General features: G+C 41.8%; 3 protein-coding genes across 4 annotated transcripts; all 3 read right to left on the bottom strand.

Annotated features, from left to right (window-relative positions):
* Positions 1 to 5662: 5662 nt before the first annotated feature.
* On the bottom strand, positions 5663 to 6945 carry LOC133506763 (probable pancreatic secretory proteinase inhibitor). The gene is made up of 4 exons (XM_061831208.1): positions 6828 to 6945; positions 6522 to 6544; positions 6222 to 6334; positions 5663 to 5778 (listed from the first exon to the last, which is right to left on the bottom strand). Exons 1-4 carry the CDS (start codon positions 6877 to 6879, stop codon positions 5733 to 5735), a joined length of 234 nt encoding a protein of 77 aa, XP_061687192.1. The 5' UTR covers positions 6880 to 6945; the 3' UTR covers positions 5663 to 5732.
* An 11180-nt stretch (positions 6946 to 18125) lies between these two features.
* LOC133505722 (probable pancreatic secretory proteinase inhibitor) lies at positions 18126 to 21538 on the bottom strand. 2 transcript variants are annotated; one of them, XM_061829112.1, is made up of 4 exons: positions 21409 to 21538; positions 19386 to 19414; positions 18930 to 19042; positions 18126 to 18269 (listed from the first exon to the last, which is right to left on the bottom strand). In XM_061829112.1, the coding sequence occupies exons 1-4, from the start codon at positions 21497 to 21499 to the stop codon at positions 18224 to 18226; spliced, it is 279 nt and encodes a 92-aa protein (XP_061685096.1). In that variant the 5' UTR covers positions 21500 to 21538; the 3' UTR covers positions 18126 to 18223. The 2 variants fall into 2 exon arrangements, with proteins under 2 accessions (XP_061685096.1, XP_061685095.1); XM_061829111.1 differs by lacking the exon at positions 21409 to 21538 and adding an exon at positions 19932 to 20097.
* Positions 21539 to 26021: 4483 nt separating this feature from the next.
* LOC133505721 (phospholipid-transporting ATPase ABCA1-like) lies at positions 26022 to 59786 on the bottom strand. The gene is made up of 49 exons (XM_061829110.1): positions 59563 to 59786; positions 55131 to 55246; positions 54077 to 54170; positions 53076 to 53217; positions 52687 to 52805; positions 49569 to 49690; positions 48331 to 48522; positions 46970 to 47059; positions 42331 to 42574; positions 42103 to 42242; positions 41911 to 42027; positions 39853 to 40047; positions 38561 to 38769; positions 38271 to 38447; positions 37975 to 38197; positions 37580 to 37801; positions 37278 to 37482; positions 37051 to 37164; positions 36787 to 36961; positions 36544 to 36675; positions 36260 to 36399; positions 35999 to 36136; positions 35335 to 35564; positions 35178 to 35250; positions 34872 to 35074; positions 34707 to 34758; positions 34514 to 34618; positions 34242 to 34390; positions 33384 to 33508; positions 33163 to 33261; positions 32847 to 33033; positions 32668 to 32762; positions 32505 to 32537; positions 32317 to 32422; positions 32085 to 32159; positions 31814 to 31983; positions 31544 to 31721; positions 31153 to 31268; positions 30886 to 31030; positions 30644 to 30767; positions 30389 to 30518; positions 30096 to 30279; positions 29817 to 29923; positions 29547 to 29688; positions 29107 to 29241; positions 28912 to 29015; positions 28717 to 28809; positions 27971 to 28214; positions 26022 to 27436 (listed from the first exon to the last, which is right to left on the bottom strand). The coding sequence occupies exons 2-49, from the start codon at positions 55194 to 55196 to the stop codon at positions 27293 to 27295; spliced, it is 6804 nt and encodes a 2267-aa protein (XP_061685094.1). The 5' UTR covers positions 55197 to 55246; positions 59563 to 59786; the 3' UTR covers positions 26022 to 27292.
* Positions 59787 to 71832: the final 12046 nt, after the last annotated feature.

The following is a 71832-nucleotide window of genomic DNA, read 5'->3' as shown; positions in this document are numbered from 1 at the left end:
CCACAGCCTGTGAGTAAACGTAGCCACATGAAAAAAGCCTGCACGTCTGCAAGTGGTCTCTTCTAGAAAATCTCAATTCATAAAAGAGTTCACAGATGTCGCCTGGTGCAAACAACAATCATAACAAAAACAATTGTAATCTTGAACTCTCATTAGCTGGCAGCAGCCTTCAACACAAAATTAAACATGTGGAGGTACTCAATTTTTGTGTTTCAACAGATAAAGTTAGAGCTTATGGTAATTTCATTTAAGAATTAGGAAGTGGAAACAATTTTTTGTTGATTTTCCCCTTCTAGATTATTTTGGTAAAGCACAGTTGAAGTGATTGCCTCTGTGATTTGACTTTTTATTGTTTGGTTGGCTTATTTGTATTATGCCTGCTGACTTTTAAAGGACAAAATAAAATCTAAGATGGGTTCAAACAATGTTTGAGATGGTGTAATTTCTCTCCACAGGGAAATCTCGATGGCCATTTGGATTGCCAAAAGAGGACCCTTCTCTCCTGTTTAGCTGCCCAGCAAGTGGATACTAACAGTGGAAAGTATGAATGACAATTATCATCATGAATAATAAATGTCTATGGACAAATCTGATTATTTGTAGTGAGCAAGTCTGTTAACTCATTAAGTGTTATTATTTTTTTATTATCTCATAAAAATCTAATTATCTCTATCCATTAATTTCCATACTGCTTGTCCTCACTAGCCACTAGGAGTGGTCCAATTGCAGCTGACTCTGAGGGAGAGTTGATTTACATACACCCTGAACTGGTCGCTGGGCAATCACAGGTCGCATATAAACAAACGATCATTTGTACTCACTTTAACACTTATGTGGAATTTATTGTTTCCAATTAACCTACCCTACCATGCATATTTTTGGGATGTGGGAGTGCCTGGAGAAAATCCACGCAGGCATGGGGAGAACATGCAAATTCCACACAGACGGGACCAGGATATGACCCCCCGCCAACGTATCGCAGAACACATGGAGGCAAAGAAGTGTCGCACTCACAATCACACCGAGGCGCAATCTAGAGTGTCCAATTCATGCTGCATGTTTTTGGGATGTGGGAGGAAACCGGAGTGCCCGGAGAAAACCCACGCAGGCAACATTGATTGGACACTCTAAATTGCTCCTAGATGTGGTTGTGAGTGCGACTATTGTCTGTCTCCATGGGCCCTGTGATTGGCTGGAAACCAGTTCAGAGTGTACCCAGCCTCCCTCCTCCCAATGATAGGTGGAATTGGTTCCAGCACTCCCGTGACCTTCGTGAAGACATGCTGTGGAAAGTACACAATAAACAAAAATGATGTACAAGAGGTTGAATAATTTTTGTGAGCATGTTTACTGTCTGTGTGTGCTTTTTTTATGTTGACACCGAGCTTCAGTGATTTGACATTGATAAATACACAATGACAGTGTGACAATGTCATTCAGTTATTCATCCACCAACATTCAACATTATGACTGCGAGAGTTCTTCTGTTGGGACTTGTGCTCATCTGTGTGGTTGCAGGTATGCAAATAAAGATGATTTGACTTTTAACTGTAATCTTACTTAATTTGTGTTTACTGTCTAAATGCCATTAATTAATTTATATTAGCAGCAATAACATTTAGACACTGCTGTGTAATATTCTTTTTTAAGCATTGCATTTCCTACCAACATCCATGGCTGCTAACAAGATACCTCAGTGTATTATTAGATACAAACAATCTTAATCTTTTTCTTCTTTTGTTTGCATACTGGTGGTATAATTTTTTAGAAAATATGTATGAAAGCTTGTCTCACTTTTTTAAAAACATTTTTTACTTTCACAGACACAGAGGCTTTTCCAATAAAGGTGACTATTACTATTAATAATTGCATATAATATATATTGTGTAAGACAAATGTTAATGTTAAAGCAGATATGAATGTTAAAACAGACTTGGTATTTTTTCATTTTTTTTACATTTTCAAGTTTGTGCAAACCATACTAACGTAAATAAAACTATAAATAAAACTAAATATATACCATAATCAGTGTATCTTGAATGTGATATTTAAAACCCCATTGCTCATTTTTTTTCACCAGCCACACTGTCCTGCAACAAATGGGCCAATAGCTTGCAACTTGATTTTAAATCCTGTTTGTGGTTCTGATGGAAACAGTTATGCAAACGAATGTATTCTCTGTATCCACAACCAGTGAGTACACACACTCACACCCAACACACATGCAAGTGATGTCTTCGGGGACGTCTCAATTGGAAAAAAAGGGTTCACAATCACCCCGCGACCCTTGTGAGAATTAGCGGCTAAGAAAATGGATGGATGGTTCAAAATCATTAGTTGGTGCTCAAATTTGAAATGAAAATTGAAAATGAAAAAGACATTTTAATCCTGGCGAATTGGAGGGGGGGGGGATAACAGCCTCCTACACAAAATTAACCATGTACAGGTGTATTTTTTTCTTGTTTTTCAACAGATCAGGGTGTAGCTCATTTCCATTTCATTTACGAAGTATATAAATATCAGGAACATAATGTTGTAAGTGATATTTTGAGCTTTGCATGGGGGGATGGGGGCATCAAGTCAGGAAAAAAAAATACTTTGAGCTGGTTTCCCCCCTGTGGGTTATTTTGGTAAAACACAGTTGAAGTGTTTGCCTTTGTCATTTAACTTTTTAATGTTTTGTTGGCTGACTTCCCCTCAATTCACTGTATTATCCTTGCTAACTTTTAAAGAACAAAATAAAATCTAAGATGCGTTCAAGCAAAGTTTGAGATGGTGTAATTTCTCTCTACAGGTCACTCAAGATCCCTGTTTGGATTGCCAAAAGAGGACGCTGCTCTCCTGTTTAGCTGCCCAGCAAGTTTCTTCCAACAGTGGAATGTATGAACCACAATAATCATCATGAATAATAAATGTCCTTGGACAAATCTGATCATTTGCAGTGAGCAAGTCTGTACAGTTTTATATATATATATATAATATCATATAATTATATCCATCCATCCATTTTCTATACCGCTTACCCTCACTACCATCACAGGAGTGGTGGAGCATATCCACTCTGAGCAAGAAGTGGTGTACGTACACTTTGAACTGGTCGCTGGGCAACCACAGGGCCCATAGAAGCAAACAATCATTCACCTTAACACATACTTACATGGAATTTTGAGCTTCCAGTTAACCTACGATGCATATTTTTGGGATGGGGGAGGAAACTTGTTGACCTGGATAAAATCCATGCAGGCAGGGGGAAAACATGCAAACTCCACACAGGCAAGGCTAGATTTGAACCCCGGTCCTCAGAAGTGTGAGACAGTTGTAGCTGCTCTAGTACAACATAAAGTATGTGACGACAACAGACAGACAGTCAAAAGAGACATAACAGTAACAGTCATGGAGTAATCAAGATTGCTACTAATCAGGCAATAATGGAATTTTCTTTTTACAATAGTGCAAAGGATGCAGAGTCCTCTAACTTTTAGAGCAGTGAGAATGCCCAATAGAGCAAGAGTCCACTGCAATGACCATTGTACAAAGGGTGTCTTGACTTCAAGTACTGTATGGATTTTAAAGTGACGACTCATGCGATAATCTTGGACGACGTCGATTGTGCAAGTGGAGCAGATGCTACTCAGGTGCGAGAAGCTAGTATTGGTCAACAACAGATGTATAGATGGTGCAGCGTGGTTAGACTACTAGAGTGAGTGGACGAGTAATGTATGATATATATTATCTATCACATGATTTATGATTCGCAACATGACGTAGTCGGAACATTACTGTGTCATTCGCCCCCCAAAAAAGCAATTACAATTTGTCCTCATTTTTGCTGGAAGGTGGGAAGGTGTCGAAAAAATAAAATAAAGAGCTAAGCGGACCAAATGTGCAAAGCTGACAGATCTCTTGAGTGGAGGAAGCTTGACTACCAGTGGCCACAGTGGGGAAAAGGGAAAATAAGATCTATCAGACCATGAATTTGTTCTGTAAATGATTTGGTATTAGTCCTGCTGTATTGCATGATTGATTCTTATTCTTGCTCACCAACACAAGATGGTCATGTCTCTATGACCTGATTTTGGGATAATGGTACTTTACACCCTTATATATACAGTATACATGTAAAGGGATATTTACATAATCTTTGATTTATGAACAAATAAATGGGATTATGGGCATGATGATGTGTGGTTGGACCGTTAACCTCACAGTTCTGAGGGCCGGGGTTCAAATCCCGGCCCCACCTGTGTGGATGTTGTTCTCCTCGTGCCTGTGAGGGTTTTCTCTGGGCACTCCGGTTTCCTCTCACATACCAAAAACATGCTCCATGAATTGGACACTCTAAATTGCCCTAGGTGTGGTTTTGATTGTGACTAGTTGTTTGTTTCTCTCTGCCCTGCGATTGGCCTGCAACCAATACAGGGTGGACTAGGGATCGCAAAAAAACGCTTACTTTCATAATCGGTTTTAACCGAACACCTGTAGCAAAAAAACGATTAACCGGTTTTAAAATCGGTACCATTGTGGTGTTTACATAATTCACCTGCGGGACCACGAGTTGGGGTGCGCACGGACTGTTTTTGTTGTCGCTCGTCCGGTGTGACGAGTTCACAGAGTTCCCGCCGTTATGCGAGTAGTGTTTTGATGTCTGCCAATAAAACAAGTTTTGTTCCTATGTCCGACACTCCACCTCCGACTCCTTTTCTCCGGTGCTACACCATCGATCGTTAATTTACTCTGCGGTAATGGGGTAGTTTGTATACAATATTGACAAACAAGCTTGTGGAATGTGGAATGTTGAATAAACAACGCACTCGTGTAAGTTAAATTTTTGTTCTTTTTTTTGTAAAAATGTTTTAATGTTAACATTCTTGAAAAAAGTGGAAATGATATTGAAAAAATAGCGCAATGTGGAATACCAGAACCGGAAGAAATTATTGGAAATTTTAACCGATTTCGAAAGTCCGATTCCGGTTTCGGTTTTAAACAATCGAAAACCGGTTTTAACCGATTAATTGTAACTGTTTGCGATCCCTAGGGTACACCATGCATCTCCTGCCCAAAGATAGCTGGGATAGGCTCCAGCACTCCCGCGACCATTGTGAGGATAACCGGCTCAGATACTAAATGAATGAATGGGTTTGCAGTGACAAAATACATTAACCCTCCAAGTGTGTGCATGTGTTTGTGTATATTTGTGTAGGAACCAGTCATAACTGTTATAGACTGTGTCAGGCAGCAGTTCTGAGTAGTCAACAGTCGATAACAGTGTTTCCCAACAAAAAATATGAGACCTAAAATCTTGGTCACCCATCAGTGGTTAGCAGTCGGGGCTTTGCTGTGCATCAGGAAGAACAAAAAAGGTTTGGTTTTTGGTTATGCGCACATTTCACAGAGGGGGCTGGGTTTTGGGCTCCGGAAGTCCTTGGGTTCACACAAGTGATGGTGGATACAGTTCTTTGCCCCAAAAAGGTGATGTTTACAAAAAAAAAGATACACATGCACCCACCCATACACACATGTGCACACACATGCATAACACATTAACACTTTTTTCCTACCGACAAGGTCAACCCATCAATCAGCTGTTCCCTTCACTTCAGACAACCCCACAATTGGGAATTTTTTTTCACCTCATAATTTCAGATTTTTCCAAAGACTTTTATTATTCATGATCAATTTTGTAATTTTAACATTTCCACCACTGGTATCGAGTTAATGGGCAGCTGAACAGGTCAGCACACTCCATGGTGGGCCTTCTGAATGTCCAAACCTGTGATCCTGTTGAGAGAAAATAGGTCACATTGAACATTGCTTAAAATCCTTATCCACTTGACTTAATCTTGTACAAATCAGCTAGGAAAATACTATAATATAACTGGAGATAGGGGTAGGCCATTCAAAAGTAACATTTTGTGACTCAAGTAATTATGTTCAGGGAATTTTTATCCCTTATGAAAGGAATGAAATGGCAAAATCATAAAAAATGTCTTACATAATAACAAAGAATAAACATTAATAAATTATTGTTAAATTGTTGACATTATTATCTGCAGCGAAGCTAAGAAGAAAAAAATACTACACAGGTAATTTTGCGTGGAAGCTCTGTAACAAGTCAACCAGTTCAGGAACAACTTAGTAAACTAAGTTGTTTCGAGAAAGAAATGAAAAGATTTCCCAGAGTGACCACGTTCGTGTGCACGTGTGGGCTTGAGTGTACTCACTGTCTGTGGTCGCAGAGCGCACACTCGTTGGGATATGTGTTTCCATCAGTACCACATATAGGGTCGTAGTTCATGGCACACATAACTGGGCCATTTAAATCAGGACATTGTGGCTGAAAAAACACAATGAACATACATACATGTATATTAATGATGCGTGCTATATTTTTGTCCCTCTTATTGTAGCTAAATAAAGCAAGATGAAATAATAATGTTTCCTATCAAGACTGTTTCAACATACTTGATAATTTCACTTTGAAATAAATATATAGAATATACAATTATATATAATACAGTCACCTTGACTGAAAACGCCTTTGTGCCTGTGAAAGGAAAAAAAAGATAGCCCAGCTTTCATATACAGGTACTTTCATCAATGTACAATAAAAATTAGAGTATAAGAAATACATTTGTCTTCAGTCAAAAAGAATATACAGCACAAAGGACCAGTCTTCAGACTTTATTAACCCACTGTAAGAAGTTAATGTGTTAAAAAAAAGACAATATTACACAGTAGTGCCTTAAATATTTAAGTGAACATGATTAAATACACGGCATTTACCATGAAAAATATATTCATTTAAAATAACTTTTTTTTCTGCATACCTGCAACCGCACAGATTAGCAGAAATCCCAACAGAAGAACTCTTGCAGGCATGATGAATGTTGGAGGAATAAGTCACACTGATATAGCCACAAAGTCAGTTATGTGTATTTATTGGCGTTGGGTTCCTCAGAAATCAATGACAACACACAAAAGCACACACTCAGTCAGAGTAAAGGAACACACACAAAAAAACCACTTGACCTGTTATTAACCATGGGTTGTTTATTTTTAATTTATATACTGTATATACATATAATATTACAAAACATTACAAAACACCTCAAAGTGATGCAGTGTATAATAATACACTGTAGATAGATAGACAGACAGACAGACAGACAGACAGACAGACAGACAGACAGACAGACAGACAGATAGACAGATAGATAGATAGATAGATAGATAGATAGATAGATAGATAGATAGATAGATAGATAGATAGATAGATAGATAGATAGATAGATAGATAGATAGATAGATAGATAGATAGATTAGACACTTTATCCATCTCTAAAGACCTATAAGAACCCATGAATTGATATCTAAATATAACCTGTGTTGTTAGTGGTTTATTAGCGTTCCTATCAAACTTATGAGTGTTCCCCCATGCCCCCCATGCACACGCACACACATTAAAGCATTAAAGACCCGTGGAAGAAAGGCATGACAGGCCAGAGAGCAGGTTGGATTGTCTTCCCCAGCCTAGTCCTGTAATTGCATTACTCTAACAAAACCCCCTCCATTTTCTATATTGCTTCTCCTCATTATGGTTGCGGGTCAACTGCAGCCTTTCCCAGCTAACTTTGGGCCTAGTTATAATCTGGACTGCTCATCAGTTAATTGCAGGACAAAAGCATTGAGTAAAAAGAAACATAGTTCTCAATAACAGAACATACATGGTGAATGGGTATTTGTACAGCACTTTTCTACATTTGAGGTACTCAAAGTGCTTCAGCACTCTCCTCATTCATCAACTGATGACTCATCAGGAGCAACTGGGGATTAAGTACCTTGTTCAACAACACTTGAGCATGATCGAGCAAGGTTTTAGAACCAGACGCACAAGCTTTGGGTTGGGAACGGTAAGTTGTACAGAAAATGAAATAATGGATGTAAATAAATTTAACCTTTACAGATGCCATTTTAAGATGGCTACAGTGATAAATTGTAGTTTTGATCAAAGTAATTAGACACCTAGTGGTGTTACCTGATATTTTTTAGAATGATGCAATCCCCCGTTATTCGCGGGGGTGTGAGGAATGTACATACATACATTTTATATTAATTTAAATTTATTTTTATTTGCTTGTTTTCTTGTGGTGACAGACTCAAAATTATCCGTTAGCTCGAAAAATGGCTTTTACTGACAGTTAATCGCCACGATTACGTCATGACTTGTGGATAAAATCACCCATCAATATGCTCACTGCGTAGTATTGGGCAAACTGGATAGTTTCGAACGAATCACAAACTAACAAATCCTTCTCAGTTCCTCAGTACAACATTTCCTTAAATGAACCACACTTCAATTCCTCAGATCTACAGTACACCAATTCACTAAGTCACTCACTTCACTTACTGTAATTTCTTGAAAATAATGCGCACATTTTAAAAAAAATATTTTCAAAAAGTCAATAGAGAGCATTATATTTAGGTACAGACAAAAAATACATACTATACATTGTATAGTCGTATTTAAGTACATAGAGTGGTAAAAAAAAATTGTATACATATGCATTTCGATATGATATTCGATGTCCTATGTTACACATTTATATATATATATTACAGTAATGTGCCCCACAAACCTCAGCTCTCTGACCTCCCCGGGTGAGCTTTTCATTTTACGATCATTAGCGTAGTATATTTGCTGCTACTGGACCAAACATCAGAAACGACTCCCCGTGAATTTGTTTAAACTTTAATTAAGACAAGATATGTTGACTACAAGGGCTAGTTGTGCTGCTGCTTTTAAAAGAAATGTGTCATCGCTCTTGCCGATGATAATGATTTTTGTACAGTCCATTTTTTGAAAAACAATACAAGTAAAAACAAAAGTACAAACCTAGCAAAATAAAAATGCAGATAACTCCTTATATTTTGATCTTATGGATAGCAGCAAATTGGTGGTGCACATTGTACATTGGTAGATTTTTTATGTCAACATTGGGGGTGTGCATTATAGTTCAGGACTCATGTTACACGACAAAATTACAGTACATCCCTCTCACGCCTGCACGGCAGTGCTTAATGCTGATTGCTCATGGGTCATTCGTCGAAATGAGTGACAAAACTGGCGAATTGCAAATCACATGGCAATATGGTTAATGACGTCCCGTACCTGCACAGGCTGCTCATTTGTCGTTCCCCAAAAATTCAGAAATTCAGAAGCGCTAAAACGGCTCAATAGTTTTGTTTCCGCTCCCTGGTCACTCACTGCCTCACGGCAGCATGCAGTGGGCAAGCATAAAGAAAATCATGTCACAAACTAATTCAGTTCAGTTTGTTCACTAAAAAGATATGTTCTTTTAAAAAAATGGTTCGTGAAAGAATCAACACTAGTTTTCATGTTCCAAGTTTACATGGAAGGACATTTTCCTATGCTTGAGCTCCAGAAAGAGGTCAATCAATGATTCATTGCAACAGTTCTGGACTGTGCCTTCCCTGGTTGAAAAAAATCCATTAGATAAATAATTCTTGGGACCTTGACTCGATAAGATCAGTACAAATTTACCAAGATAATAATATTCTTTTGTCTAATGGAGTTGGAGCAAATGTGAACTTGCAAAACAATTCTCACAGAAATCAAATCTACATAGCCTAGCATTACAAGTAAACATTCAAAAGAATAATGTATTTAAACATGCTCAAACTTTTCCCCTATCAAAATTATATCATCCAATTGTGGTCCAAAAGTAGAACAGAGTCTCTGCTGCTTGTCCAATCAACATACATAACTGTGGACATAGATGCAGACTGAACCATGTACAGTAATTCCATTTGAAATTCAGTTGCATCATCTATAGTATGTAGTGTCTATGTACAGTACCATCTGAAAGTATTCACATACTTGGCTTTTTAAAAATTGATTTTTAATTTATTTACTTTTACCCCTTTTATGACATTACAACCTCTAATTTAAGTTATGTGCCTGTATGCAGAGTGGAACTCTGGAACCATCTGGATATTCAGCACAAGCAATGTGGACCTTTCGTCAGTCCAAAGCTCAGATAAATGCAAAGGGTTGCTTCGGGGGGGCATTCAGCTTCAAGCTTTTCCAAACAAATATGAGTGTTCATCCAAAGAATTTCATACTAAATTTGGCCATGGGCCGCTTTAACAACATCTGCCACCGGCGCCGTTAACCTGCAGGGTGCAAGTGGAAATTCAGCTAATGTGGGTCAAAGACAAAGGAGAGCTGGAAAGCGGGTTCTTAGGTAGAAGGGGAAGAGGAAAGCACAGAGCCAAGAACTGATTGTGTGAATTTTTAATGTTAGGTATAGACACGTACACGCACACTTTAATCCAGTGTTGTCCAAACCATTTTTTATTGTGTACCAAATACAGATAGATAAATAAATAAAGAGCTGGGCTGCACATCAAAGGTGCCATTTAGAACTTGTCTATAAATCATTGAATAGATAATAGATAGATGCATAATAGATGCATGCATACACAACAATCTAGAAATAATGCAGTACTTTTTTTTTAAAGAATAAAATATATTTTTTAAAGATTATGTGTTTTTTTTTCCAACAGAGAAACTTTGAACAATAGACAACTAGAATTACATAAAGTATATGCAATGCATGACAGTGGCGACACGGTGGGGCATCTGTAAAGCATTAGCCGCACAGTTCTGAGATCCAAGGTTCAATCCTGTTCCCGCCTGTGTGGAGTTTGCATGTTCCCATGCCTGCGTGGGTTTTCTCCGGGCACTCCGGTTTCCTCGCACATCCCCAAAACATGAACCATTAATTGGAGACTATAAATTTCCCCTAGGTGTGATTGTGAGTGCTTTCTACGTGCCCTGCGATTGGCTGCCAACCAGTTCAGGGTGTACCCCGCCTCCTGCTCGTTGACAGCTGGGATAGGCTACAGCACTTCTGCGACCCTTGTGAGGATAAGAAAATGGACGGATGGATATGCACAAATGTATAAAATTCATTCATAAAGGATCTTATGAATCTATTTATTTAAACCACATATTAACTAATATGTGACATGTGTATCATAAATTATGAGCTCTGCCTGACATGCTGCTCTGTACATTGTGGGTCCTGTAAACATGACAGTGCACAGATATGAACTTACATGACAGGTGATGAAACACACTTAAAAACCCAAACAGCAACTCATAAAATCCCCCAGACTTTGTGCGCCATGGCTGTAGCTGTGATACTGTGTATTTCTCTCGTCTATAATGGGACTTGACATGAATTGAAGGATGACTGACATGTCAGGAGAAAGTTTGGTGGTTGAGAGACAAAGGACATCATGGTGATGGCTATCCCTCATTGTGGTTCTCAGCCTGATTTTTTTTCCAATTTAACACTGAAAATGTTTGACATGAGGTTATCTGACAACATGTGAGTTAATTGAGGGAAGACTTGGGGATGTACTGTATTTAAAGTGTTTGTAATGTCCAGTTTCAACCGCAAATTGTCTTATTTAGATGAAAATATATGTTCGACTGTACCATAAAATGCATACCCTTTTCAATGTTTTTACCAAAAAATACAAGTGTTTATGAATTAAAGTCCGTGAACTTTGACCTGGTTTCTCATGAAAAAACAACCCATTTCAGGGGCGGAGCCTCGTACGTCACTACAGGTGGCCTGCTATTGTGCGACTGGTATTGTCTGGTTATGGCATCAGTTTACCACGTGAAATTATATTTATGGTGAAGCAAGATATCACCAGCTATTGCTCTCAAATTATTATGGCAACATTTTAAACGGATTTAATTCATTAAAATCCTTATTTGTGAAAATATACCAATTTAGACTGTGGACTAAGTTTTTTTGGTGCGATAATAAACGAGCCTTGTACACGCAAATTAGTGATGCACATCGTACTGTAGATAGTTTCTCATACAAGCACAGGCAGATTCATCACGCTGTACAATGAATGGCCGGGTGGTCGCTTACCTATTTACTTAATACATGGCGTTTGCATAATTTTAAGACCGAAAATTTCATATATATATTCAGGATATCAAAGCCTTGATGATTTATCAGTTTATGACTAACTAAACCAAACAAGAACCAACACGAGGCATATCCTGCTCCATGCATCTGCTTGCTCGGCACTTTCTTCTGCATGCGAACATATGTGCTGTCTAACTAGCTCAAATTGATAACCTTTTAGGCTCGTGTTCTACACAGTCTTTGTGGGACCCTTCAGAATAGTGTTCATCGCTCGAAATATCAGAAAATTCATCATTGTTCATTCAATGTATTCCAATGCTCGCCATTGTTGACACCGGCTATGACGTCACATTCCTACTTGGGTGTTTCTGCTTTGTTTTAGTCTTTTTTTGGTGAATCAGACAATGTGGACTCATTTTTTGCAGATAATCAATAAATAAAAATGTTTCCTTCAGAATGGAATTCAGATTAAAATTCTGCATTAAAAACTGTATAATATTACCAAAAATGTGCACTGAGGACATTCCATTAACTTCAAGGCCACACCTCACATACTCTGCTTTTTAGTTAGAAATCATGGGAAAATCAAAAGAAATTGGTCAGGAAATCAGAGCAAGAGTCATGGAGCTCCAAAATCTGGCTCATCCCTGGGCGCACATTCGTCTGTTCAAACAATTCTTCCTTCAGCATCTCAATCTCGAGAGATTATGGGCTTGCATGCTGGAATTTAAGAAATCATCTGGTCTGGCTGGTGAGGCTAGCGAAGCTGGAGTGTCCTCTCCAGTGTGCAAGTGTCTGGGTAGAAGTGTATGGAGACCAGACTGTTACCCACGCAGTAGGTCCCCACTCTCCACGTCGTCAGAATGAACCATTACCAAGGCAGATGCCAGTATACATCGTTCCTGCACCATTGCAGGAGTTGGCCGAACGGGCTGAGTAGAGCGTCGAACTGCCTTAGGGACTTCGGCACCGGATTTTCAGTCAGGTTTTACTCTAACCCTTCTTCTCTTCTAAGATTCCCGCAGGCATTAGAGCTATTTGGTCATAGCTGAGGGTTTGATTCATGAGGCACCAGTGCGTATCAATACACCTGTGAGGCTGCATGCCACATGTCTGGGGGCCAAACCTCCGACGAGTCCTTGGCAGTTTTGCCTGAGTCCACTGAGGTATTCAGTTGCCCAGGAGACAGCGTGGTGGAGCCATTGAAGCATAGGTCTTGTGGTGGAGAGGTTATGTACTGGCAGAGGAAGATTTACGCACTCAGCTTCCCTTTTCGCATAAATGCTAGCCAGTAGTGTTATTTAGAAGCAAGAAGTGACGAGCACTACTCTACAACAAGCACACTAGGCACATCCCACCAGTTTTGTCATCCTGTTCACACAATTAAACGAAAGTATAAACCTCATGGGAATGTCCAGCCATACACCAAAAAGACTCATCATTCTTTCTGCATGGCGTCTGATTAATGGAAACATGGCAAACTCTGTTAGAAGAAAGGGACGGAGAGAAGCTGATCTTTACGCTTCAGAGAATCATCACATTCCATTTCAATCAGTTCTAATTACAGATTCGCTCCCACTTCTCCTGCATCCACTGTGATGGCTTGATTTGTTTTTCAATGACAGAAAAATCTTGGGAAATGCTGGTTTAACTCTGTCACCAGAGATGCAAACACAGACACATATTTCTCCTTTTTAACAGAAAAGTTGACCTTAGAAAAAGCAGACATGATTTCAAACAGCGCGGGGAAGTGTCCAAAAATCAACCCTTTGTGGGTTTTCTGTGGGCGCTTCGTTTTCCTCCAACATTCCAAAAAGCAGGCATTTATAGGAGACTCAAAATTGCCCTTTGGTGTGATTGGAACTGCGAATGGTTGTTTCTGTGTGCCCTGTGATTGGATGGCAACCAGTTCAGGGTGTACCCCGCCTCCTGCCCGAAGATAGCTGGGATGGGCTCCAGCAATGTATTAGTGTATATTGAAATAAGGAAGCATACTGTATATTAAGATTATCTTATTTATTATATTACGACTGTAATATTTGTCTAGAATCATAAGAAAGTTGAGATAGGGGTCAGCAGAAATAACACTTCTTTTTCAAATGTGTAAATTAATTAGATATTTTTCAAATTTTAAATGTATTTTTTTAAAAAAACTCTTTCTTACATCTTTAAAAGAAAGAGTAAAAATTATTTTAATCTGAATTTCACACAAAATAATATACACTGTTTGTAAAGATTTTTAAAATAATAAAACTGGAAAAATGCATGTGCATCTGTTAACCCCCCACCCCACCGCTTTGTTGTGAACCCACTCATAAAAGCTCTGATGCAACTAATTACCTTCAGAAGTCACTTACTGTATAGTTTGTGAAATGAAGCCCACATTTGTGCAATCTAATCCAGGGACACCTTTTCTGAAAGGTTCCAGTTGCTGTAACACCAAAGCAAGAGTCACACACACACAGTCTCGAGTTCTTCAAACAAATCACGGGCAAAGATTTTGAGGAGTACAAGTCAGGGGTGCCCACCAAAAATCACGGACCAAACAATCAGAGAGGCATCACAGAGAACAATGGTAAGACTAGAGTAAAGAGGAAATTACTCTGGTCAGGTGAGACTGTAGTTGGTCTTTTAGGCCATTTTTGTCATGATCCTGCCGCTCCAGCACGAGCTGTGCGGGTGCCCGCGCGGGTGCGCTGGTTGGGAGGTGCACACATGTGCCTCATGCAGCCTGATTATGCTGTGGATTTATATGACCCCGATGACAACTGGCCGCCGCCAGTTCGTTGATCTTCATGTCCCATTCGTGTGCTCCGGTATCCCTGATCGAACCTGTGTGTACCGACATTCACCTGTTCTTCGACCAACCTTGTAAGCCTGACTCCTTCGTGACTTCTGCCTGCTTTGATTGTTCTCCTGTGTACCGACTCCTGCCTGTCCGCTCACCTGCTCTCTTCGCCCGACGTCCCAACTACCGCTGCTGCACCGGACTGCCTGCTCGATCCCCTACCTCTGCATATAATAAACGTTTCTCCTTGAACTACCTGGCATCTTCCGAGTCCTGCATTTGGGTCCTACTCTCGTTCCGATGGGACGTGACAGAACGAACTGGCCACACCAGGACCCAGCAGGAAAGACCCGGCGTCGCAGGGACCGACGCAAGGTAGACCGTCTGCCGGAGGACCAAGCCAGTCCAATCCGGGTAGGCTCCCTGACGTCCTCTGCTTCCGTGTCTTACGCTCCGCCAGCGAAGTATGAATACGTCCCGAACACGACCCGTCCGGCTCCTCATATTCTTCTGGACTCTGACTTTTCGGAATATGAGGAGGACCGTGATTTGTCTGACCGGCTGCCGGAGTATGACTCCAATTATTCTGATTATGAATCTGCTCATCCGATCTTTCATCCCAGTCAGTTTGTTTCACCTCCCCGCGTTTCCAGCACCCGAGCGACTTCGCCCTGTAGGTCCAAGTACACCAATCTGTATGAGGGAACCCGCTTTGCCGTCTACCCGGGACCTCCGCGTGGCGGCCAGAGGAGACGCCCCGGCCAGGCGCTCCTTGTGCCTCCCGCTGCGTGGCAACTAAGACACAGTCCTCCCACTCCTCGCCAGCAACGGCGAAACCCGCAGACCCGCAGCTGGTGGCGAAGCTTCCAGCCCAGAGGGAGGAGGAGCCAAATCACGAGGCGTTCTACCATGAAATGCGGGCGGAGATAGAGCGGCAGAGCGCCGAATTGTCGGCTCTCACGGCCCAGGTCCGGCAAGGATTGGCAAATCAGCCAAGCTACGCTGACGTCGCAACTGCGACTGACTCGCTGCTGATGCAGGTTCATGTGGCAGTTGGAACTGACCCACTCCCGAGACACGCCCACGTGTCAGTTTCGACTGACTCTCCGCCTACTCAAGTTCACGTTGCCGTGGAAACCGACCCGCCCCCTTGCCAAGTGGACGCCGCAGTGGGAACGGACTCTCCACCTTGCCAAGTGCACGTCGCAGTGGGAACGGACTCGCCACCTTGCCAAGTGCACGTCGCAGTGGGAACGGACTGGCCACCTTGCCAAGTGCACGTTGCAGTGGGAACAGACTCGCCACCTCGCCAAGTGCACGTAGCTGTGGAAACTGACCTGCCTCCTCGCCATTCCCACGTCGAGGTTTTGGCTGTTCCGAGGAGAGCTCACGCGGCAGTTGGCACTGACCCGCTCCCGTCACGTCAGTTTCGACTGACTCTCTGCCAACGCTCGTTCACGTTGCCCTGGAAACGAATTCGCCACCGCGCCACGTCCACATTGCTGTTTCAACGAATGCACTGCAAGCTCACGTGGCAGTGGGGACCGACTCGATGCCGCCTCACGTTGCTGTCCAGGAGGTGGCGACGTCTCCACAGCAGCTTCTCGTCCGTGCCCTGGAGTACCAGTGGCGACCGGTCCGCTTTCGCTCCCCGTTCTTGCTCTGTCGGCGACCGGTCCGCGGTCGTCCCCTGTTCCTGCTCCGATGGCGACGGGCAAGTCCATATGTTCCCGTCCAGGAGGTAGCGATGGTGCCGCCACCTTCTCGAGTTCCTGTCCAGGAGGAGGGGGCGGCGATGGTGTCGCCGCCTTCTCACGTTGCTGTCCAGGAGGTGGCGATGGGGTCGCCGCCTTCTCACGTTGCTGTCCAGGAGGTGGCGATGGTGATGGGGTCGCCGCCTTCTCACGTTGCCGTCCAGGAGGTGGCGATGGCGATGGGGTCGCCGCCTTCTCACGTTGCTGTCCAGGAGGTGGCGATGGCGATGGGGTCGCCGCCTTCTCACGTTGCTGTCCAGGAGGTGGCGATGGGGTCGCCGCCTTCTCACGTTCCTGTCCAGGAGGTGGCGGTGGTGTTGGGGTCGCCGCCTTCTCACGTTCCTGTCCAGGAGGTGGCCGTGGCGATGGGGTCTCCGCCTTCTCACGTTCCTGTCCGACAAGAGCTGGGGAGTTCTGATGAGCCACCCCGGAGCTGGAGAGACTGGCCGTGATGGTAATGGTGGCGGTCATGGCTCTGGTCCTTCTCTCCATCATCCTATTCGCTCCAGATGGCTCCCAGCCGCTTCATGACCTGGCCTCGTTGGTGACCAATCCACGGCTGCCTACGGACCAAGTCTCGGTGGCGACCAATCCCTGGTTGTCTGGCAACTACGGCGTGGGAGATTCTCGTCCGGAGCAGTGGCCTGCCTCGTTCTGGTGCCTGCTTCGCCGTTTGGTTCCTTACAGAGGTTGTTCGTCCGAATCGCCCCTTGGGGACCCTGGTGCTTGGCGACCGGGTCGTCCTCCTGACCTGTCCACCTGGACGCCTTGCGTTGGGTGGCCTGGATGGCCACCAGACTGGGGTTAGGGGTTGGGGGGGGGCGTGCCCTCCTCCGGACACCCCTTCCGCCCACCCCTACCTGTGTTAATGATTGTCTGTGTTTTTTCGTTCATGCACGTCTGGGAGCCATGCCTTTGAGGGGGGGTACTGTCATGATCCTGCCGCTCCAGCATGAGCTGTGCGGGTGCCCGCGCGGGTGCACTGATTGGGAGGTGCACACCTGTGCCTCATGTAGCCTGATTATGCTGTGGATTTATATGACCCCGATGACAACTGGCCGGCGCCCGTTCGTTGATCTTCATGTCCCGTTCGTGTGCTCCAGTATCCCTGATCGAACCTGTGTGTACCGACCTTCGCCCGTTCTCCGACCACCCTTGTAAGTCTGACTCCTTCGTTACTTCTGCCTGCTGTGATTGTTCTCCTCCTGTGTACCGACTCCTGCCTGTCCGCTCACCTGCTCTCTTCGCCCGACGTCCCAACTACCGCTGCTGCACCGGACTGCCTCCTCGATCCCCTACCTCTGCATATAATAAACATTTCTCCTTGAACTACCTGGGATCTTCCGAGTCCTACATTTGGGTCCTACTCTCGTTCCGATGGGACGTGACAATTTTGTGCACACCCAAAACATTTCATTATGCCTAAGAACACCACCCCAAAAGTAAATATGGCAGAAGCAGCATCGGAGATGTTTTTCAACAGCAGTCATTGACAAAATGGTCCAATTTGACTCAAACATGGTTGATGCTAAATAAAGTGCGCCTATTCTTAAACAGTTATGCTTTCACTCTATCATTAAACCACATTCAACACATTTGTTCAGCTAATTATGTTGTTGGTAGACTTGTAATATTCTTTATTATGATGATTAAGATTGAAACATTTTCACTGCTGGCATCCACTTGCTGGGCAGTGAAACAGGTCAGCAGGCTTCATCGTGAGCAATCAAAACATCCATCTTTATTGTTCTGTTGAGAGAGAACAGAGGTCCTCTGACTTTGTTTGAATTTTTACATATTTTGTGTGTGTGTTTATTGTCAATTCTCAATGTGTAGAACATACAGAAGGCTGAAATTTATTTCTCAAGGCCCACCGTCCGGTACGAACAAACATACAAAAAAAACAACATATAAAACAGTAACAATAATCCAACCCTTTCTTCACCATTCATACATAGTGTTTGTTCTTTGAAGCAGTTATTGATTATAGAGGATATTTTAAGTCTCCCTTCTCCAGTGGATCATAGATGTTGCGGTCAGTGTGTCAAGACACACACATTCACATTCTCATTTTCATTTTCACTTCATTTACACATTCTCCAATTCCATCTAGAGTCACATAAGGTACAAAGTACAAATTCTGTCAGATACTGTAATATGTTCACTAAGGACGATGGGAGGAGTAGCTACCCTGAGTCACATCCTTATCCCTTACAAAACAAACCAAGAAAAAAATGCACAAGGGTAATCTTGAGTTGAAGGTTGTTTTCCAACCTATCAGAGTTCAAATTTGATGTTTTTTTTTTTCATTTTAGCCACCAGATAATACCTGTTAGGACATTCTGCCTTTTTAAAAGCATTGTTCAAAGTCAAAGTGTTTGGAATTTACATATACAGTTGTGTACTTACTGTCTGTGGACACAAAGGGTACACTCATTTGGGTATGTGTTGCCATCGCTACCACATACGGGAGCAAAGTTCAGGGGGCATGCCAAAAACCCATCAGTGCCAGGACAGGATGGCTGCAGAATAACAAGCACACACAAATATGGGTCACATGATGTAACATATTGTGTCAATTGTGAAGCCAAATAAGTAAATCCATTTAAATATACATATATATTTTAAGTTTTTAGAACTATTTGGTGCCGTTATGGAGTACTGCAAACTACAGCGTACATTAATAAACAGTTGACTCCTCTGACATTGTCACATAAATGTGATTTTGTAACACATCTAATATTGTTGTGACTGACTGCATGTGTTTTCTATCAACAGGATTTTCACTTTTTTGATATATACAGTACATACAGAATTCAATTTGCATAGAATATATGCATTTAAAAATAATAAAGGATGTGTCACCTCTCTCGGGGAGCCCACATTCTTTGCATCTGTGAAGGCAAGACAAAATGTTGAAGCATGATTCCAATGTTCAAAAAATTATTTTCAGAAGTGGATGATCAGCAGAGATGGGAAAGGATGCATAACATTTACTACGTTCCATTCACTCAAGTAACATTTTCGATGAAATGTACTTTTAGAGTAGTTTGAATGAAGCGTACGTTTTACTTTCACTTGAGTATTTATGTCAAGAAAAAACTACTTTTACTCCGTGACAATAACCTATATGCCGTTCGCTACTGTCATTTTTAAAAAATTGCGTGTGTGACCTGTTTCTAAATTTTAGTTTTCGGTTTACGCATCCGGGCGCCGTTAATCCAATCAACCGCTCTTACAACAGTCACGTTTGACTTGAGTTCACCAATCAAAGGACACAAGAACGTCACATGTCCGCTCACTAAATCTTCTGTTGGGCTTTGTGGACAATCAAAGTGAAGTATGACAGCTGCACACACTCGTGTTTACTTTACAGGATATGAAAAATAAAAGGTTGTACATGCAGCCTACTTTTGCCACCGCCCATACTTGGATAGTTCAGCCCACTTGTAACTTGAGATAAAACCTTCCTGTAAGGTTGCCGATGTTTTTTTTTTTTTTTGTGGTTTTGGGTGTGCATATGGCAACGTGAGCACTATTTTATGGTAATGTAGCGCCGAAGAAACGGAGACGGAGGCGGAGTGTTGCACACAGGAGCAAACCTCGTTACATTGCAGACATCGATAGAACCCATTAACGCGGGAACTCTTAACACCCTAAAACCGGAAATGTAACCAACAATAACTGGAAAACATGTACCTTGTTCTCTCTCTCTCTCTCTCTCTCTCTCTCTCTCTCTCGTCTCTCTCTCTCTCTCTCTCTCTCTCTCTCTCTCTCTCCTCTCTCTCTCTCTCTCTCTCTCTCTCTCTCTCTCTCTCTCTCTCGTCTCTCTCTCTCTCTCTCTCTCTCGTCTCTCTCTCTCTCTCTCTCTCTCTCTCTCTCATCTCTCTCTCTCTCTCCTCTCTCTCTCTCTCTCTCTCTCTCTCTCTCTCTCTCTCTCACACACACACACACACGTATACACACACACGTACACAAACACACGCTAGCTAAATCTGTTGAGCAAACAGCTTCTGCCATTTTAGTGGAAAAAGCAAATCACGTTTTTGTAAAAGGTTCTCGATGCGTGTGTTGTTGGTTTTTTTTTCCATTTAAAAATTGAAATGGTGGCAGGTGTGTGTGTAGACGCCATGGAACATGATCTATTGATGATGATCTGAACACAGCTACATGGCAGTTATAAGAAGGAGTGTATCCTTGGGCAACCGGATTTATTTATATATATATTTTTAAACTTTATTTCAACAAGTAAAAGACCAGCGAAAAAACAGCCCCTCTTTTGTAGTGGTGACCTTGCCAAGAAGGCAACAAGTTAAACTTCAAATCCCAGTCGATCACATTTTTGTTTGAGATGCTTATTTTTACCTCCCCTCAAGAAAAAAAAGATACAAATTTGATTTTATGTGACATTCATGCTCCGGTTAAGAAAAATAAGAAGAAGTTACTAACTAGCTACTCAGTACTTGAGTAATTTTTTTCAGAGAGAAAATTCTTACTTGTTCTGAAGTATTTATTTGGAAGACTATTTTTACTTGAGTCATATTATTCTAAAGTAACAGTACTCTTACTGGAGGACAATACAGTATTTGACTACTTTTCCCACCTCTGATCATCAGTATTTAAAATGTGCTGTGATTAAAAGATTCAACTTGACCATGTACAGAACTCCCTTCTAGCTTTTTTGACTTGATACTTAAATGTTACAAACGTAATAATAGATTTTATAGTAATTATTTTGCAGCATATAAAGCATGTTAGTGCATTTGTTTTTCATACCTTAATACAGTACATCCATCCATACATACATACATACCTGCCTGTATGCATGTATTAATCCTTAATTACCCCGCAGGGATAAATAAAGTTTTCTGAATCGCAATGCGAATACCTGCAGCTACACAGACGAGCAGGAGTCCCAACAGAATTCTTCCAGTCATCATGAAAGCTGATGGACGAATAATACACTGACACAGAAACATGTCAGGGTTGTGTATTCATTGGCGTGGGAACACTGCAGATGAACACAAACGCACACACTCGGGCAGTAAACATCCACACAAAAACGAAAATCCTCTGTGAAGTGTTTGGAAACACTGATAACATTTATCATATTACAAACACACTATAAATATACACAAACACATACATATACGCACACACATCAGCAAACCAAATTTCACCACCTGTTGGGAACAACCCAAGTAAATAAGTAAAACATTAATTAAAAGGTCGAAAAAGATAAGACATTAAGTCATGTGTAATGATATGAAACAGGGAAAAAGTATTGAACCCGTCAACTTGTACAAAAAACTTTTGTGACATGACATTTCCAAGTCACCCCCTTTGTAGAAACTGGTTGCATGTATTACTGGCGTCTGATTTTAGCCCATTTCAGTCTTAAAATCTTAAGGGTTCTGTGGGCTTCTTTTATAGAACTTCAGTTTAAATTCTTTTCATAGATTTTCAATTGGATTCTATTCACGTCAACACGTACACTAGGTTGGACACGAAAGAAGGAGGAAAGGATATCTACAGGGTGGCCAGACAGAGGGACAGAGATGAGAAGGATGTGCAGCAAGTAAAGGTGATTTAGGATAGTGGTGGAAATATGTTGACTGGTGCCAGTAGTGTGCTAAGTAGAAGGAAAGAGTACTTTGGGAAGTTAATGAATGAAGAAAATGAGAGAGAAGAAAGAGTAGAAAAGGCAAGGAAGTGACAAAGATTAGGAAGGGGGAAGTTAGAAAGGCACTGAACAGGATGAAAAATGGAAAGATAGTTGGTCCTGATGACAAACCAGTGGAGGTATGGAAGCAATTTGGAGAGATGGCTGTGGAGTTTTTGACCAACTTATTCAATAGAATACTAGCGGGAGAGAAGATCCCAAAAGAATGGAGGAAAAGTGTGCCAGTTCCCATTTTTAAGAACAAAGGCGATGTTCAGAACTGTGGAAACTACAGAGGAATAACGATGATGAGCCACACAATTAAGTTATGGGAAAGAGTATTGGAGGCTAGACTCAGGACAGACGTAAGTATCTGCGAGCAACGGTATGGTTTCATGCCTAGAAATAGTACCACAGATGCATTATTTGCCTTGAGGATGCTCGTGGAAAAGTACGGAGAAGGTCAGAAGTAGCTGTCTTTGTAAACCTAGAGAAAGCCCATGACAGAGTACCAAGAGATGAACTGTGGTACTGGTGGAGAAATATGTTAGAATAGTACTGGACATGTATGAGGGGAGCACAACAGTGGTGAGATGTGCCGTAGGTGTGACAGAAGAATTTAAGGAGGTGGGAATGCATCAGGAATCTGCTCTGAGGCCCTTTCTGTTTGCGGTAGTAATGGATAGGCTCACAGATGAGGTTAGATTGGAATACCCTTGGACCATGATGTTCGCAGATGAAATTATGATCTGCAGTGAAACCAGGGAGCAGGCGGAGGAACAATTAGAAACATGGAGGTACGCACTGGAAAGGAGAGGAATGAAGATTAGCCGAAGTAAAACAGAATATATGTGCGTGAATGAGAAAGGTGGAGGGGGAAGAGTGAGGCAACAGGGAGAAGAGATAGGGAGGGTGGAGGACTTCAAATATTTTGGGTCAACAATCCAGAGCAATGGTGAGTGTGGTAAGGAAGTGACGAAACGGGTCCAAGCAGGTTGGAACAGCTGGCGGAAGGTGTCTGGTGTTCTCTGGGACAGAAGAGTCTCCGCTAGGATGAAGAGCAAAGTTTATAAAACAGTGGTGAGGCCAGGAATGATGTACAGATTAGAGACGGTGACATTGAAGAAACAACAGGAAGCAGAACTGGAGGTAGCAGAAATGAATATGTTGAGGTTCTTGCTCGGAGTGAGCAGGTTGGATAGGATTAGAAATGAGCTTATTAGAGGAACAGCCAAAGTTGGATGTTTCGGAGACAAGGTTAGAGAGAGAAGACTTGGATGGTTTGGACATGTCCAAAGGCGAGAGAGTGAGTATATTGGTAAAAGGGTGTTGAGGATGGAGGGTTGATGGATGTGGCGAGGGAGGACGTGAGGACTGTGGGTGTTAGAGAGGAAGATGCATGAGATAGGCTTAGTCGGAAAAAGATGACACGCTGAGGCTTAGTTGGAAAAAGATGACACGCTGTGGTGACCCCTAGCGGGACAAGCTGAAAGGAAAAGAAGAAGATTCTAGTCAAGTCATTAACTGTGCTATTCTAGCTGCTTACTTTTTTTTCTGTGAAACCAACTGACCGTTTCCTTGGAATTATGTTTTGGATAATTATACTGCTGAAATGTCGGCCCTAGTTTCATTTTCATCATCCTCGTAGATGGCAGCAGATTTTTGTTAAGAATGTCTCGGGACATTTGCCTATTCATCCTCCCTTCTATAATGTCAAGTTTACCAGTACCATTTGATAAAACACAAGGCCACGCTATTAGCAAACATTAAACATGTCTTGTCATGGTATTTTTTTCAGCTCTTGTGTGATGAGAGTGCATGTAGGCCTTGATGGCAAAGCACATTGCTAACATTTTTCCTTGTGACAACAATAGCTACTAATACCAGGTCTTTTTGCATCTTCCCACAGGTGGTCATTGGCTCTTGGAAAATACTTCTGATTATTCTTTAGACTTCTCTGTCCTTGTGAGGAGCATCTTATCAAGGCAAATATGTGGTGGCATGATATCCTTCCATCCCTTCTCTGAGCTGCTCATTCTCACAAGGGTCATGGGAGTGCTGGACCCAACCCCAGCTGTCATCGGTAGGAGGCGGGGTACAACATGAAGTGGTTGCCAGCCAATCGGAGAGCACATGGAGACAGACAGTCTTACTCACAGTCACAACTAGGGACAATTTAGTCTCCAATTAATGACACACGCGCACGCACACACAGACACACACACACACATATACAGTGGGAGCTCGGAGTTTGAACATAATTCGTTCTTGTGAAGTGTTCATTGTGGGATTTGTAAAACTTTCGAAGCATTTTTTTTTTCCATAGGAAATAAAGTAAATGAGTTTAATGCGTTCCAAACCTCCAAATAGTACATTACCATTTATGTAAAAACATCTACACACTTTATTTAAACAATAAAAAATGCATACATTTAAAGCAATTTAAAGTGTATCATTTTTAACTTTTGGGTTGCGGTGTGTTGGCATCAGTGGATGGATGTGGAGAGGGGGAAAGACAGGTAATAAAATAATGTATAGCTTAAAAAAACTCATTTAAGTTAAGAATTTCCTTGATGAGGGCTGCAATACTACCTCTCGCATCCTAACACCCCTTGTGAAAAATAGAAATTTCCAATTTGGTGGGTAGGCCACAGTGAGAACAATTGCTCCATCAATGCCAAGTCATGTCTCTGTTAATAACATAACGCCCGTTTTGTCGATGACCAGGTTATTTATGATGAATATTTGTATTTTGTAGAATGCGCAGATTCAGCACAGTCAAATTGATGCTTTTTTGCCAAATGAGCACTCAGCAGGACCAGTTGTGATAGTAATGTGTACCAAACAAGCGTCCCTCTCACTGGACCTGGAACTAACGTTGCATAGAAGACTAATGAAGGTTTTGATTGTAAGCATTAAAAATTCTAATCACTGGGATCCAAAGATTAATATGAAATTATCTATTTTATATCAAAAACTGACAATGGAATAAGACATTCAATGGTGTGTAGGTATATTGGGTTTAGTTCACAATCAAAAGTCTGGATTTATTCATTGTAATTTCCACATCATTTTCAGTAAATATCAAAAATAGCATGAATTTGGCAAAGAGAAAGCCATATGAATTATGGAGAGTGTGAGCATGTTAATTTGCTAACAATAGAATTCCAAGTTAAATTCCACGACAGACAAATTCCTCTGATACACTTCAATCCCCCAGCCCTCCATACCTCACAAAGAAAAGTACTTTCTTTTTCACAATGTATGAACTTTATTTTAAGAGTTACTGTACACAATGGGTAACAGATTCAAAGAGGTGTTGTTTAATACTTGAAAACAAATGTAAACGAAGAGTAATATTGAGCAAAACAGGAGAAAATCACCACTCTATTACTATCTCTTGATTTCACTGATCACAATTTGACATTTTCTCTGTCAAGTACTCCTTTCCACGATCACTTTTCCAAAATTAAGTTTTGGTGCGCTTGAGCAGTGCATTTCTCTTTTGGCGCTGTGGTGAACGTCTTTTAGTTATCCTGGACGCACAACAGCTTTCTAAAATGATTCTGAATAATGAGCGCCAGGTTTCAATTTCAATCATGGTTACATACGTACATATTTTGCTCAGAACACTAATTCTATTGCAGTGGTCCCTGATTATGTCCGGTCATGGGAGCACAGTTAATATTTGAGTTTGGCAACTTTTCCCTATCGATTAAAATATTCTGTGCGCATGTAATTTGCTTTAATTGATCAAATGGAAATGATGTAACATGAAACCACAGCTTTATATTGTACAAAACAGTTGCCTCATCAATATTTTACTGGTTGATACAGGGTTAGGGTTCAACTGAATTTGGCACAAAAGTGTTACTTATTTTTCTGAGACCATCACAACAATTCTACTTTACAGAACAATGACCATTTTTTTTAGTCCCATCATGAGGAAAGCAGAGGAAGAACAACCGTCATCTCTCATGTTTTTACGTTTTCCCTTCGCACTCATCACTTTCCTCATTTCGATTCTGTGCCCTCATGTCCAAAATGTTCTAAAAATCCAACACTCATAACTGCTGACACTCAACAAGGGTACGTCCAAGCGGAGGTGAGCATGCAATATTCCTCTTCGACATCTCATAGTCCACGTTGCTCATCCACCTCCAGCTTTCACTTTAGGAAGTCCAAGACGGAAGGGAGGAGTGAAAACATGCCACTGGAGCATTTTGTATTAACACCATGAGACATTTTTTTGTTTTTAACAAGGTAGGGCTCTTTTTTTTTCTCCACTCTTTTTTGTGCTTTGTCAAAATACATCCCTATACATACATTCCTTTCCAGCCAATCTCTTCTTGTTGTTAATGGAGTGCTCACATGTCCTCCCCCTTAACCATACACAACAGGCACTGTGAACCAATTTATGACACGAGGAACTAGAAATATAAAATACAACGTTATCCATCAACAGTTATTCAAACGAAAGTACAAGAAAGTTACGACAAATCTAATTAAATGTTAAAAAAGTGTCACAAAATTTCGTGTTGCTCCCTTGAAATGTGTCGGACTGTTTGAGCCACATTCAATACTATAAAACTGCTCCTGGTAACGAAGAGAATTGACCCTGATACGTTTTTTTTTCCAAGTCCTTTAAATCCTTTTGCAGTTGGCAGTGAATGATCAGAACATTCTTCGTTTGTTTTCCAAAGTAGCTCGCACTGTTTTGGAATGGGCTTTTGATTAGACTTCCTCTGAGAGAGTAGCACGGCTACTTTTCCAGTCAGACAAAGCATGACAACCCAGCCTCAAAGTGTCCATTGTGAAGGAGAAGCACCAGTCTCCAACCCTCACTCAAGTATGCTCGCGTTTTAAATATATAGATTTCTTGCATTGATTTGCATTGAGTTCAGTGTTTCACAAACCCGCAGTCTCTGCCTCGTCAAATTTTCAGAGGCTGTGCACTTAACAGCAGATCCTCTGAGAGATAATTAAAAAAAAAGACTACAAATGAGATCAAAATAAAGTGAACAGTGTGTCTTCCACTTGAGAATTTTTGTGGTACAGATTATCTGTGGTGGAAGTCACGAGCGACGTGCAGTGTCATCCACAGGAGGAATCAGACGCAGCTCTCCCTGGTCTTGTTGTCCATGAGGAAAGAGCTGAGCTGGGAAATGTCCATGACCACCGCGTCTCGTTTGCTCAGGTGGATGTCTTTTGAGTGGTCCTCGTCACTTTGGTCCTTGGCAAAATTTACAAACACCTGGATGGGGGGAGTGGGGGGTGGGGGGGGGAGAAAGATTAGACCATTTGTGCCTAAATTAAAAAAGCTAAAATATAAAACACTACAATGCATTAAACATCATGCTATTTACCACATCAGATTGATATCTGAATATGTCAAATGAATGCAATAATATGATTATGAATAAAATACGAGAAGCCTTGCAGTCCGCCCCACAGTCTCCAAATGAAAGAAAGCGCTTCATTTTGTGCTCAGAGTTGACTCTTTAGTGGACAATTTTAAAGCGCAACCCATTTATTTGTTTGGCCACACGTTCCAGGCAGATTATACTGTTTTTCATTTGGAATTGATTGATTTTTCTTCTGGTATTAACTGTACATTATAAAAATAATGATTCTCTATTTTATATTTGAATGACTAAGTGGTTTCTGAGTCCTCTCTATGAAAATGTGACAAATAATAAAAATGTACAAATATTACACATTAGAAGCGGAAAGCTCCAAAACATAACTGGATATGTACGTTATAAAAGAAGACTTAAAAGAAGGTTACTTGGTCTAGTGTGGTCTGAGAGACGGAGTAGTCCTCTATTCTGAGGGCCTCCTTGTTGGTGGCCAGCAGAGAGAAGATGCGTGCGAGGGAGGTGAGGGAGGAGGGCAGCTGATACTGAAGCATGTTGCGATGTTTCTCCTTCAGTGTACTGCCAGGAAGTTCCCGCTCGATGAAATCCATCATCGGCCTGAGGTCTGGATCCGGTCCGGCCACCCTCAGGATGATGGTGTAACCATCCCCGAACCTGATGAGAAAGACGAAGATGTGTTTAACTGTCACATCAACATTCAAGACATCACAGTCAACGCAATTCTGCAGCATTAATATCCTTAACCCATAACACGGATGAGGGAACAAACGCCATGTTAGAATGTGGTAACAAGAGTACTCAAAGTGCGCAGATCTCTCCCAAATCATACACATTTGTTACCTAACAATGCAAAATATTGCGGGTGCAATTTAGGATCTTACCAGCTAAAAGGAGTAAATGATTCTTTTGAATTTGAATCTGTGAGCACATCAACATCTGATGAGGTTTGGGATACTGGACCGCTTCAACAAAATGTAATAGAGGATTCCTTTTCATCGTAACATAAGTACAAACGTTTGTGTGATAGCATAAAGATGCACTCAACATAACATTGTCGTCGTAATACTTTGCGTACTGTATCTATTTATCGATGTTCGCATTTCTTTTTGAGCATGAAGGGAGCTTTGCCAGTGAGATTTGCTGCAATGATTCTTACCTGTTCTTCAGGTGCTGTACGCTCCCCAGACACCGGAACCTGCCGTTGACCATAATGGCCATCCTGGTGCAAAGTGCTTCACACTCCTCCATGCTGTTAAAAGGACCCCAGCAATTTACATTATGTATGGTTGGGCAAATAATTCAAATTACTAAACCTACGTCTTCAGACATGAGCCTAGTTTTTAAGTCTAACCTGTGTGAAGTCAGGACAACAGATCGTCCCTCTTTGATGATGCTTAGTATGGTGTTCCACAGGGCACGCCGTGCCTTCGGGTCCATGCCTGTTGTAGGTTCATCCTGTGAAATAGAATGCAAACACAAGGTATTCAGGTGTTATGAAGGCAATTCATTGAGGAACACTGAGGCCGACTCGTTGTTTTCCTCTTACCAGGAACACAACAGGTGGTCCCCCGATGAGAGCGATGGCAGTAGACAGTTTTCTCATGTTGCCTCCACTGTAGCTACCTGCTGATTTGTCAACATACTTGACCAATCCCAATTTGCGAATGCCCCACTCTGCCACCTAGTGGAAGGAACCAAACATCACCTTTTCCACCCGTGTGTCCAATAGACTATAAATGCACAAACAAAAGCATGTTTTTTTTACAATTGGTACTTTCACAGGAGGAACTGATGCTCCATCAATTTCTGCCAAAATTGAGTTTCGTGGTATGCAAGATGTTTTTGGAGGATGCTAACAACATTTTTTCAATACATGGAATTATGTTTCTAGCCATTACAAACATTGGTATGTTATTTGTCTTTGTCTTTTACTTGATATTTACAAACACTGTCCAAAAGAGCCGGTGTTTTTTGTGGCTGACCGACCTCACACACTTCCTTCTCCGGAACACCTCTGAGAATGGCGTAGAACTCAAGATGCTCTCGTCCCGTCAGCAGGTCATTGATAGCATCAAACTGCGGACAGTAGCCCATGTTCTGATGCACCTCATCTATTTCTGTAGTTACACTGGAATGAGAGGCACACACAACAAGGAAAAAATATGAGTTCTACTTTTGAGCAAAAACAGCACAATGCCATAAAGATTGCATAAACTAGAGCCGTATATAGTACAGGTACTCCTCAGTATGTCCTACCTTTTGCCGGCCAGGTAGGCCTCTCCACTGGTCACCACTGAATCACCTGTCAGCATTTTGAACGTACTGGTTTTTCCTGCGCCATTGACTCCCAGTAAACCAAAACACTGAAAGATAAAGAAGACCACCATTTAACCATTTTACTACCGTTTCATTGCCACTGAAAACCAGATCACGGTTTAACCTCTCAGACTGTACTGAGGTGAGCTCTATGGCCTCATTTGTCTTAAGGCCTGTGTCAAGTCAAGAACAGAAAAGATGAAGAAATGTACTTCCTACCTCGCCGGGGGGAATGCCAACACAGAGCCGGTCCACGGCTGGCTTCTGTTTCCGCTTATATATCTTTGTGAGCTGACGAAGCTCTAAAATGTCCGTCTGTCCTGCTCCACTGAGGATTCTCTGTCGTTCTCTGGCCACGTCTTCATCCTCTTCTCCAATTGGCTTTAAGTGACTGGATGATGACCTGTAAACACCATGGTGAGGTCACACTCACAGAGAAAATAACGTGGTCCAAATTGTTAAATGTTGAAAATGTCATCAAAAACATAATGGAAACCCTTTCATGTACTCACCTGGCCTTGATAAAGAAACGGTACTGGATAAAGACGGTGATGCTGAAGAAGATGACTCCTTCAATGGCCATTGCAAAGAGGTTCTTTCCCACCATGTCCCAGGCCAGGGGGGAACGGAAACGATTTTCCCCTATCGACCCCAAAAAATAAATAATACCAATCCTTGTTAAAACCCACAAGAATGTTTTCACAGTTCATATTAAAAGTGCTCTGGATTAGTCTCCTGGTCCTGCCAGACCACATGGCTGTGCTTACCAAATCTCTCTAAAGCGTCAGCCATTGCTTGATTCTTCACCATGTCGATCAATCCCCGGCCCAGGCAGAAGTGAGGGAAGATGAGGAAAACATTCTTCAGGATGTCATTGATCCCACCAATCTCCTGAAAGGATCCAAACATTCTCTCTCAATCATCATAATTTGTTATCAAAAACATCAATATCAAAACAAGCTATTTGCTATTTATTGAACTGGATCCAAATGAGAAAGGTGATAGTTACATTGCCCCCAAACAGCTCCAGTACAAAGGTGGACACGCTGCCATTTATTCCGATCAGTATGTTGACACTGGTCAGAACCACGTAAGCTGTGCTGGGTATCTTAAAGAAAAATGAGGCTGGGTACATGAGAGGGGTGATCGACCATCTGGAAAACAAGTACAAAAGACATGGTCAAACACTTACTAGCACTGTGCAGCTTATTTATAAAAAGGAAAACTCAACGTATTCAAATATAGGTCCCATTAAAACAAAGATACTCCAACTTACCCGTACAGCAGCAGCAGCAAGGCCAGCACAGGCAGGTTGGTGGAGGAGACGTAAGCATCTTGTTGGAAGCAGATGAAAATGATGATGACCAGTGTGGCGGGGACAATGTAGTTACACTGTAAGCGAAGGACCAAGAAAATAAAAGAGCACTTGAGTAAGATGCAATTAAGCTGCCATTTTGAGCATCACAGACGTGTGGCAAGGAGTGTATTACTTTTCTTTAGCACCCCCCCCCCCCAACAGAATCTCTGGATTTAAGGACATTAAAAACATGTACTTAATGCTGTTAGGGAATTTTAACTGCAATAAGTAGGGAATACTACTTTCTAAGGGCAAAAGATTTACAAATATTACCACAAAGAAGTTAGAAATTTGGAAAGGAATGTCGTACCATGTCCCAGACAAAGTTGGCCAACCAGTAGAGGAAAGGTTGCACTCCGCTGATAAACTGCAAGTGTTTGGCCTTGTTCACCCTCTCTTGGATGAGGAAGACAACAAAGCTGGCAGGCACAAAGGACATGGCGAATATCACGCAGATCGACACCAGCACATCCACCGACGTCGTCATTCTGAGGAAAGATTTAAAGAACGAACAGTACGTGATGAATTTTTCATTTCTCGGTGGATGGTAACACTGTTTTGTTTGTTTTCCTTTTCTTACAGGGCAACTTGTGACAGCTGTTCCTTGGTGAGGTTGAGGGGATGATTATAGGCAGTGATACCAAATTTGGTGGGGTCTTCTCCCGGTGGGAGACTTGCTCGAAGGATGCCATTGTTCATCACATTCAGAAAAGAGCCAATACTGTGCCAGCCCTTGTTGTTGAACCAGATCTGTACAAGTTTCGGACATCATAGCGTTTGTTGTCTCCGTGTATATTTTCAGTCACGCTCATTAATTGTTTTTCACACTGAAAATGTCAGCATGCACGAACCTTGACATTATTCTTGGTGTCTAGTCCTTGAATGAAGTTGGAAAGACTGCATAAGAAACGATCTGCTGCTGATCCCTGGATGGTGGGTGAGGAAGCCAGAGGTCAGGCATGTGACATTGAGGTACTGAGTTTGTCTGAGCTTTTTTTCCTTTGGTAGTGACATTTCCATTCAGTGTTTTAAACCCAATTAAAAAAAAAAAAAACAACAACTACTAAATCTGAAATCTCATACCCTTTCTAGACGGACACGCCGACGCAGTTGAGCAATTGCCTCATCGATCTCATCTCTATCGGCTAGAAGCTGAGAGCTCCTGGCGCCAATTGAGAAGCCACCATATCTGTGCAGAGATCCATTATTTTTATAAAAAGAGACAACCCAGATTCCTGCCCCCAAGAAGGATTGCATATCACTTAATGTACCTAAATTCGTTGACCCAAATCTTGCTCTTCAGGCTGAGTGGTGAGAGGAAAAAAACAAACAAAAAATGAGGTTTATCAAGGACCACTTTGTCATACATCACAGAAAATGAAGTTAAGAGCAAAATAATTTGAGAGCAATAACTGAATGGGTCGCGAGCATCACCTTTTTCCAATTATCTGAGCATAGGTCTTCACCAGATAATCTGAAACATTCCTCCCTGTCAAATTCTGAAGAGTCTCTCTGTCGCTGAGCTTCATCTGAAAACAACACAGAAAAAACAGTTCATTTACACTTGTATTTGATCAGCCAACATAATACATTATCCAGCTTCACTCACTAACCTGTGGAGGTGGGAGGCCGCCTGCACCGGCTGGACAATCAGGCAGCATCCTTTTGCGCCCCTCGCAGCTGCACTCGCACAGAGGTGATGGATTCGCCATGGACCAGTTGCCGTTGTCGAACATGTCCTTCACGCTTTGAGGTACTTGCGGAATCAACCACTCCTCCATGGAGGCACACGGAGTGTCCCTGCAGCATAAGGAGATATATTTACACCCATTCATAATATGGATGATCGATAATTCTACTTTCCTTTTCTACTAATAAATGTTATGTTTGGAAGTTAAATTTATTTTTCTGCTCATAGCTGTGACTCACAAAATGGATTCTCCATTCATGCAGCGTGTTCTCAATCCTGGTTTGTCTGTCAAAGCTTCCAGTAGTTTGCTGGTATGAGGGTCCTCGGGTATGTCATTACTGTAAAGACGTGCAGCATTAGCTACGTTTCATGTGTGTTTGTGTCTTGTGCCGAATGTGCGTGATGACATAAAATCTGTAGCCAAGCAGCATATCAGACAAAGAAATGAAAAAGCAAATACCTGACAAAGGTAAACTGCTCTCCATACATGCTGGGATGGAGAGCCAGGCTGGGGTACTTTCCAAATGGAGGAACAATTAAGCTGAACACCAGTGCAATACATACAAACACAGCTGGGAGGACAATCTAGAAAAGAAAAAAAAAAGTGCAATAATTATTTGTTAAAGCTAAAACGCAATCAGTATGAAGTACTTGTTGCAGTAGGAGCGAGGTGGCCACGTCTGTTTAACAATGTGGACAAAAGTATCGACATATAGCCTCTGAATCAGTGAACTAAACAATCAATGATTGGCCAAAACACTTTAGTTCCCTTAAAATATTGATTCTTCTTCTACTTATCAACACATTTGTGATAATTTCAAATTTGTAGGAAGTATCTGGGAACAGGCAGCACAGTGGAGAGTCTGGTTAGAGCGTTGGCCAAAGAGTTCTGAGGATCTGGGTTCAATCCCAGCCCTGCCTGTGTGGAATTTGCATGTTCTCCCCATGGCTGCGTGGGTTTTCTACATGCACTCCAGTTTCTTCCCACATCCCAAAAGCATGCAACATTAATTGGACACTCTAAATTGCCCCATCAGTGTGATTGTGAGTGCGGCTGTTTGTCTAGATGTGCCCTGCAATGGGCTGGAAGCCAGTTCAGGATGTAACCCTGCTTCCTGCCTGATGACAGCTGGAATTGCCTCCACCACTGCCATGACCTTTGTGAGGATAAGCGGCTCAGAAAATTGATAGATGGCTGTTTGGGAACACCTTCTTCCATCCAAATGTGAATGCAAAAGCGAGAGAACCAACTCGATCTAGTCATCCCAAATACATTTGTGCACATAATCTATGTTAATGAAAAAAAGCATCAGTATACCTGTGCAAAAAAGCCTTTCCTGGAACGCCGAGCATAGAGGAATCTTTTCCAGAGTAGTGCCACAAACTGTTGTCTCTTTAGACTCCAGCCTTTGACTTGGTATGAGCCTTTGCCATCACTACCACTGAGCCAGTCAGTTTCACGGGACTCTTTAAACATAAACCAAACACATGAGCAAACAGGCAAACTTTTATTATTCGTAACAGCACTTTTTTGTCTTTATAGATGGATGATAACAAAGACTTTTGCTGTTATTTGAACTGCTGGATCACCTTCAGAGTCATTGAAATCAAAGTCATCTTCAGTGAAGGGCTTCAAGCAGCTCTGATGGTCTCCAAATGCATGGCGGCGACGTGTCCTCGTTGGCACAACTCCATCTGCAAACATGAGCCATTGAATCGTTTCACGTTCCACTGCCATTGAACATGGTGTTAACCAATTTGTTAATTTAATCATAGAACTCACCGGAAAGTTCCACAGAATCAACTCCACTGTCCTCAGCAACTTTCAAGAAAATCTAAAAAAGAAGACATGATGAAATTATTGGGTGAGGTTCATTAGTAGTCAATCATGACAAATAATTCCACTTCATTCCATATCAAAGCTGAAAGGCTCAACTTAGTTCCCTACCTCCTCCAGGGTGGTGTCTGAGATTCCATAGCTTGATATTCCCAGGTCGCTGAGACGGTCATCAAGCTCATGGAAAAGTTCCACAAAGGCTCCATCTTTAGCTGACTGATAGGGCAGGATATAGGTGAGCTCGTGTCCGAGGTCCTCCACCAGACGAGCCTCTGAGACATGCTTGAAAATCACGTTGGAGATGAGGGAAACGTCTGAAGGTAAGGGTCGTGAAAAAGAGAGGTGCTGGCTTCAGTTCCCAACGAATTATCAATGCACTATTAACAACAACAACAGAGGTGTCTGGGGGTGTTTTACCAATGGTGGTAGTTTCACTTTCTGGTTCACTGCCAAGGCCTCCATCAGAACTGCTCTCAGACACACTATCCTCCTAAGTGAATGCATTTGCAGAGTTAAGTAACGCAAGGCTGAATCATCACAATATTGCGAGCGAGGGAAACGCATGCCCTCCTACCTTCTCAGCTTTCTTGCTGTAGGAGACAGTGCTTGCAGAATTCCTGCAGGAATGAAGTGCCAGGTCATAGTCCCTCTTGACCAAGGTCAGGTAGTAGCCGGTGCCCAGTTGAGTCTTCAGGAAGAGCGAGGACCCAACACAGCACAGCTTGCCGTGGGAGATGATAGCGATGCGATCACCAAGGATGTCAGCCTCATCCATGTGATGCGTGGACAGGATGATGGTGCGGCCTTGAAAGAGAGAGACCCACCTTGATTTATGGTCACAACAACTTTGATGTTGTTGCCCAAGTCCCATTTACGTATGAATGACTACTCCTGAACCAATTTGAAATTCTAATTTGTGCTATTGTGTTTTCATCAGCGTTTATATTCATTTGTGTGCCATGTGTTGATTGTACGGATTGCTCATTAGGTGGAAATTAATCTGCATGAAATCTCCAGTTTACATCTTTAGACGATGTTGTGTATAAGATCATTTGAGCAGGTTATTATTTGATGGGTAAATATATGATTGTAATTGTTAATTTGGTTCCAGAAGAAAGCCTGCACATTTTTTTACTTCAATTTAGTTACATATATTGTAAATCGCAGCTGTTCCCTCGTTAATCTTTTACGTAGCAAATGCATAAACCTTGGCAGAGGGCATATTTTTTTCTCTTTACCTTGTCGGTATTTAAGAAGTAGGTCCCAGATGCCCCTCCGTGCATAGGGGTCAACACCAGCAGTGGGTTCATCCAAGATAACAACCTTTGACCCCCCGACAAAAGCCAAAGCCACTGACAGTTTCCGCTGCATCCCACCTAGATTTAAAAAAAAAATGGTATAATACCATAAAGAGTCGCCTACAGGCAAGCTGATTCAAATGCAACACATGACTTGTTTGCTGTTTAAAATATTGTGAAATGATAAAAAAACTAACTGACCGGAAAGTGTGCTGGTGCGTGACTGTCGCTTATGAGGCAATCCAACATCGTTGACAATTTGTTCCATCTCGGCTTTTACAATTTCCTCTGGCAGTCCTTTCAGGCGAGCATAGAACCAGATGTGCTCTTCCACAGTCAGCCTGCATTTACATTACCCAGACCGCAAATCAATGGCAAAATGTTAGAGAATTTCCAAGAATAGTAAAATGCTTGGCATGCTTGCTAACATACTGTATATACTTAATAAAAACATCCCACGACCACAATGTCTTGTGTATACGTACATGCTGAAAAGCACATTGTGTTGTGGGCAGACACCCAGATTCTGCCTGATGGTGCTAAGCTCTGAGCGAATGTCTTTGCCCAAGATGTAGGCTGTTCCAGAAGTGGGCGGGAACAACCCTGTTAGGATCGACCTGAGCAAAAAATAAATAAATAAATAAATAGATAATAACGCAGTTAGTCAATTGCCTCCTCAAATTGGAATATGTTGTCAATGCAGACAGGATGTGTGTGTGGTGCCTCACATTGTTGTGGTCTTGCCAGCTCCATTGTGACCCAGGAAGGAGGTGATCTGTCCCTCATAGAATCTCAGGGAGAGACCATCCACTGCCAGCTTCTTTCCATGACTGTAGACCTTCACCAGATTCTCAATGTAAACACCTGGATCTATGTGGCTTGGCTCCTCCTCTATGCACACAGCTAGAGACAAAATTAAAACACCATATCAGCCTAGTTTAAAACAAGGTCATATCACTAGACAAAATAAAATGATGAAAATATATTTGTACCATCAGCGTTGCCTTTCTTGGACAGAGGAGTCGAGATGTTCTTGTTCTGTTTCTCACCACACCAGTATGTCTTAGTGAATGGGAAATACCAAGCCCTGGGGATTCCATATTGCCCTGAGATGGAAATATTGAAATTGTCTTGTTGTAAGTTCTCAACCACATTTCTGATTCACTGCATCAGCAGATTTGCATAGAAAGAGTCAAATAGCAATTATGTGGACACTCACCAGGGAACACAGCTTCTATGTACCATGTCATGACTCCATAGAGCACAGCATCAAAGAGCATGAGACAGATGGAGGTGGTCAGGTTATAGCTGTCCTCTTCCAGGGGGCTCGCCAGCAAGTTGGACCACTGGATTCCCACACCTTGCTCCTCAAACAGGGACAAGTATTCACAGCCAAATCCAAAAGCTACAGGAGACAGCAGGCTCTGAGAGGAGGATGGAAAACATGACAGTGTTGAGACGCAGAGAACACAGTTTCACTAACAGGATGCAGTGGAGCATTATCACACTCAATCCACACACCACAACAAGTTTAGCTCCATATCCAACGTAGTCTTGCCAGGCAACACACAGCACGTAGGGCAGGTAGAGGGTAAAATAGAAGATTCCACCACAGGCAGCTGCCAAGTTGGCACGTGAGAACAATGTGCTGATAAGGAAGCACTGCATTATGGTTACCACGCCGAAGGAGCTCAGGAAAAGGAAGACCACCCCTGAGTCGCTGTAAGGCAGCAAGTTGCCGGTCTGACAGGAGGGAGGGACAAAAATTGAAGACAATGAAAATATTGTGGACACAAGCAAACAGACATTTTTACATTTTTTGTTTGATGATTTTAAAAAAATGATTAGAAATACTAGCTATTTGAGTAGTTTCTGGATTTCTTTTGGGCGTGGGAGGGTTGTTTGTTTGTCCTAACCTTCAACAACATGACCAATAATCCGGCACTGATCAGCAATGGAACCAAACTGCTGATGAACCAGCTGAGCCACAAGATGCCGTTGTTCAGTCCCATGATCCTCATGGTCTCTTTGAGCCGGGCCTCCTTCTCATAGACCACTCCCTTGATGATGATGGCCACTGAGTACATCCATGCCAACGTCATGAAAAGAGGCATCGATCGACTCATCACCCGCAGGAATCTAAAGAAAGTGAAAACCAGAACTGAAGAAATCAGACTTCCGCACAATTTTTTTACACTGTGGCGTCACCTACATGTCGTCCACATAGCAGGGGTAAGGCATCTGCTGAATGTAGATGCCAGTCTTTTCCTTGGTGCCCGACACAGCTCGGATGATTCCCTGTTCAATCACATCCTGCAGGTAGGAGAATCCACCCCAGATGTACCGCAAGTCCTCAAAAGGGTCTGCCCTAGGACCGGGGTCCCAGTAACTGCAAAAGACAAAATTCAATAAGCTCTTTTTATATCTTGAAGAGCATGATCACTTGTTACTGAAGAATATGAATTCATAATAAAAATGATTAAAAAAAAACGTCTCTCTTACCCATCCTTGATCTTGTTGGTCCTTTCAACGTTATCAATGTCCATGCGGATTTTGTAATTGACATTGGGAGGCAAGTCAGAGCTGTTGCTCTGGGTGATGTCAGGGAACACAATCCCTGCCCAGAACTTCTGGTTGTCAAGGAGACCCATGGATTTGTTGACCAATCGCTCTTCATTTGCTACTGGCTCCAGTTTGTCCAGGTTCACACACTGATTGGGGAAGTGTGAAGGGTGAGTTACGGCAAATGAGGCGCATTTTCGAAGAAAGTTAATATGACCCAAAAGAACCCAGTACTGAATGACACTTGTGACGCTACTTGGTCATAAAAGTGTGCTAAACACACATGGACTTTGAATGCGCTGTACATTACCAAAGTACCAGCTGAGCCTCTTAATTGATTTAACCTGAATTGCACCATGTGATTGAGAGGCCACCGAGTTCAAAATCTGATGAGAAGGCAGGATGGCCATAACAGACCTTTGTTTATTTATTTATATTACAAACTATTTGGCCTTGACATAATTTTTGTAAGGAATTATAGGAAGTATTTGAGCTCCTTAGGAGTTGGATCCCATCTAGTGGGTCAGCATGTCAGAATACTTTTTACAGTTGTGCTTGACATTGTGTTCTACTTTTTAGATATGGATCCAATAAAAGAGGTGGATGGAAAGATGGAAACGATGTGGATTTGTACACCTGACCCATTCAATCTTTAGATTTCTGTATCATGAATCTAAGGAGCCCAAACACCAATCAAGATTTTACTACATGTGATGTAATCAGAGTGGAGAAAGTCACACGGATGTTAGCTCACATTAACCGCCGAACTAAAGGAATAATTTCATCCCTGACGAAGATAAATAAGAAAGACAGAAGGCCCATTCAAATGGGAAAGAACACTGCTTAATGTTTGTCCAGAACATTATGTGGTGGATCTTAAGCTAAGGCTTGGCATGCTGACCCACTGAGCATCGGCTGAGACAGTAACTCACTCTGCAGGCTCGTAAATCAATTCACATATTATTGCACCAAGAACTTCAAAACAATGTTCACGAGATGACCTAAATAGCCAATTAGGAGTTGGTTTGTTCCCATCTTGAGTTTCTCATTGGATATTAACCTAAATGTAAGCTACTATATAACAATTGATTTGTAAAGTCAAGAAAAATGGTTTATCTGTGCTTTGGCTAGCTACAGTACATCATCACTGCGTATATTTGCAGACTGAGCTAGTTCAATTATAACTCTTAGTATTATACTGTATTTTCTAAAGATGTTTGAATCATACTGACCTCCATGAAGCGGGTGATGGTCTGTATGGCCTGGTCGGTTTCATTGAAGACATCCCTCCAAGTGTATGCTGACCCTGGTGCTCTTGGGTCATCTGAAGATTTGGAAAGGAAGTTCGACACATCGGACACTCGCCACTCGGTCCCACCGAGTTGGCCGTTCAAGAAAGTGGCACTGGCGTTATTTTGGAGTAGCGTCTGCAAAAATAAATAAATAGATAAAATATCGACTATAGATTGCCTTTTGCTTATATTGTCAAGAAGAAAATGTTTTTTTTGTCATCCTTCGTTTTATTTGCAAGTTAGATGTCAACAAACAGTCTGCATCCATTATGGATGACGTTTGACCATTTTGCATTTTACATAGACACGGGACCATGTAATTGAATTTAAAATCTGAGTTCTTATTAAAATACAAATAAAGCACTACTATGAAACTCTATAGGTACTGTATACACATGATATTATAATTACACATTGTCATAAGACAAAAATAAAACATTTAAATGAGTTATAAGTTTGATCCATTTTATAATTTATAGCTTTCATGTGGATTTGAATGCATACATTGAATGAAGAAATCTTTTTGTGCAGAATATGTACATTGTTTCCTTGTTTTCAAATGTCGTTTAAATGTTGACCACAAGGTGGCAATGCTGCAGTGTAATCTTGTAAAACCAAAAAGCAACCATTTTGTCAGTATGTCATCTGAAAATTTTTTAAGGGGACTTCCAGTGAGTTGCATTAACAATGTATCCAATAGGTCATGTAGTATGTACTCTATCTTGACAATGTGATGTTAAATCCTCTCTCATTTAATAGTGTTTTGAGAAGATTTTTATCGACCATTATGGATTTTCAGAGGTGCTGCCATTTTCTCGAGTCACATGACCTACGTGGGCGGATGTGACGTGTTACGTGCCGTTCCAAATGCTCGATTACATAGGACCCCATTGATGCCCAGTGCTGATTTATCGTATTTAACCTCATCTGATGAAGAAATAGCAGTATCGGTTGATCGGGAAGACGGAGGAATACTTCCATACAGATTTGAACCTGTAGCTGTAAATAATGTTGAATATTCGGATGGTTCTTTGAGCGGAGTGAAGCGGAGTCGCTCGGACGGGGAGCGAGCTCCGGGGCTCGCCGGGGAACTCGCTCCGCCAAGCGGCGGAGCCGTGGGATCACTCCCCAGCGAGGAGCGAGCTCCGGAGCTCCCCGCAGCTCGGTGGAGCTCAGCTCACGGCTCCGCCACTCAACAGCATTATTTACAGCCCCAGGTTCAAATCTGTATGGAAGTATTCCTCTGTCTTCCCAATCAACCGATACTGCTATTTCTTCATCAGATGAGGATAAATTCAAGAAATCAGCAGTGGGCATAATTGTTTCCCATGTAATTGAGCGTTTGGAACAGCATGTAACACGTCACATCTGCGTACGTAGCTCACGTGACTCGCAAAAATTCGTAATTGTCAATAAAAATCTTCTCAAAACACTATTAAATGAGAAAGGATTTAACATCACATTGTCAAGATAGAGTAAATATTACATGACCTATTGGATACATTGTTAATGTAAACCACCAGAATTCTCCTTTAAATAAAAAATTTGAAGATATCTGGTTGACGAGAAAAAGTTCTTTCCCAATTCATCTGCCTTTGATCACATGAAAGGATCGCTGCAAATCAAGTGGAATAGTCAATAGCGTACCAGTTTTGCAATGGTGTACCAGTTTTACAATGGCTATGCTGTGAGAACTAGTGAGAAAGCAAAGTGTGAAATTGGTTGAGATGTTTGCGTCTCATATTGACCCAGAAAGTGAACCAGACCCATGTTCTGTTTCTCAACCTTCGTTTCACCACACAGCCTGAGAACAATCTTGGTTGGGGGGAGTTGTTTTTTATAGTCCAGTTGCATAATGAGTTCATTGCATAGGATGATGGAGGATGATGCCGACAAGGGGTTTTGTTATTGAGTTGATGCAAGTACCGAACGATATTGATCACAAGTGAGAGGAACAATATATTCTGAATTTTTTTTCTGTCAGTGGAATGCACTCACCCTGACCAAGTCCATTTCTTCACTGTTCTCCATGAAGTTCCACACTTTGGGCTTCATCTCGTCCCACATGCCACCAAGGTCCCTCAAGAGGCCGAGCTCCTGGAAGGTCTTGTTTACCTGGAACGGATCATCCCATTTATTAGCAGTCATTCAGTAAGGATGGATTTCAAGCAAGGTAAGTGTCTCTTTTACCTCATGGATTATCCTCTGAGTGGCCGGAGTATCTGGAGTGTACAGGATCTTTCCCACGAGCAGAGGTTTCAGTGCTCTCCAGATCATCCTGGAAATGGGGCTCGACTCCAATCTCCGCATCATGGTGTTGCAATAAGGAGCTTGACGAACAAGCGACAAAACATTTTCAACGAATGACCCTCATCCCAAACAGGATTTTAAGAAGAGCGAGCAACCTTCGACACTTACTGGATGTGTTGTCATAGGTGGAGAGAGGCTCACTGTCGCTGCTGTTGCCATGGTTGCCAAAGAGCGCTTTGTAGTTGTTATCCTCGTACCAATTGAGAGACTTGATTTTGAGGCCGCCTCCCTCTGGGTGGCCACAGACAATACGGGACACAGCCTGGTACATCTGATTCGGAGAGCCCGTGGCATTGGCGTTGAGATAAAGGATCTCCTTGCGCATATCTTTCCAACTCTTCATGCTGGCAAGCTGGAAGGAGACACGCACACCATATTAGCATAAACAACGAGCGGATGAGTTTGGGATGAAAGAACTCGTGAGACCTGACCTTGACCCCATTTAATACATTTGGGACAGACTAGATTAGAGAATGTGACCCTTGAGGCCCTTCTTCAGGTCAGGGATCACCCCTTGTGCAATGGTCATGAGCCCAAAATCTTTTCTTCATATAGTGTATAATATGTTAATGAGTTAGGTAATACAAATATACTAGACACTCATACAGTGTATATTACGGTATGTTCAGAAATATCCAGCTAAAAAAAATTTCACTGAGGAAATATTAGAACATAATGTATAATATCTAAGGGAAGATGATGAACGATAGTCCCCTTTCTATTAACAGCAAAAATCTTGAAAGGTATCAAAAAGACCCTCCAGGGAGAAAGCAAAAAAAAGTGTAAATATTTGATCATCAAATACCTTGAAGGCAGAGTTTCCTATCAACAGAATCTCATGTTCACTGACAAATCACCTCCCATGAAGAAAACAAAGTCACCAGAGGTCTGTCTGAAAATCTCATCCGTGCTTGTGGTTGCTCACCTCTCATCTGCTGCGACGCCATGAAAATCACGTCAGTTAACCACACGTGTACGCTATCGAGTGTCATAACAGGCTGGCGGTAAGACTGAGCGTCTGTAAGTGTGGTTTAACATTACTGATGGTAATGAGAGGTTCTATGGATGGTATTCCAGACAGGCACTCCACGTGGTGGAGACACTCAGTAGTCAGACAGACGATGATAATTCTCCAATCTTATCTGCGCTTTGATAACGTGCTAAGGTTATTGTGACACATAAAGCTTGAATGGCTTGTGTCCCCTCACACTGTTAATACTTAGAATTGAACCTGAGTCGTTGCAGGACACAAGACCTGTGGTTCTCCAACTTTTGACATCAGTAACACTGAAGGAAAAAAAAAAAAAAAAAAAACTTTCCTAGCCTTCCTAGCACCATCGTTACCAACATAGGAATACTGTAGCTAAGTACAGTCGTCTCACAGACTTCATTCCTAAATGTATACTTAATACTACCTGAAGCTACTGTAACGTATTGCAGAGTTTGAACATCAACACTGCACTATACTGTAGAACTGAATAAAATTAAAGATTAAGGCAATATAACATTATGTAGTTTGAACATTTAAGTCAGTGTTTCTTCACGTACCACGAAAGGGAGCCCGCACACCATCACTGGTACTCGTACCACACTTTGAGAATTGCTAGACTATTCCACTAATATTATAAGTAGTGCCTACTTTAGAGGGAAATATACTTGTAGATATAGAACTCTGTTACTTCAACTGCAAAAGTTCTAGTTACTTGCCAGGTATAATTGCACTCAGAGAATCATGTAAATACATATGACATCATGCATTATCTGGACTTTAATGTGCTTTACTATTGGTGGGTTTTGTTTTCTTGTTGCTGTTTTTGTTATGCCATTCTTCCTATTTATTGGGATTTTTCTGTTCTATACTTTGTTGAAAACGTGGGAAAAAATGACACACCAACTCAAAAATGTGACGTTTGTCTTAGTGTCCTTTGGGTAGTATTTTACGAGGTGACTAGGCACACATTGGTGTTGTTACAGGTTGAGAAACGAGTCGCCACAAGTTCTGAACTAATTGGATGATGTCAACTCGTAACAGGGAAGGAATGACAGTTTGGGGGTGTTGGATCTTTGCGCAACAAAGGAAGATGGAGAAAGAGGGTGAAGCCTTTGTGTCCGCAAGTTTGAATTAGAGGTTACTTGTGTTCATGATGTAAAACTAGCGCTCTATGGAAACCAAATCGGTACCAGAAAAACACAAGAGCAAATCTACAAGGGAAAAAAAACAAAAACAAAACAGCAAATTATCGGAGAAGTAGGATAAATGAATGAACAGAGAGGGAAGACGCAGGAGGAGGGGTTACTCTCGGTCATTCTCATAATAGGCAAACGTCTGCAGGCTCCACAAGTACTCTACTATTATACTGACAAATGTCATTTGGCATGCACACACACGCTCATGTACACACAAACACTGTTCTGACATTCACGGTGGTTTCAGTTTAAAAAAAAATAAATACTGCATTATTCAAACTACATACATCTGTTTGCATTTCCCAAGTCAGCTCTCCTCACTGCAGTAGTTGTTTAATTTACTGCATGTATTTATTTTTCTGCCTTGGCTGTTTGTACGCAACACATTCGACATGAGGAACCTTTGTCAAAAACGTTTACTGTATGTGCGCATATGTGGAACACAAGGGAGCAGTTTGTTCTGAATGTAGTATCTTTTAGTCTTTATTTTCAGCCACGTCAAAACATCTCAATGTCTTCAAGAGTTAGGTGCAAAACGATGTGCGTGTGTGCAACATGTTTTCTTGGATGCCTATCTCGGTGTTTGAGTAGGTATTTGTGTTGAGTAGATTGTGGATGCACGTCACTGAGTGGCTCATCTATGCCACACAGAGACCCAGCACATTGCTGGGGCAAAATAGGTGGAAGGATCTCCAGAGGCAGTCATTGACACAAACTTTTTATAAGACTGAATAAATGTCATTTTCCCAGAGAGACAATGACCATGTTAGCGTGGCTGACCGGGCGAGTCACACACATACTAAATGCACAAACAGCTCAGCAGCCTGTTATGTCCCACAGTAACCTCATCTGAGCAGTCTGTCTGAGGTTACTCCAGTTCATTTTCATCAAGTCAGAATCACCTCGCTATAAGTTACTTTTATTTCCAATGAGCCAGCTCTTTAATGAACAACCAAATACACCAACTAAATTTCGAAAGAAATTTTGTCAGGTTAGCTATAAAACTCCACTATACTATAGGTACACATTATCAACAATTTTTCAAAAAAGGAGCATATTGTTCAATAGTATAAAATGAATCTATATGCTCCAATTGTCATTTTTTATTTTCATTGCTGCTAACTAACAAAACGCAATTCCTTTGTTATGATAAGTAAGTAAAATTTTCAGGTATCTGTACGATGCTCTGCGATTCTGTGATCCAGCACCCCCATGACCCTTGTGAGGATAAGTGATACAGAAAATGGATGGCTGGATAGAAGCACGATGCTCGAGTATGAATTTCTCTGACACCATTTTGATTTAATGAAGTTGTTATCATTAGCTAGTTTAGCTTTTTTTCTTCTCATTTTATAATACAAAGCTACATTAACATTTTTTATCTTCTTAAACATAAAAGTCGAGCTAACATCTGGTTTTGAAAAACATGCAATATAATAATATAAAGTATATAATGGAGGGCAAGTTTTTGTTTGCAGATTGTAAATAAATTAACTTTATTTATATTGCGATTCCACCACACCGCAACATATAAACAAAGCACTACGAGCTGAGTTGGAAAGTAAACAAGCAACTGTAAGTTTATAAAAGCCGACTGACTGCTGGGAAGTGACATATACAGAAAGATGGTTTTACTTCTCCAGCCCCATCGACTCTCATCCAACTTCACGCACTCGGGCCCACGTTGACGCCACGTCGAAATTCTCGGTCTTGTATCTAAGTTCATTTCAGTGTGTACTTGATAAAAATATATTTTGTACTTAAATACACAAGTTGAATAAGTATGTCTACCATTTTCTCTCTCTCTCTTATTTCCTCATGATAAACTGAACATTTTGAGAATGCTTCAGTGAGGAAACCAAACATTCCTCATCATGTTTACATACGAAATGCGTCGTGTCGCAACTATTTTATTATTTATATATTATATTATTTATTTTATTTGACATGGTCTGGTGATAAGAGAATGAAATTCCATTTGTGAAAAGAGCTTTTATAAATATTTTTGATATGGCCATATTTGGTTTTTGGCTTGATAGGCATCAGGTGCAAAGTCAATAGAAGTTTCTGTGAGGGCGTAGCTCCATGATGCAAGTCTCATAGCTCGTGTGCCAACCAGCCAACCCTAACCCACATAATCAGCTTCAAACCCTCTTACAAAACAAAAATGCTCTTTCAGTTCTGTTTCAACTCAACACGTTTTTTTAACCCAAACTGGATGAAAGTTTGCCAAGAATGTATTCTTTGAAACCTTTCCCCCATTTCAACAGTCTGCAAATCATTTCATTTTAACTCAATGTCGAGCAAAGAGGAATGTGGAGGCCGGAATGGTCAGCGTGAGAAGAAAAACAGTTTGTTGTTCTTACTGGCGATTAGAGAGGAAGCACACACACGCACAGCTGTACCACACCGCTTTGTCAGCTAAATAAAGCTGCGACCGAAGAGGTTTTTCGAGTAAAATCTACTAACTACTAACAACTGATCTTTGGAAACTAATAATTCTCACGTGTCAATGCTGTGTACAGTATGTATGCCCTTACTACAAGTGGAGTGCAAGTACCTCCACGGCCAGCTCTCCCAAACTCTCCAGAAGGTAGTCGGTGGCAGCTGAGACTTCCTGAACAACTTTAGGATCAGACTTTACATCCTTCTGTAAAGAAAAGAGAAATACATTACAATGTTATTCTCAGTTGAAAATTATGAAATAAAAGACAACACATGGATCTAAAACAATCTTTGTATTTTTATTTTTACCTAAAATGCATTTCAGGTTACTAAAAACTTTTCACCTCTGTGCATGTACAACAGGAGTTATTATTATACAACTAACATTAAGCAGAAAGGTCACATCAAAACTATTCTACAAGTCTATCATAAATTTGGCAGATAATTGCCATCTTAAAAATACTGTGCATGTTCATGGGGGACTACAATTTGATTTGTATTTTTTTTTAACCTCCAATTTGGAAGGATCATTTGAAAAAAAATATATGTATACTGTAAATCATTTGTGTCATGTGTGTTTTTGTCCGTAATTATTTAATTATTCAAACCGATTTTAGCTATCCTCTTTTTTTTTGTGAAATAAAAGATAAAAAAGATTTAAATTGTTGGGGGGGGGGGTGAAATGTTTTAAAAAAATAGGGGAAGGAGAGCGAGAAACTGTGAATGCATAACGGCTCAAAGCGGCTTTGGCCTTGCATCTTCCAGTCCATCACCCGAGTGCAAGCGTGTCTGTTTCCTGTTTGTCACACTCAGCAGTCTGCGGCTAAAATGCCGGACACGAAATGAAGAACCTGTTGTAAAACTAATCTGGAAGAGGAGGGCAATGCTTCAATTTTCTAGAATACTTTCACAGTAACTTGTTTTCTCCTTCTCAAAAATGCACAAACACCTTCAGTATACAATGTTGTTATTGGACTTATACTGGAGAAGACCATATATTTTGTTATTAATATATTTTTTTATTTCTTGAATGAATATCATGGAATGACAATAAAGACTTTCTATTCTACTCTAGTCATTAAAATTTTGTAAAAGTACTGGTAATGTGTTTCAAGCAAATGATTTTGCATCCAACTTGCCCCTGTTTGAGAACATTTACCTTCTTTGTTATTTTGCAAGAGTTTGTCACAAAACCTCAGAAACCACTTTCAGTAGGACACAGCGTTTTGTTCACCTCTGATCAGCCAACGCTTGCGTGACTCACTTGGCTGTCACGGGTATGGAGGGGAAGGGGGCAGCTTTATTGGGAAAACACAAGTAGGGGAGAGGTGACACTGGTCAGGAAAGGGAACACGTGTTCGAGCCAGAAAACCCAAGTACTTGTGGAAAACCTGAGCTATGGGGGGGTAACCATACTATAGTTCAGGTTTAAACTGTTTGATAAGCAAAAACACACACACACTTAAATACACGTACCCGAATCGGCTTGAGGAAGTCCAAGTTGGAGAGGAAATGACTCTGGGCCTTGTTCAGCCAGTCCCTGGAGGACTTGCAGATGATTTCTTGTGTCAGATGGGAAACATTGGGATCCGCAATGTGCACAAACTCCTCCAGGGGCGTTACATTGCACAGGTCTCTGAGATGAAAGCCAAAACCTTTCGTCAGAACCTGGACAGAGGGAAGTGAAAAGAGACAATCATTCAGTATTTTTTTTTTTATTTTATTGTATTTTTAACTACTACACTATAGCTAACTAAGGGTCTTTAACAACACTGGGGTTATGGAAGTCACGCTAATCTTTTCTTCCACGACAGACCCGACTCATTATCTACCCATTATCAGACTTAAATGTTCATTTTTGTGTTTTTATTTGTTGTGTTTTTGTATAGATGACAAACAGAGACTTGTCCTCCAGGCGTTAATTATCTGCTTGTGTTACACACCACCATGTTTATCACGCTATATATACTGTAAACACAAACATTGTTTGTAAAATTAGTGGGATTTGGGATGAACTGTAAATTCTTTAAAAATGAAGACTCTCCTGGAAAATTTAGAAAGGACTTCGCCAGTTTACTGGAAGCTTATTCTCGCTGATCAATAAGACATTTGGGTAGTGGCGGCGGGTGGAGGAGCCAAGTCACATCGCAGCACTGTGTCTCCACGTGAGGACTGACGGGGGAAGAGTGGGGGAAAAGGAGCAGTCATGTGACTCCTGCCCTCTGCTATGATTTCCTGGAAGCTGTTGTCGATGTGTCAGAGCATTGCTAAAGGCATTCATGTACGTTGGACAAGTACATCATGATGATATGTATGGGGGCTGAGCTGCGAGTGTCTGTGTCTTTCTTCGTGTTAAGCCTGTGATATTATGACAAGATACAGAAATTGAGAGACAGATTGTTGTACATTGCTATGGGTGAGGAAAAACATTACAGCCAGTTGTGATGTAGATCTTGATTAAAATGGAGGAAAATCCAGTGCAGAGTATCACTTTGTATCCGCAGTGTCTGCACCAATATAAACCCACCCAGATTTTTTTTTTCTAGTATTAAGGGCTTAACAGTCTCCACTGAGTCAAGGTCACTGGATTTGTGCACCAGTACTGAGGATAGGGATTTATGAGGAGCTCCCATGTGAAAAGGACTCTACATACTGTACATACATTTGGTGGCGCGTTTTAAAATTGAGAAATAATATACATAATAGTATTCTACCTTTTCCAGATTGACATCAGCCTCCACTATCTGCTTCAGTGCGTGGCGAGGAAGTGAGGCATTGTGATGCAAGAAGTGGGAGAGGGTTTCGTTGTCCCTTAAAAAGTCCTTCAGTTTGAAGCCTAGAAGATAAAAAAAAAAAAAAAAATTGTGAAATGTTTAGAAAATATACACAAGATGGGGAAGTGAAGACTTGTTCCAACAACAAAATCAAGCAATGAACGAATGAGAGGTATAAAAGAATTTTCCAGCTATTAAATCACTTCCACAATTCTGAATCATTGTGTTATAGTGACTAATTTCTGAGCAGTTCATATTCTGGTGAGGGAGGAATTAATCTGGAACGCAGCCGCTGAACGTGATGGATGAGCAAAACGTTTGGTGCATATTAGAGTCATTCGTTCATTCATCTTCCGTTCCGGTTATCCTCACTAGGCTCTGCTAAATGCTGAGTCTGGCTTAGATTCCCATTAAACTTGTTTTGGTCAAACAGCAAAGGTAACCTTTTCTAGTTTTTAGAGATCAAACCCAAATATAACTAACTGGAACACAAACGGCTCTGAGAACTTTTTGTGACTTCAAGGATATCAACTAACTTCTTTAAACGGTTCGGTCTGCGACCAGCAATCACTTGAGGTTACTTGCGGCTGTTCCACTTTTCCCTACATTGTGCCAAATGGCTCCTTCCGTCCTCTCTGACGCACGCACATATCAAACAACGCACAAACTGCATCCTAAGTGAACGTCCAAGAGAAGAAGTGAAGAACTGTACGGCTCTACGTCTGCACGAGCACAGTGTGGATGTTAAATTCGACACTTGTGTCTACGAGTTGGCTTAATTCTCTGAGGTGAACTCCCAAGGAGTGCTAATAGGCTCTAATCAGTGTCCCAGTAGGAAAAAAAGACCACCATTACAGGACATACAAAGGCCAAGAGGACACAGAGGACTAGATTCTAAAAGCTCATTAAAATGGGAGGTTGTGATATATGAGTCCATTCCAGGTGTGTGGTTGTGTATGTGTGTATGCATCTTGTCAACAGTCTACATTTACTGAGTCAACATGATTGAAATTACCCGAGTTATCAGGGTCAGAGAGTTTTCTTTTTCACGTTGTGCTGGAGGTGGCTAATAATATGAACAGAACAAGACTCGAGTGGAGCATTTTTTGTTGAAAAGACAGACAATTCTCAAACATCAGCCCATGGCAACAATTGCTATCACTTACCAAACTGGTCCAGAAACAGACCGCCATCGTTGTGAACAAGCAACACTCTTAACAAAACAGAATTGTTACATAACTTTGAAAACATTTAAATACATTCCACCATTTTATGGATGGATTCTGCCTTTCATTTTGTGATCCTGCCCACCTAAAACAAATAAATAAAACAATGGCTTTAAGTGCCAGTCTGGCCTGTTCTGTATGTGGAGCAGCGTTGTACACATTTTCTGCAAATCTAAATGTCCAAAGCACAAACGACATGTAGACAAAATATGTCAGGACAAATCTGGTTGCGTTCATCTCTGTGTGGATTAAGATGAGAAATGCTGTGGGCCATGAAGGAAGCAACAAAGCATTCAGTGGCAGGCTACACCCGGAACTGGTTGTAAAATGTCCTTTATTTCTCATGAAATATCACTTTGATTGAAAAAGAAGGAAGATCTAGATATCTGAAGGTTGACAAATGGTCCAATGGGGTGCTCAAACATTTATATTTACAATTCTAAGTAATGTGTAATAATTGGCTTTTTGCAAGTATGCTCTGCCTTCCAGAGCTGTGTTGCATAATCATGTTCTCTACGTCTGGACAAAAAGAACAGATGCTTTGAAAACAACAAAACCCCTTGTTGTTATGCTAAGCTGCAATATTATCTGCTCCTGGGTCTCAAGTGAAACCTAGCTCGGGCACATTTATTTATGGAAAGTAACTGAACTGATCACAGGGGCATTGAGTGGTAAAATGGAACAGACTCGTAGTTGTTATTTTTTCTTGGATGTCTTCATGCTGGGCAGCACGGCTTGGTACAGGTTAGCACGTCTGCCTCCCACTCGCGATGTTGTGGTTGTGAATGCTGGCTCAGCCCCTGGAGTTAACGTGTTCTGTACATGTTTTCGCCCACATTTGAGATAAACAGAAGATTGAATTGTCCCAAGATGGGAGTGACATCGCATGGTTGTACCAATACCAATGTAGAAAATGGATGGATAGATGTGTATGTGGGCTCCAAAGAAGTAAGGGTTTAGTGAATACTTTCTAGGTTGATTTTCTTTTCAAGTGTTGAAGTGTTTAATACTGTATTACTGCATAGTGGAAACAGGACTCTCTCTTATTTGAAACTGTGTGCACAAAGTCTGCCCCGTCAAGCCAACAACAAGATGATATCTGAGAAATGCAACCTTTCTCAGCAGCCAAGGTCATGGCTATGGCTGGGAATCTTTTCCTATCGCAGTTTTTCAAGATGTTCCTCTAAAAAAATCCAAAAGAAAAACAAATCTATGCTCACAATTGAGATTTACTGCCTTTGAGTAGCAAGTGTCAACATTCAAACTCAGATTAGGTGCAGATTTATGTCTTGATTACAAAATAATTGTCAGGGTGGTACATATATATACTTTATATACTTTCCTCCATTTCCTCCATACTACGAAACCAAGGGAAACACCCAGCAACCTTGACGAAATGCTCCCCACCCCCAGCCTGTCAGACATTGATAAGAGAGGCTCTCAGAAGAGCTCGACTTTGTTAGCAACCTTTACAACTTGCTTTATTATGCATCACCCATTTTGTTAATCTACTCATTCGGCACGATTTGTTCAAAATATGCAGTATGACAATGCGTTTTTAGTTTAAATAATAATCCTTTCAAACAGCAGCATAGATAGATCAAGTAAGTAAGAAATCAAGGTACTGTATCTCAATAAAAATGCCTTATAACATTGTGGAATATTTTAAAGATTCCACACTTAAACTGACCCACTAAATCAAATACGTCTGACGATAAAGTTGTGTCAGAGTTTTACATTCTCTTCCCTTATCAACCCAATTGACGTAAGTCAGGGGATCATGTGGAACACAAAACTAGTGCAAAACACGGTGATAATCAAAATGTCCTTACGGGGAGTGTTCTTCTGCATCTTGTGGAGAGCCCCCAGCAGCTCTCGGTAGCCCTCATAGCTCCTATCATTCTGGGTGTACAGCAGGATCTTCTTGGCATCAATAAATAGTCGAGAAAGTCTGAAAATGAACGAGTTAGACACATAATCTTGGTGAGACATAAGTGAATGACATCCAATGCAAATCCTATATAAAAAATGTTTGCCAATCAACAAAATCGCATCCAGCTTCATGTTGCAGTGCAGCTCTATACTACTGCAAGCTACAGTACAACTGCAATTATAAACATTGTTCAATTAATAACTCACTGACCGCTGCCATATGGGATGTCATTAAGACAATCATTGAGCTACTGTGTCGACGTGGAAGTAGGTCATTTTCATCACTCACATCGAATCGTTGAAGTTGCCTACGACCCCTGGACTCTCTCCAGGGGTTGGGTTTCGGAAGCAGGGGTTGTTGGCGTTGCAGATGATTCCTTGTACCCAGGGCAGAGTGCCTGCTGAAGGCATGGCCTTGTTTGGGAAATGACCTGTGAAGGTACGCAGAATATGCCATTAATTGGGGGAGTTTGACATCCGGTACACAATCCAGAGGACAAGACAGATGAACATAATTGCGTCTCAGTAGACGAACGATAAAAAACAACGAAATCCTTCAATCGCGAAAGCCATGGGCAAGGGAAGTTTATTTTTAGAGCACGGTTTCTACAGTAGCCCAATCAAAGTGCTTTACAGCTATATACAATTACAATTGGACTAATAAAATGATTCCATAAAACATAAGAACGCTTATCAATTAAAAGCAAGGAGAGTGCAGATAAAAATTCTTTCAGCTGCCCCACGCAACAGCTGAGATTTGGGGCTTTTTTACCACATGTATGGCCTTGACTTAACTAGCGTAGAGACCTATCACTAACTTTATTGCTACTGTGCAATTTATTGGACAATTTACTACTAAACTGATAAGCATTGAGGTTAATTCGATAACAGATTTGTGGATTTGTCACTTTCGTTGGTCTCCATTGACTTTGATGTGTGTGTTAAGGTGTCATCCAATATGTAGACATAGATATCATTACTGTCCATTAAAAATCCAATAAAATGCTTTCAGAATGTATTTGGGACAAGGCCTTTGCTGCAAGTGCTGATGAACTTTAATGTTTGCATTTCCCCAAAGAGCTCATCTTATGGCCCAATGGTCCAAGCAAATATTGACAAATCCAAAAGATCCCAACATGCAAAGGACGACTCATATATTGATTTTACTAAGAAACTTGAGTAAAAGTGTGTAGGCGTGTAACATTGTACTCTTTGTGGTGTATACTTGAATTCCATGTTTCATGATTAAAGAGGAATATTGTTCATTCTTGTGATGGCAGGGCATCTTACATTGATGTTGCTCGTATGGGGGGTAGTGAATTCGAACTGAGATGAGGATGAAGAAGATGAAGAGGGGCCAGATAATCTCAATCAGCAGCTGAATCTAAGAAAAGAAGCAGGAAAAAGAAGGGATGAGACAAAACAATCACAGCTTCTCAGTGGACAACAAATTCACATTAGACCTCTGTGCTCTGGAACTAATTTGCTCAACTGTGATCTTCATCTTAGTGTATCAGGCATAAAAACAAGTACAGTCAGTATATGTGTCTAGCTAGGAGGAGGCGTATGTCATCAGTAACACCAGCAAGAGACTAAAGTCGGAAAGTATATAGGTTAATAAGTAGAGACAGAGACAAGTCTGCCGGGTTTAGAAGACGAGGTTTTCTGCCCATCTGTTCCATATGGCTGTTAAGTCTGAACCAGCATGGCAGACACCAAAAGCGATGGGAGGAATACAGAATAAACACATTCTCCACCACCGTGCACTGTATCTCTTTGTTGGAAATCACTGGACTGAAAACAAGGCAGGAACTGGCGTCACTTCAGGGAAAGCTTCTTGACCAGGGGCCATAAAGGACGATTGTATGCAAATGAAAGCCCTCGCGAAAAACAGAAGGCAGCTCTATGTGTCAAGCCTCTGCTGAATGTAATTGAGATAACTTTGAGTGAGTGGACGACAGACTGCTCAGGAGCCGGTGTGCACTTGTGTCATCGCATTGTTCAACGAAAATGTAATCAGTAATGCTTTTCGGAGCCTGCGGACAAGAGTGGACTGTTACATCCACCCGAACCCACAAAAGGAACCAAGATATTTTAAAACCACCCTTAAAAATAAAAGGGATGATGGAAATTCTAAACCTTGGCAAAGATTACATTTGATATCACAAAATCAGATGCACACTGACATGAATCAGACAATAAAAATAAAGTCACACTGCCATTGCATCTCGTAGACTAAGACAGATTCAGACAAGAGGAAAAAGGTTATGATGGCATATTTATAATCAAATTGAGTGCAAGGGAGCTGCCAAAATGAACTCCATATTGCGACACTCATACTTACAGTTTGTCGTCTTCGGTAAGTGAAGTTCTTCCAAAGCAGTAAACCCAGTTGAGTGAAGACCGCCATCACGCTTTCTTCGCGACCTCCGACCTCACTGAGTCCGCTCCTGCTCCTCACTGCAAATCCACGCACACATACAAAAAAAAAAAAACAAGCAAACTATTAAAGGCCTCGATCTTTGACAACAGCTAGTGCAAGAGAACATTCAGTGGAGTATGGTTATTCCACTTATTTCTAATCAGGAATTAAGAAAGGCTAAGTACATTTCAAATCAGAATAAAATACAACAAAAAGAGCTAGAATATGGAAGTGGGGTGGGGATTAAAAGCAAAACTGTTTGAATATCGGAATAAATGTTAGGACCAAAAGCATTTAAAAAAATAAATAAAATAAAAAATAAAAAAATCCATTCACCTGTGAAGTTTTACAGCAGCAACCCAAAAGAATTGCACACAAACCACAAGGGAGGTGATAAAAGAGTGAAGGAAGAAGCGAACCACTGCAAACTTTTGAAGCTCACATGAACAAACAATCCAAAAACTGTTCAAAGTTCAAAAAGTGTGAAAGTGGTCTGCAGGTCTCAGTGGTTCTATTTTCACCTCGTCATCAGCTTCATGTCAGAGGACTCCTAACGTGATGTAAATGTGGAACATCATTTATTTCACTTCATCAAACCAGGTTGATGATTTCATCATAATCATTGGATTTATTTTAATCACGTACTTAAAGACCCTGTAGAGTGATAGATTATGTATCTTTGAAGATAACTGCTGAAAACCATGAAAAGGAAAAGAATACTGTAGTTCTGAATTTTGGAGCTCTAGCATTAAATTATTTTTCCACATTTCAGTTGCCCAGATTTTTCGGGCGGGGCTAAAACAAAGCCCAGCTACTGTACATACTTGAGTTTTCTGGCATGAGCCGGCCCTCCACCACTGTAGAAGTGTTGAGCACCTTCATTCTGTCTATCCCTACATCAAGAGAAATGCATCTTTTCCTAGAATGCACAATGCGTATCGCTGTGTTTAATAAATGGTTAACTTTCCTTAAGCGTGTCTGTTATGTGGACCGACATAGCGTACACCGAGCGAAGCAGTGATGTATTGGACAACAGTGCCGTCGATCTCTGACATTTGGAAGCCTGTTGTGCTGTTAGCTACCTAGCTAGTGGCTCACACCGATTCCATGATTGACATTGAAAAGTCATCTCAATCAAATATATTCCAGACACCAGATGCTTTGAAGAGATACAAGGTATTTTCATGGCTCATAAGATTGACAGGTGGCAGTTTAGTCGGACGTGTTTTCAGTCCCTTCTAACCGACCTGCCAAAAGTGTGTAAAAGTGTCGCGAATATGTCATTTGATCACCATTATTCAGTCAGATTTTATATACTGTACGTACTTTGCTAATATTTTATTCATTCGAGTCTGGGAGACTTGTGAAGAAAACTTGTTTCTTCACTTTACAGGGACTTAAAAGATGTGTCTGTCCAGAGAAGACCAACAGACCCCATGTATTTTGGATGCAAACACTTTTTTTCCCTGGAAACCATGTAAAGGTTTTTCACGTCAATACTGCTCAAGGGTCATGACACTTGCTAAGATAACGGCAATTGGATGGCCAATGGCAGTGCCGAGTCAAGGGCAAAAGGATGCGCAAATATGGTGGGAAGAAAGTACAGAGTTCGACATTTGCTTAAGGGTTGGAAAAAAATGTCTAGTTACATCACTGATCAAGATCTCAATACAAACGCAATTGTAGCAGTCCATTCATATCCACTGAAACGAATTCAAATGTTAATGGCTTTACCTGTTTTCATCCTGAATGCAAAGTGGATTCAAAATCATTCAACAAAAATGCTTAGAACACACACTTTCCTCCCAGTTGCATGTATTAAGTACATTTGCCGGAATACGGAGAATCTTGCAACATTGGGAAGGACAAATAACACATTAGCCTGCGGACATTTCTGATTTAACATCTGTTTTTTTGGAGTGATACAATTTTATGGAAAAGCTTGTGACTCATTTTTATCACAACCCACTGAGTGTTCAGCAGCCTTGGTGAAAAACACTCGTTTCACATTATCAAAATAAATAAAAAGGCTGATCAAGAAAGAGAAAGAAAGGCTGAGAAAGAAAACCCATCAGTGACAAAAAAGAAAAGAATGAAAAAAAGAATTTCATAAGCATTTCATTCAAACAAGTGCTTCTCATTAATATAGTATTAGTTCACTGCAAGAAACTCCCAGTGCTATTAAATAAATGTTTCCAATCCGACACAGTGATATTAAAATTGGTTTGATGATTTGAAAGCGTGTGATTCGTATGCAAAAAAAAACAAAACAACTAAACTCAGGAGTGGGGCAAATACTTTTTCTTGGCACTGTAAAAGCACCTCTTGTGCAGTGCTACAGTACTGCAAATGCAAAGAATACATCACTTAGAATGCCACTTGAGCACTTGTTCTACTTATAAAGGTTAAGTTCTAGATTCAGCTCTTAAATTGGATTTCACCCGAGTTGCCAAGTCCTACTTAATGGTGCGCCCTGTAACTTTGGATTTAGACCATTCCCACACTGGAACACATTCATTCCTTTGTTTGCTCTTCATTATCCATCAATCCATCCATCCATTTTCTTTGCCGCTTATCCTCATGAGGGTCGCGGGGAGTGCTGGAGCCTATCCTAGCTGTCAACAGGCAGGAGGCAGGGTACACCCTGAACTGGTTGCCAGCCAATTGCAAAGCACATGGAGACAAACAGCCACACTCACAATCACACCTTGGGGCAATTTAGAGTGTTCAATTATCGTTGCGTGTTTTTGGGATGTGGGAGGAAACCGGAGAGCCCAGAGGAAACCCACGCAGGCACGGGGAGAACATGCAAACTCCACACAGGCAGGTCTGGGATTGAACCCGGGACCTCAGAACTGTGAGGTCAACACTTTATCAGCTGATCCACCGTGCCCCCCTCTTGATCATCAGTTGTTTTAATTTTTTTTTGGTACAATGGCTGTTTATGTGGTGAACCACAAAACAACATGAAGTTGTGTTTATTTTAACGATGCATTAATGAGCTTCTAATACTCCTAGTAAGTGTAACCACTTTTTCCCCCCCAAACTGCAGAATTTAAATTCCCGCGCAAACTTGAATGTCCACTCATTTGGGAAATGGACCGTCTTTTCATTTAGATGCTGGCAGGAAAATGTATTTTTACGGAAGGAGCCTTCATGCAGAATGATGCAGCGCTACAGCGCCCTTAGTGGTAAACCCAAATATGGTCCATTTTATACTTGTTTACCATTAATTCCTTGTCACGTGTCATATCACATTTTTAGCCGGACCTGCAATGAGTTCATTGGGTTCTTTCTTTGGACAGCACATTTAATAAGTGATGATGATCATAACAGAGTTGATCGCAACAAGGTATTCACGTCAAAATTGATCACAATTCGGACACAATAAAAGCAACAGTAAAATGTAAATATAGTAAAACAACAATAAAACGGACAAAAATGCAAATATGAATGCAACAAAACCAGGATAAAGATGGTATTAAAAACAAAAGGACACGCGTTCGTGTTATTACAGGAGGACGGCTAAAAATATACAAAATTGCTTTGACGCCGCACAATTTTCAATGAAACAAGGTCCAACTTCAATAGAGTCGCGATGCCGCACATACACCACAATGCAAAATTCACAAAAACACATTACTCCAATTGAATAAGCGCCTTAATTGCTGCTATGAGGTGAGGTCACTATCGGACATCGTCGTGTTTACACGCCAGCGTGTCAATTGCTGAAGATATTCAAAGCTGACGGGAAGCAATTACCATCTATAAAAAAAAAAAAAATCGACCTTATGACAAACAATGAACCGTTGGAGATATCAACGCATGTTTGGGGCGGCATAAAAGGTCGATTTACAGATAAAAGTAACATATCACATGTTTTGTCTGTTTTCGTCACTTTTTTCCCCCAAAATGAATGACGTATCGAGAAGAGGCACTAATATCTCAATTATTTTGAAAGCAATTTATCGGAACTGTTTATGTCTGATGAACCTCTACCTTGACAATAACACGTAGCAGACGGCCAAAGAGGTTACTGACTTCATAATATGAAACGACAATGACCACTCACAAAGAAAATATTAACATATGTTCAGTAAATAACCCAAAACTAGAGGACTTCATTAAACATGCTTTATGGCATTTATTTACATTAGTTCAATGTTAAAAGCAAGTTTAGCGACTATTATCACACGGCAACACAAGAAAAAAAGCCAAAACAATTGTCTTCCGCTAAACCAAAAAAGGAAAATCAATTCAGAGTTATAAACACAATAACGTTTCAACTGTATGACTGTGAGTGCGGGTGCATGAAAGAAAACGACAATATAGCCACAACTTTAATGCCACCAACCTTGATCCTGAATATCCTTTCTTTATCCCTTCTCATCAACAGGATGACTGGTCCGAGCCAATTTAAAAAAGAACAAACAAAGAAAAGAAAAGAAAAAAAACGGTACTCCTCCTCCGTCTTGGAGCTCGCATCTGTGTGTCTGAGTCAATGCAAACAGTCGTTCATCCCCCCAACTGGTTTTTATACGGCAGCTCAATGCGGACCAGAAAGCAGCAGAGGCAGCAGCAGAGGTAACTAGCGGTCATCACAAGCTGCCTGCATCCCATATAAGGAGCGCACGTGCCCAGTCAAAACACCTCTTAAAGGGCCAGCGGCACCTCACTGGCGCCAAGCTCCTTCAACTAGACAACATACAACATACATAGTCTAGGAGAGCTTGCATCTTTTCTGACTGAATTGTAAGAATTTGAGTTTCAGGTGAATGCTCACGTTTGCATGATCCACCTTTCCGCCATCATTTTTATCTATATTATATTCTTATGTCTATATTTTTACCTTGGCGGGACAACTGGTTAGAGCCCCCAATATCCCCATAACGTGCATTAATTGGAGACTCTAAATTGCCTCGAGGTCTGATTGTGAGTACGACTGTTGTCTGTCTTCATTTGCCCTGTAAATGGCTTGAAACCAGTTCAGGGTGTACCCCGCCTCCGGCCCAATGATAGCCGGCATATGCTCCAGCACTCCCCCGACTCTCGTGAGGATAAGTGGCTCAGAAAATGGATGGGTGGGTGATGTTTTTTACCCATTTTAAATGTTTTATTTCTTTGTATTCAAATGCTTTTAATCGTGTAAAGCACATTGAGTTACCCTGTGTATGAAATGCGCTATACAAATAAATTTGCTTTCCTTTGCTTACAGTCCTCAACTTGAAAAAGTAAACGTGGTCTTAATTTCTCAGTGAACTGAAGAAGATTGCTCTTATAATTTTGATTATGCAGACCTGTGGTTGAATTCTCGAATGAGTAAAAATGCACAATATATCATATCTCAATGTACACAGGAACAAAGGGGTCATAATGCACTTGAAAGGTGGTTTCTGGCTTTTTAAGGCTTATAAAAGAACTTAACAGTTGTCAAGAGGTACCATTTTCTGCTACTATGCAAACCGATGTTTTTCCATATCTCTGATTACAAAAACAACGTTTGTCTTTCTCATATAACTGAATGTATCAGGAGCTGGAAAGGAAATGTAAACAATATTTGGAGATACATACAGTACACGCTCAGCACTGTACAGAGGTGGCTGGTAAATTGCATCGCAAACACGGTTATTTCGCAAACCGTCTGCCAGCTCACTTGTTTGCCGGAGTGCAAACCAGCCTTGGTTAATGCGCAAAGTAGATGGCAGCCATCTGGAAATGATTATTTTGCCCGAGCCCGCCTTCTTTCACCCGTTTTACTGGAAGAGAGGTTTGGGAAGTGCACAGAAAATACTGGGATGGCACATCCCATTTCTTTTCATAATTTTCAATAAGTGGATACAGTTACACTTGAAAATCTGTAGCCTCAAATTTTGGGAACATAAATACACTTAGTACACCTTGACTAAGACATGGATTTAAGCGATATTCGGTACTGTATAATGTATGTGTCTGTATATATGCATATATAATTATTGTATTTAGCAGACATAAATATATATCATCCAGTTTGAAGTTTCTCAAATGAGTGGGAACTCAAGGAAAAATGTGAATTCTTGTAACATCTCCCTGTATGGGATCTCATTAAAAGTGGGCTCTTGATTAAAGGGATGAGGTTTTTAATCCTTCACAGAATCTCCCGAACTGTTATCATGGCAGATAACACCCTTTTAAATTGACTGAATTAATGTTATATGTCTAACAGGTCATTCTTCCGGAATCAGTCAGTGTGCACCAAAACAAATTATTTTCAAGTTCATTGTTGATGTAAATCTTTATACAAAACCAAGGCAATAATAAATTACAAATATTTGTAGTTTTCATTAAGGATGTATTTTTTTTTCAAGGTCATCTTTGGGTCTGTTGTTTCTTTTGTCTCCGTCATGATGCAACGAGCTGTGAGGAGAAATTATTCCACTGAGTGGAGAACAATACTTCAACATGACGGTGACAGTTTGAGACAGGTAGTAAAGGGAGACGGGATTATTTGCCCAAAAGCCGGTTGGGAGTGTCAGGGTGATGGATATCGGCTTAGAGCAGAACATATAATTAGAAAACACCCAACTAGAACAAGAAAAAAAAAAAGATTAAACTCAATCTCTGGTTTGGTTTGTAGCACCTGAAACAGGGTTGCCCAAACTTTTTTGACCTAGGAGGCCTTTTTCAAGTGGCCAACCCCCTGAGATCCACCATTTCAGTGTCAGCGTCGTTTACCCACACACTTTCTCTAACTTGCAGTCATTGACCTCACAAGACTTTTTCTTTTTTGTCATGCAACTATTATACTGTACATCAGATTGCTGTTGCTGAGCCTCTCACACACGCACATACACGCAAACATTCACTCACACACCAAACTGAAAAATAAATCAGATTGAAGACAGGTTGGTCTCGGAGTATGAAAAGATGAAATCACCCTCTTACCTTCAGCCTAGAACAAACATGAGGAGTTTTCAAATCTTAAAAGACAGACCCAGGTTATGAATCCAAAAATTCTGGTAGTTAACAGTTTTTGGTTATAATGTGTGTTGTGCTCCATTAATCTCAACACAGAACACCAGAAAGATAAAGATTCAGGTCACCATTAATCTCAAAATCTCGTGATCACAAAACGAAGTACAAAAACTTTCAGGTTTGTGCTAATGTTTTCAGAACGTTCCCGAAAAATTTGCCAATAATGGCTCTGTGCTGAAAAAACGACGAGGTGAAGAAAATACTGCACATTTCAATCCGAGAAACCCATTTTTATCCTTCAAAATAACGAGTAAGACATATTATTACCATATTTTTTCAAGTTGTTCCCTTTTGTTGAGTTGTGGCAGTTCTTGATTGGCTATATTTTTTTCCGTGTCATCATTCTCAACGTCACAACTTGGAAATTGTCTGCATTGTCCCACACAGGTGAAGACTTTTTGTCAGAAATACTGAAAACATTCATTATTTCGGGTTGTAGGGCGTTTACCTGCATCAGACCCTAAAATCAGGATGAAACCTGATGCTGATATTAAAACACTGTATGAGCACACTGTCATAATATGAAATTGATTTTCTTTTCATTACTTTTTATGACAGTATAATATGTTAATTGCGCCACGGTAGATCAGCTGGTAAAGCGTTGGCCTCACAGTTCTGAGGACCCGGGTACAATGTCGGCTCCGCCTGTGTGGAGTTTGCGTGTTCTCCCCTTGCCTGCGTGGGTTTTCTCCGGGCACTCCGGTTTCCTCCCACATCCCAAAAATATGCAACATTATTTGGACACTCTAAATTTCCCCTAGGTGTGATTGTGAATGCATCTGTTTGTCTCTATGTGCCCTGTGATTGGCTGGCAACCAGTTCAGGGTGTACCCATGCTCCTGCTCGTTGACAGCTGGGATAGGCTCCATAACTCCTCTCGATCCTCATGAGGATAAGCGGCAAAATAAAATGCATGAATGGATGTATGAACACACTGTCGTAAGATTAAATCGATTTTCTTTTTATTATTATTGATGAAAGTCTGATATGTTACTGGCGGCAGGGTGGATCAGCTGGAAAGCGTTGGCCTCACAGTTCTGAGGTCCCGCGTTCGAACCCAGACCCACCTGTGTGGAGTTTGCATGTTTCCCCCGTGCCTGTGAGGGTTTCCTCCGAGCACCCTGGTTTCCAAAACAAAACAAAACAAAAAAAAAAAACCCATGCAAGATTAATTCTAATTAATAGATTAACTCTAAATTGCCCCTAGGTGTGATTGTGAATGCAGCTGTTTGTCTGTCAGTGCCCTGCGATTGGCTGGCACCCAGTTCAGGGTGTACCTCTAACTAACTAACGTCCTGCCCATTGACAGGTGGAATAGGCTCCAGCACTCCCGCACCCTTTGTGAGGATAAACGGCTAAGAAAATGGATGGATGGATGAATGGATGGATGAATGATATGTTACTATAGTCAGCCAGAATCTGCTAAGAATGCAGTTATTGTCCCCTCACCGTCATCCCTGTCATACCTTTATGTGTGTTTTTGTTTACACTTTAAGGACAAATGTTGTGTTTTTTGTTTAATTCCTCATTTAAAAAAAGAGCATCCATGCAATAGGTTTTCCCTCATGCTATTGATATTGGAGGGTTAAAGCTGCAGCTGATTATTAATGTGAACTGAATGGGTGGGAACAATACCATTCATCCATTTTCTGCACGGCTCACTAGAGTTTCAGGCATCTTGGATCCTATCCTAGCTAACTTCGGGCGAGAGGCGAGGTACACCTTGAACTACTCGTCAATCAGTCGCAGGGCTTGTATAAACAAACAACCACTCATATTCACATCCGCACCTTCGAACAATTTAAAGTCTACAATCAAACTACCATGTATGTTTTTAGGATGGGGGAGTAAACCAGAGTACCTAAAGAAAACCTAAGCACGGCAAGAACATCCAAACTCCACAGAGGCGGGGCTAGGATTTTAACCCCGTTATTCAGAACTGTGAGGCAGATTTTCTACTGGTGGGAACAATGGAAAAATGAAATTCCAGTATTTTGTTGGAAATTGCCTGTCAGTAACAAATTGAAAACGGACTATGAACCAGTTCATTTTTCTAATTGAACCTCAAAGCACTTTGCATAGAATGTGAACTTTCCCTGTTCCTGTGTGAGAAAGCACACTTCCACAAATATGTTGATCCAAGAAAAGATGTAAGGTTCAGGGTACATCTTTTGTGATCAGGGTATGACTTTTCCACCAATAGTTTCCAGAACACTACATACTTTCCAGGTTGAGCAGATCTGGGTTTGATTGCAAAGTCATTTTCGAACGTCAGAATCTCATCCTCAAAAACAGAACTTTCCAAGTCAAAAAGTGATTTGACCTTGGCGGCAATGTCACCAACATGCAACTTGCACTAAATGGAAAACACATCTAGCTGCCTACACGTTTGATGGATACAAAGTCAGTAAAATGTCTATCAAGCTTTGACGCTCTGAACATGCTCCTCATAGTGTGTACTGTCACACTTCTACCTTGATGTTGTAGTTCCGCTTACATGCGTGGGAAGTTGTGCTAGTTACCATGCTGCAGGGTGCTTGACATCAGCTGTAGATTGCTTTTAAAATGTTCACTGAACTCATCATGTTGCCTTCATCTTTACCTTTTCCCTGCAGCTCTAAATTCAAGTAACTAAAGTCGCCAGAGAGATCAGTGAGGAAAATTATATCTAAAAGGCACAGGAGGTCCTCTAGCTTATTGTGGTAATCCACCTGTTTTTAAAGTTTCAGGATCCCCTTGATTTCAGGTGACAGCTCTGCAAATCAGGCCAAAAATGTACACGGACCTCTGCTTAAGAAAACGTGTGAAGCAGCATGTGTCCATGCTCAGCATCATTCCCTTCATAGTGAGCACCAAAAAAGTCTCCTCTGCACACTCCTGCCCTGAACTGAAAACACAATCTACATGGCAAGATCCATCACTTATTTCACACAACGCTGGTGAATTATACAATGATAGGTAATGATTTCTGGGAAAGATACACTGGTTCGACGTATGATAGCAGGTGCCCCATCAGTTGTGATGGAAATCAGCTAGAAGATGGTCAGTTTTGTCTTGCTTGCAAATCCCATGAAGGCGTTTAAAATATCCTCACCTCTTGTGTGTCCTTTAAATTTCAAATAGGTGAGTAACTCTTCCATGGGACTTGTCTTCAAAAATCATCCTGATGAAAGCATAATTGTGCCACGTCCACCATATCGGTCAACTCGTCAAATTAGAGGGAAAAGCACTAACATGAGTTTATATCCATTTTCAGTTGCTGTTCCAAATCCACAGTCTCTCATATCACCTTATAGTGGTATTGCAGGACACGTGCACTTGTTATTATATATTATAATTATATTATGTTATTATATGACTGTGCATACAACGACATAACAAGCACTTTTCCACTACATGCTTGCACAAATAAAATGGAACACACACACACACACACACACACACACACACACACACACACAACACACACACACACACACACACACACACACACACGCACACGCGCACACACACACACACACACACACACACACACACCACTCTATAGTTTGAAATCAACACACCCATATCCCTTAAAACAAAAGATTTCAGGTGGTTTTACTTGAATATTAATACCAAACTTCCGCATTTGGACCGTAATGAGGTGAATTAATACTGTATTGACCCATTGGTGTATCCAAAATGGAGTGCTGTATATTCTCAAGAATTACTCAATGACTCATCAAATGTTATGTTCACCCAGAGCAAGAAACACTGGTGGATCTCCTTTGTAACTGTAACTGTAACTTTAAGGGGAAGTACCATAGACTAGCCCATTAATCAAGGGCTTCAACACATCCTGAGGGGTGAAATGCTACAATATTGCAGTTTTGATATTGTCTGTAAGTCCAAATATTTACATCCTAATGAAACTACTTTTTAAAGTTCAAGGGACAAGTGATGATTTTATCTATCTTTAAACAAAACGCTATTATAATCTACATGGACGGGAGTTCACCCAAATATATCATTAATTTTCCTCATTCATCTAAAGAACACAAACTATGTAGTGTACAAACATGTAGCAATGGTTGTGGTGAGGCGATCATTAAATACAGAAAATATTTTCTGATGGCAGTGGAGTAAATTGGAGGGTAAATTGGAGGTTACCCTCACTTCAAAATAAAGACAGTCCAGAAAAACTAAACAATACTTGACTTGCATACATTTCCTTTATTATTGTTTTGACTTGGCAGGAACCGATGTTGACATTTTTGTAGTTATTAACATGTATATTGGCTGTGGGCGCATGCAGGCTATTTCAGGTGTTCAGATCGTTTTGTTTTATGTGTTTTGAAGCATGCTGTATGTAAACTCTACATGAACATAAAAATAATTTAATTCCTTTAGAACACCCAAAGCACGGCTCCATAAACCCTTATGATGAGTAAAAATTATGAATCTAACTTTACCTTGCCTGGAGGCGGGTTAGTGGAGCCCCCCTCTGAAACTAGGCCTGAAGGTGGTGCTTAAAGGCGAGGGGCTGGTGGCAGGGCCTGCACCCATGGGGCTCAGCCACACACAGCCGGAAAGGGTAATGTGCAGTAGATCTTGTCAGGCTGTCCTGGTTTCAACATCCCATGGAAATTGGGGACAGTGCCTCTGGATTGCCAGACTGGAGCAGTGGTTCCCCTTTTTAAGAAAGGGGACCGGAAGATGTTCTCCAACTACAGGGGGATCACACTTCTCAGTCTCCCTGGTAAGGTCTATTCAGGTGTGCTTGAGAGGAGGGTCCTTTGGAAAGTTGAATCTAAGATTCAGGAGGAGCAATGTGGTTTTCGTCCTGGCTGTGGAACTTTGGATCAGCTCTTCACTTTTTGCAGGGTCCTCAAGGGTGCATGAGAGTTCGCCCAACTAGTCTACATGTGTTTTGTGGACTTGGAGAAGGCCATCAACCATGTCTCTCTGGGAGTTCTGTGGGGGGTTCAGGACTATGTGGTACCGAACCAGTATTTTGGGCTGTTCGATCCCTGTACAACTGGTGTCGGAGTTTGGTCCGCAATGCCTGCAGTAAGTCGGGCTCATTTCCAGTGATGGTTGGACTCCCCTGGGCTGCCCTTTGTCACCAATTCTGTTTAGAACTTTTCTAGGAGCAGTCAAGGCGTAGAGGGGTTACGGTTTAGTGGCCTCGGTATTGCATCTCCGCTTTTTGCAGATGTTGTAGTTCTGTTGGTTTCATTAAGACGTGATCTCCAACTCTCACTAGAGGAGCTGAGTGTGAACCGACTGGGATGAGAATCAGCACCTCTAAATCTGAGACGATGGTCCCCAGTTGGAAATGGTGAAGTGCCTTCTCCAGGTCAGGGAAAAGATCCTGCCCTAAGTGAAAAGGTTTAGGTATCTTGGGGGTTTGTCATGAGTGAGGGAAGAATGGAACCAGAGATCAACAGGCGGATTGGTGCAGCCTCTGCAGTAATGCGGTCCGTTGTGTTGAAGAAGGAGCTTAGCCAAAAGGTGAAGCTCTCTATTTACCGGTCAATCTATGGTCCTACTCTCACCTATGGTCAAAAGCTGTGTGTCATGACCAAAACAACAAGATCCCGGATGTAATCGGCTGAAACAAGTTTCCTCCACATGGTGTCTGGGCTATTCCTTAGAGATAGGGTGAGAAGCTCGGTCATTGAGGATGGCTTCAGCGTAGAGCCCCTGTTCCTTCACATTGAGAGGAGCCAGATGAGCTTTCTCAGGCATCTTATTCTGATGCCTCCTGGATGCCTCCCTGGTGAGGCGTTCCAGGCATTTTTCACACCGGGAGGAGACCCCTCGGGGACGCCTCAGAACACACTGGAGAGACTCTGTCTCTCGGCATCCTCGGGAATGTTTTGGGATCCCCTTGGAAGAGGTTGATGAAGTACCTCTGGAGAGGGAGATCTGGGATTTCCTGCTAAAGCTACTGCCCCCGTGACCCAACCTCGGATAAGTGGAAGAAAATGGATGGATGGAATTATTTTTTTCCGGTCTCCCTTATACCATTTCAAACATTATGCAGTTCAGAAAACTTGTTCAGCCCTTCCGTCACATTTCCACATATACATGAACACAACCCCAAAATGAAAGTAGTACTGTAGAGATGGGATCAGTATAATCTGACAGGACTTGATATATGTTTTTTATGACATTTTTTTAATCCATGATGTGACTTTGTTCCTTGAAGAGAGAACGTCCAATAGCTGTACTGGGTTTCGAAAGTTAGGAGCTCAAAAGCCACACGTTTTGTTCTTGTTGTGAGTCCTCCTTGTTGACCAAATTAGATGATCGTGACATTCACAGGAAAATGTACATAATTTATGACTGGTATTTTTTGAATCCAGACTTCCTATGTGCAGTTTCCATTTTCTTTATTTGTGCATGTGTGTGCTTTCTCAGGGGGTACTCCAGTTACCTCAGAAAAACATACACTGATCATTGAAGATTCTAAATTCTCCTTAAGACCCCGTCACACCATGACGTTCTGGCCAGCGTCCTATAGCGTTTGAGGAAACATTTGTAGTCGCCCATGGTTGACGGGATAGCTCCAGAGTAGCGTTGTTTCCACGCCAGTGTACGTCAATGATCGCTGGGAATCGGTGGAGAACGCTGGTCCGGAAAAAAAGTTTTGAACATGCACAAAAGTTCTCACCGAGACCAGCGTTCAACAACGTTTAATTTTAAACGCTGCAGAACGTTCAAGAACATCCGTGGAACGTTTTACTAAGGTTCGCCGAGCGTTGCACGTGTTTGCCTATTGTTAGTCAGTCGTAACTCGAGCTTTACTTGGTTGTTACTTAATCGTTTGCTTTGCACTAAACGACTCACTGGCAACCTGTCAACGCCCACTGAACAATCCCCTAGCGCACAGAGCGTGTAACGTCGTTCGGTGTCCATTGAGTGTCATTCGAGCGTTTTCCGAACTTCAATGCATATGGGTATATAAACCGATGCTTTGTAAAAGCAAGGTCCATTTAATATTAAGCTACAGTAGAGAGCACCTACTATGGAAGATCCAGAGAGCACCAGTTCGTTTTCGCGTAAAAACTCCACCAGACTATCCTCAACAGCCCAGTCCAGGATCCTGCAATCCTTTCCCTGCTTCTTTTGTCTCTTTGTCGGACCGTCCTCACTGTGGTTTGCAAGGTGTTTAGGGTGCCCAGGGGGTGTCACATGGTGCGTGACTTCACGGACTTGCTCTTCCTCCTGCTGTTGTTTTTCCTCCAAACACATTGCTCGTGATGAAAGAGGCTTAGCTTTCTAACTAGCAGCGCTAGTTGCTGAAGTCCGCGCCCTAACTTTTTTTCTTCTCGGGGGCATGATGCTCACTGTTGTAACTCACGACAACAACTGAAGTGACTATGAACTTTCCAACGTTTTAGTGCCGGTTCCACTGTAAAAATTACACACCAGCAAAACGCTTTTCTGTCGTTATTCACTCATTGGTCACACGCTCAACACAGTCGTCTTACGTTGACAAATCGTTCGTTGCGCCCCAATGACACGTTTGCACACACTAATGGTTTTTAGGAGTGTCTTATTTGGTCGCTGTTACACGCTTTTCATACGTTAGACACGCTTTTCGAGCGTTAGACACACGTTAAGTCATGCGTTAGACACACGTTAATCACACACCACATGTGTCATCCGCGTTTGAGAACGCTGAAAAATAGAACGATTGAAATGTTCAGAGGACGTTGACCAGAACGTCATGGTGTAACGGAGCCTTTAGGTGTGAACGTGAGGGTGAATGGTGGCTCATCTATATGAGACCTGTGATTGATTGGCACCTAATCCAGCATGTATCCTGCCTCTAACTCGAAGTCAGCTGGGATAGGCTCCAACACACCTGTGTCTACTTTATAAGATGCATAATAAAATCACATTTGTCACACTGAATGAACTTTGGTCCCCACATATTCTACATTTTCACATGATTGTCACATTGCACATCAATAGTTTGATACCCAACATGAGGCTATTCATCATGGAAATGTTGACTGTAAATACACTACAGTAAAACAATAAAATAAAAGAAACGGCTTATATTGCATACTATTGTGCTACTGTGGTGTTTACATAATTCACCCGTGGGACCTCGAGTTGGGGTGCGGGGTTCCACACGGACTGTTTTTGTTGTTGCGCTTCCGGAGGAAAGGTTAACAGAGTTCCCGCCGTTATGCGAGTAGTTTGGTGATGTCGAACAATAAAGCAAGTTCTGTTTCTGTGTCCGACACTCCGCCTCCGACTCCTTTTCTCCGGCGCTACACTGGTGACCCCGACGTCAGTCCCGGCGTTTTCGAGACTGAAACGAACATGGCAACCGCCATCCTCAAATTGCCGGAGTTTTGGGAGACGTCCGCGGCAGCGTGGTTCGCACAGACTGAGGCTCAGTTCGCCCTCCGCGGGATCTCAGATGATTCCACGCGTTACTACCACGTTGTCTCAGCACTCGGGAGCTCAACGGCGGCCAGAGCAGTGAACTTCATCACCTCTCCCCCGGCCCGAGATAAGTATGCTGGGATCGAGGCTCACCTTCTCAAGGTTTTTGAGCTTTCACGGCCGGAACGTGCCCGACGTCTGTTGGCTATTAATGGACTGGGGGACAGCAAACCTTCCGAACTCATGGAAATGATGCTAAACCTGCTGGGCACGGAAGAGCCCAATTTCATTTTCATGGAACTGTTTCTCAGGCAAATGCCACCGCATGTTCAGACGGCGCTCGCGAACAGTACGATCACTGAGCCCCGGGCCCTGGCCGAGGAGGCTGACCGTTTCTTCCTGGCAACCCAGCGCTTCTCCCCTGAGACGCTGGCCGCGACGCGCAGTTCCTCACTTTCGGGCGCGGGGGTGGCATCCAGCAGGGGCCCCTTCGGGACCGACGGCCGTGCTGGCACAGGCTTGTGCTACTTCCATGCCCGTTTCGGTGCGAAAGCGAAGAGGTGCCGCGCCCCTTGCAACTACGATGCGTCGGGAAACGCCAAAGCCCACGCTTCGCAGCGGCCGTGAGCGTGGGCGCGAAGAGCCGGCTGCTGTTCGTCAAGGACAACCTTTCCGGGCGCAAATTCCTTTGTGACACCGGCGCCCAGAGGAGCGTCCTGACGGCCTCTGCGGAGGACGCCGCTGGCGGGACTCATGGGCCACCCCTACTGTCCGCTAATGGCTCCCCTATCCGCTCTTATGGCATGAGGACTGTGGACTTGTGTTTCGGGAGTCAGCGCTTCACATGGGACTTTGTCACTGCGGATGTCTCATTCCCTCTCCTCGGCGCTGATTTTTTTTGTGCCCACGGGCTGCTGGTGGATGTTAAGAGGGGCCGTCTGGTGGATGCACTGACTTTTTCCACGGTCGCCTGCGTCCGCAATGAGGCGACTTATGGTGGTCTCTCCAGTTCGCTATCGGACGGCACCAAGTACCAACTCCTCCTTGGTGAGTTCCCTGCCTTGACACGGCCCACTTTCTCCTCTGCCACGACTAAACATGGGGTCGAGCACCACATTGAGACCAAGGGCCCCCCGATCCACGGCCCGACGGCTTGATCCCGAGAAGCTAGCAGTCGCTAAGTCCGAGTTTGCCAACATGGAGCGTCTGGGCATCGTCCGCCGCT

This window comes from Syngnathoides biaculeatus, chromosome 9 (assembly GCF_019802595.1).
Source record: "Syngnathoides biaculeatus isolate LvHL_M chromosome 9, ASM1980259v1, whole genome shotgun sequence".
Taxonomy (NCBI): Eukaryota; Metazoa; Chordata; class Actinopteri; order Syngnathiformes; family Syngnathidae; genus Syngnathoides; species Syngnathoides biaculeatus.
The sequence above is the reverse complement of the archived record's forward strand: the minus strand, read 5'-3'. Positions and strand labels throughout refer to the sequence as shown.

What these genes read in the sequence shown, in the direction of transcription:
- LOC133506763 (XM_061831208.1), bottom strand. Translation starts at nt 6,879, where the DNA reads ATGCCTGCAAGAGTTCTTCTGTTGGGATTTCTGCTAATCTGTGCGGTT. An exon ending in GCTAATCTGTGCGGTTGCAG is followed by an intron (nt 6,545 to 6,827) that starts GTATGCAGAAAA and finishes TTCCTTTCACAG; the next exon opens with GCACAAAGGCGTTTTCAGTC. An exon ending in GCGCTCTGCGACCACAGACA is followed by an intron (nt 5,779 to 6,221) that starts GTGAGTACACTC and finishes TTCTCTCAACAG; the next exon opens with GATCACAGGTTTGGACATTC.
- LOC133505722 (XM_061829111.1), bottom strand. Translation starts at nt 20,040, where the DNA reads ATGCACACCCAAAACCACAAAAAAAAAAAAAAACATCGGCAACCTTAC. An exon ending in AAGTATGGGCGGTGGCAAAA is followed by an intron (nt 19,415 to 19,931) that starts GTAGGCTGCATG and finishes TTGCCTTCACAG; the next exon opens with ATGCAAAGAATGTGGGCTCC. An exon ending in ATGTGGGCTCCCCGAGAGAG is followed by an intron (nt 19,043 to 19,385) that starts GTGACACATCCT and finishes GTTATTCTGCAG; the next exon opens with CCATCCTGTCCTGGCACTGA.
- LOC133505721 (XM_061829110.1), bottom strand. Translation starts at nt 55,196, where the DNA reads ATGGCGGTCTTCACTCAACTGGGTTTACTGCTTTGGAAGAACTTCACT. An exon ending in TGGGAGAGCTGGCCGTGGAG is followed by an intron (nt 42,575 to 46,969) that starts GTACTTGCACTC and finishes GTCTCCTTCCAG; the next exon opens with CTTGCCAGCATGAAGAGTTG. An exon ending in ATGAATGGAGAATCCATTTT is followed by an intron (nt 33,034 to 33,162) that starts GTGAGTCACAGC and finishes CTTATGCTGCAG; the next exon opens with GGACACTCCGTGTGCCTCCA.